The sequence below is a fragment of the Stegostoma tigrinum genome, chromosome 39 (genome assembly GCF_030684315.1).
Source record: "Stegostoma tigrinum isolate sSteTig4 chromosome 39, sSteTig4.hap1, whole genome shotgun sequence".
NCBI classification, from domain to species: domain Eukaryota; kingdom Metazoa; phylum Chordata; class Chondrichthyes; order Orectolobiformes; family Stegostomatidae; genus Stegostoma; species Stegostoma tigrinum.
In genome coordinates this window covers 19,373,732-19,445,820 of record NC_081392.1, presented here as the reverse complement: position 1 = coordinate 19,445,820, position 72,089 = coordinate 19,373,732, and positions in this window count along the sequence as shown.

Genomic DNA, 72,089 nt, shown 5'->3' with positions numbered 1-72,089 from the left:
TTGAGGTTAGGGATAGATGTTTGCTTACTCTAGGTCAAGTTGACATAAGGAAGGAGGAAGTGTTAGGTATCCTAAAAGACATTAAGGTGGACAAGTCCCCAGGTCCGGATGGGATCTATCCCAGGTTACTGAGGGAAGCGAGAGAGGAAATAGCCGGGGTCCTAACAGATATCTTTGCAGTGTCCTTAGACACGGGTGAGGTCCCAGAGGACTGGAGACTTGCTAATGTTGTCCCCTTGTTTAAAAAGGGCACCAAGGATAATCCAGGTAGTTATCGACCGGTGAGCCTGACGTCAGTGGTAGGGAAGCTACTGGAGAAGATACTGAGGGATAGGATCTATTCCCATTTGGAAGAGAATGGGCTTATCAGTGATAGGCAACATGATTTTGTGCAGGGAAGGCCATGTTTTACCAACTCAATAGAATTCTTTGAGGACGTGACAAAGTTGATTGATGAGGGAAGGGCTGTAGATGTCATATACATGGACTTCAGTAAGGCGTTTGATAAGGTTCCCCATGGCAGGCTGATGGAGAAGGTGAAGTCACATGGGGTCCAGGGTGTGCTAGCTAGATGGATAAAAAACTGGCTGGGCAACAGGAGACAGAGGGTAGTAGTAGAAGGGGGTTTCTCAAATTAGAAACCTGTAACCAGTGGTGTTCCACAGGGATCTGTGCTTGAACCACTATTGTTTGTGATATATGTAAATGATCAGGAGGAAAGTGTAGGTGGTCTTATCAGCAAGTTTGCTGATGACACTAAGATTGGTGGAGTAGCTGATAGCGAAGGGGACTGTCAGAAATTACAGCACAATATAGATAGACTGGAGAGTTGGGCAGATAAATGGCAGATGGAGTTCAATCCGGGCAAATGCGAGGTGATGCATTTTGGAAGATCAAATTCAAGGGCGAACTATACAGTAAATGGAAAAGTCCTCGGGAAAATTGATGAACAGAGAGATCTGGGTGTTCAGGTCCATTGTTCCTTGAAGGTGACAACGCAGGTCAATAGGGTGGTCAAGAAGGCATAGGGCATGCTTTCCTTCATTGAGCGGGGTATTGAGTACAAGAGTTGGCAGATCATGTTGCAGTTGTATAGGACTTTGGTTTGGCCATATATGGAGTACTGTGTACAGTTCTGGTCGCCACATTACCAAAAGGGTGTGGATGCTTTGGAGAGGGTGCAGAGGAGGTTCACCAGGATGTTGCCTGGTATGGAGGGTGCTAGCTGTGAAGAGAGGTTGAGTAGATTAGGATTATTTTCATTAGAAAGACGGAGATTGAGGGGGGACCTGATTGAGGTCTACAAAATTATGAGGGGTATAGACAGGGTGGATAGCAAAAAGCTTTTTCCCAGAGTGGGGGCCTCAATTACTAGGGGTCACGAGTTCAAAGTGAGAGGAGGAAAGTTTAAGGGAGATATGTGAGGAAAGTTCTTTACACAGAGGGTGGTGGGTGCCTGGAACACGTTGCCAGCGGAGGTGGTAGACGCAAACACATTAGCGTCTTTTAAGATATATCTGGACAGGTACATGGATGGGCAGGGAGCAAATGGACACAGATCGTTAGAAAATAGATGACAGGTTAGACAGAGGATCTTGATCGGCGCAGGCTTGGAGGGCCGAAGGGCCTGTTCCTGTGCTGTTTCTTTGTTTCTTTGACTCAACCTGTGACTGAATTGAGCTGCACTAAACAGGAGAAGGCTTTCTTAGCAAGGCAAATGAACATTGTACGTATAACATTGTGGTCTCTATTCTGTCATGAGCTTGTTCTTAATAGGTTCTTGGAGTGGGAAACATATTTAACTATATTTTAGTCAGATGATGGAGGCTGAAATGGCTCAGTGGCTGTCATGCTCTCCTTTGTTCTCAAGACCTTTCCCCATCATCCCTAACCCTACAACTTCGGTGACCCTCTGAGATCTCTGCACTACTCCAATTCTGGCCACTCCCTTTCTCATATTCATTGACCAGATGACGACATCAACAGTTAGGCTAGCATTTATTCCCCATTCCCTTAATTTCCCAGAGGATAGATTAACAACTAGTCGCATTGATGTGGGTCTAGAGTCACAGGTAGGCCAGACTAGGTAAGGATGGCCATTTTCTTTGCTGAAGGGCATTAGTGAACCACATGGGATCTTCTCACAATCGGCAATGAATTCACAGTCAGCATTAGATTCTTAATTGCAGATTTTTTTAAAAAATGGAATTCAAATTTCACCATCTGCCATGAAGGAATTTGAACCTGGGTCCCCAGAACATTAGCTGGGTATTTGGATTAATAATCTAGTAAGATCAACATTCGGCCATCGCCTCCCCTTTAGGGGTTCGGTTTTAGATGTTGCATGAGAGGAGAAGGATTTGAGGGGCAACTTTTTTACTCAGAGAGTGGCTTGTATGTGGAATGAACTGCCAGAGGAAGTGGTAGGTGTGGGTGCAGCTACAATGTTTAAAAGACATTTGGATAAGTACATGAAGAGGAAAAGTTTGGAGGGATAGGGGCCAGGAGCAGGCAGGTGGGGCTAGTTAAATTTGGGATTATGGTCAATGGGAGCTGCTTGGACTGAAGGGTCTGTTTCTGTGCTGTATGACTTGAATGAATTTCAGTTGCTTGGATTCAAATTTCTCCAATTCATTCCATAGACCTGTCCATCATTATTGTTAACTTTCAACTCTCCTAATGTTTTACTTGCTCTCAAACTATGTTTGATAATCGCTCGCACGTGTTGCCTTGGGACATTTTCAATCGTTAAACAACACATAACTAATTATAATAATAAAAACCTGTTGGTTGTGTGGAGACTGAAGGTTCCACTCTTGCTCTGAAGTCTGCGATTTGCAGGAAAGTGAGGTCAGGCACAGACTTGTTAGAAGGGAGATTGCGTTAAAGCTTAAATGGAAGATTGGTTCAACAATCCAACATTAAGCAAACAACAAGACATAGACAAATAAGTCGAAACACGGTTAGACCATTCGGCCCTTCGAACCAGCCCTACCATTCTACATGATTAAGTTAATTAACTTAAATCAAAATCAGCAGCCCAGAACAAGCAATTCAGAAAGGAAAAGGAGAAGGAACTCGCATTTATACCGGGACTTCCACAAACCCAGAATGTGTCAAAATACTTTCCAGTCAAATAAAAGACTTTTTGTCATAATGGTAACACACCTGTGCACAGCAAGATCCCACAAGCAGCGCTATGATCATGGGTTAGTGCAGTGGCTCAGTGGCTAGCACTGCTGCCTCACAGCATCAGGGTTCTGGGTTCAATTCCTGTCTTAGGTGACTGTGTGGGTTTTCTCCCACAGTCCAAAGATGTCCACATAGACAGATAGGCCATAGCAAAATGCAGGATTAGAGGTACGAGGTGGGCAGGGTAGAGCCACTGTCACTTGGGCCAAATATTGATCTAGAGGCCCAGGTAATGTTCTGGGGACCTGCGTTCAAATCCTACCATGGGAGATGAAGGAATTTGAATTCAATATCCAAATAAAATCTGAATTAAGAGTCTGATGATGATCGTGAATCAAATGTCAGAAAATCGGAATGGCTACTGCCCTGTAGGGAAGGAAACTGCCATCCTTACCTGGTCTGGCCTACATGTGACTCTAGACCCACAGCAACGTGGTTGACTCTTAACTGCCCTCTGGGCAATTAGGGATGGGCCAGTGACGCTGTCATCCTGAATCAATACTGAAAATTAAATATGGCAAGTGACGCCATACCCCATTAAATAATGTTTCTTTTCAAAATCGCATCCTGTTACCCAGCAACGATGGACATCCACAGCTGAACTGTGATGTCTCTTGGCGAGTCTTGGGAAACAATACCTATGCAATCATAGATGGAAGAGAAAATATTAACTTCTTCACACGAGGACAATATTCAAGCAGATCCCTGAATTGAGAGAATGAGATACAGCAAAACTGCACCGTTAATGTAATACAAATCCCTCAACCCACATTCTTCCACAATCTGATTAACTGATAAATGTCTCAAATGAATCCCATGAATAAAGCCAAGAACTTTTGATGCTGGAAATCTGAAACAAAAGCAGAAATTGCTGGAGAAACGCAGCAGGCCTGGCAGCATCAGTGGAGAGAGAAACTGAGTTCTGAAGGACGGTCAGCACAATTGAGACATTAACTCTGCTTTTTCTCTCCGCATACGTGGCCAGGCCTGCTGAGTTTCTCCAAATTAATCTCAATTCCCCATAACCTTTGGTATTCCTCAGTCACAGATATTTAACCACTTTTCCTTCAACAAGCAACAGGCTTCCCTTCAAATACTCCTCGCACCAAAAACCCTTCTCAACAATGAAGTCTCTGTAATCCTCTCTGTTTTCTGCTTGCTAAGATAGAGTCATACAGTCATACAGCACAGAAACAGACCCCTCAGTCCAATCAGTCCATGCCAACCACAGTTCCAAACAAAACTAGTCGCAGTTGTCTGCGTTGGCCCATATCTGTCCAAACTTTTCCTGTTCGTGAGCTTATCCAAATGACTTTTAAATGTGTAACTTCTACCAGCATCCACCACATAGAACAGTACAGTGCGGAACAGGCCCATCGGTCCTCAATGCTGCGCCGACCTGTGAACTAATCTAAGCCCCTCCCCCTACACTATCCCATCATTACCCACTTCCTCTGGCAGCTCATTCCACGCACGAACCACTCTGTGTAAAAAAGTTGCCCCTCTGTTTTCTTTAAACTTTTCTCCTCTCTCCTTAAAAAATGCCCCCCAGTCTTGAATTCCCCCACCCGAGGGAAAGCACACCTGCCACTCACCTTATCTATGCCCTCATGACTTTAACAACCTCTGTAAGGTCACCCTTAATGCTCCCTATGACTCAAACCCCTCCATTCCCAGTAAATCCTGGTCAATCTTTTCTGAACCCTCTCCAGCTTCATAACGTCCTTCCTGTAAATGAGGAGACTAGAACTGGACACAGTACTCCGTGATGTTACACAAACCTCAAGGGATTTGAAAATGAGAGAGCGACGGAGAGAGAGCGGAGGGGAAGAAGCCAAACTAGTGACTGAGTATTTTTATTCCAAGGGTTGAACTCAGATCTCATAAATAAAACGTTAGAGATTCTTTTCCCTCCCTGCAGTTCCGTTCAATCTCAAAGCAGAGTGTTACACTCAAACACAGCAGGATGGTAGCAGAAGAGATGGTATCCACCACTCCTGCCTGTTTGTATCATTATCCCAGCAGACAGCCAAGGCACTGAATGGTTACGGGGGGTGGTGGGGGCACGTCTGAAAGGAGTCACTGAAATAGGTGAACAAAGTCAGCAAGTTTAATTATACTGCAGATTATTATCACACCAATGTTCAACACTGTGGAATAATTAAGTGCCACATCAGCGGTGCACAATCCTTTATCCAACAAAGGTCCTTTGATTTAGGCAGTGACAATGTGAGAGGGAAACATGAGAAGTACTAATGGTTTTCATGACAAGCCTATTGTTTTCTTCAGGCAGCAGACAAGGTCATGGAAACAATGGCTTCTTAGAGTCCTTGTTAACTGTGGCTGCAGTCAATGGCCAGTGGAAACATTTCCTCTCTTAACTCGCCCTTACAGGAGATGCAAAATGAAGCTCCTCCTAATATTGTTTCAAATTTTTAAATTTGGGTTTCTCCGTGTCAGTACAGAATCACTCCTCATTAGGAGCATCCAGTGATGGGCGTCAACTCACAGGTTTTCCAAAATGATTGTTTTATAACCGATGGTACTGCAGTAGGGGAGCCTGGTCTATCCAATGTCTGGTCGCTACCAGACCCTCAACCACCGTCCAGGGACAGCACACGGTTAGACACAGAGTGAAGCTCCCTCTGCACTGTCCTCCATCAAATGCTCCCAGACAGGGTTGGGCGCAGAGTGAAACTTCCTCCACACATGTTTTAATTCATCACCAAGATTCCTGCAGTGCTGAGTTTTATTGTCTGACCATAGCTTCCCCTGGGAATGTGGTTCTGAGCTTCTGTGTCATGTAAGTGCAGACTAACATTCCTTGGAGCTATCCGGGCTGATAAAGCGCCAAGTGTTGCTCACTGCGTTCAGTTTCCCAAAGAAGCGATCACAGCTTTTCCAAGCAATCCATTGTCTTGTAATTGGTTTAGTGTTTTTCCCAGCAATATGATAGGCTACCAACAAATTACTAACCTTCCTTAGCCTAGACAGCCAGTGTTGCAAGTGTATGCAGAAACGAGAGTTGATACAGGAAGGGTAACTATGATGATTGTTACAGTCCATGGTTTTTAAACACATGGGTTGCCTTTAACCATATGCTCCAGCATTAGCATGAATCAGGAAAGATTTGAAAGCACAGAAAAGTGTTGGAAGGCAAATGTGTATCGTTATACAATTGACAGTAATTGATGAAGACGTTCAGCTAATTTAGCTCTGACACTGGGTGCAAAAGAAATACATCATCAGAGTCATCAGCACATTCTCAAGAACCAGTGAAGGAGGGCCCAGTTAAACGAGTAAAAAAAAATCATTTTCTATCACACGCTCATTTCACAAGGGAAGAGACAGCATTTTCTGAGGTATCCATTCATTCCTGATCAACCTCCCAAACCATGATGCACTGGGAGCAAAGGACAAGCGGCTTCCTCAATCTTCCAGCATCGGATTGGGACTCTGTCCAAGGAAACTCTTAGATCCAGAGAAGGGGATTTTAATTTTCCAAACATAGGCTGGGATTGCTGTAGTGTTTAAGGGCTTGGGTGGAGAGGAATTTGTTAAGCGTGTAAAGAAAATTTTCTGATTCAGTATGTGGATGCAGAGAAGGTGCAAAGCCTGCCCTACTCTTGGGAAATAAGGCAGGGCAGTTGACTGAGGTGTCAGTGGGGGAGCTCTTTGTTGGTGATCATAATTCTGTTGGATTTAAAATAGTAATGGAAAAGGATAGATCGGGTTATAGACTAGCTCACTGAGCTGGTGTGTTTGATGGTAAACATTTCATCACCCTGCTAGGTAACATGGTCAGCACGCCTCCGGTAAAGCATTGGCGTTCTGTCCCTCTTGTTATTTATATGCTCGGTTTGCTGGGGTGGTTGTCATGATATGGGCAAAAAGGGGACATGAGGTAGTTTTGGCAAATAGGGTTAGGGAGAATCCAGAGAGATTCTATAAATACATTAAGACAAAGGGGTAACTAGGAAAAGAACAGGGCCCCTTAAAGATCAGCAAGGCCACCTGTGTGTGGAAGCACAGGAGTTGGGGAAGATACTAAACAAGTATTTTACATCAGTGCTTTCTGTAGAGAAGGATATGGAAACACAGAAGGTGAGGAAATGAATAGCAATATTTTGAAAATATCCACATTACAGAGGAGGAGGTGGTGAATGTCTTAAAATGCGTAAAGGTGGATAAATCCCCAGGACCTGATCAGGTCTACTCTAGGACTCTGTGGGAAGCTAGGGAAATGATTGCTGGGCCCCTTGCTGAGATATTTGTACCATCGATAGCCACAGGTGAGGTGCCGGAAGGCTGGAGGTTGGCTAACGTGGTGCCACTATTTGAGAAAGCTGGTAAAGAAAAGCCAGGGAATGATAGAATGGTGAGCCTGGCTTCGGTGGTGGGGAAGTTGTTGTTGGAGGGAATCCTGAGGGACAGGATTTACATGTATTTAGAAAGGCAAGGACTGATTAGGAATAGTTAACATGGCTGTGTGTGTCGGAAATCATGTCTCACTAACTTGATTGAATTTTTTGAAGAAGTAATGAAGAAGATTGATGAGGGCAGAGTGGCGGATGTGATCTACATGGACTTCAGTAAGACATCCGACGAGGTTCCTCATGGTAAACTGGTTAGCAAGGTTAGATCACATGGAATACAGGGAGCACCAGCTATTAGGGTACAGAACTGACTCAAAGATAGAAGACAGAGTGTGGTGGCGGAGGGTTGCTTTTCAAACTGGAGGCCTGTGACCAGCGATGTGCCACAAGGATTGGCGTTGGGCCCACTGCTTTTTTTTCATTTATATAAATGATTTGGATGTGAACATAGGAAGTACAGTTAGTACGTTTGCAGATGACACCAAAATTAGATAAATAGTGGAGAGCAAAGAAAGTGACCACAGGGTACTATGGAGTCTTGATCAGATGGGCTGATGGACCGAGGATTGACAGATGGAGTTTAACTTAGATAAATGTGAGGTGCTACATTTTGGAAAGGCAAGTCCAGGCAAGATTTATACACTCAATGGTAAGTTCCTGCGGAGTATGCCTGAACAAACCCTTACTCTCACACCCAGTCCACTCTCCCAGTTTATGTAATCAGGCCAATGGAGTAGCCCAAGGAATGGGTGTAGATTTGTGAATGGAAATACTGCAAGGTCAAACCATACAAAAATCAGAGCTTGGACTGAAATGCCTGAATTTCCTTCAACAATGGATCATAGGAGCAGGACTGGGCTATTTTGCCCATCAGGCCTTCCCTACCATTCAATACCATCATAACTGATCAATCACATTGAAGCCTTTCACATCCCATAACCCTGTACACCACAAGAAATCCATCAAATATTCCCTTAAACATCCTCAAAGGCTAAGCTTCCACATTCCTCTGTGGTGGAGAATTCTGAAGGTTCACAAAATCCAAGGAAAAGTCTTTCCCCTTATCTCAGGCCTAAGTAGCATCCCCTTATTTTTTTGCATTGTGTCCCTGGTACTATGCTCCCCAGCACAAGCAAAGATCAAATCAAGGCAAAATGCTGTAGCTGGTGGAAATTTGGAACAAGCACAGAGGACACTGGAGAAACTCAGCAGGTCTGGCAACCTCTGTGGAGAGAAGCAGAGTTAACATTTCAAGATCAATATAATGCCTCAACTGAACATCTTACTTGCTTCTACCCTGCTCATCCATTTACATGTCAACAAGATCACCTCTCATTACCCTATGCTACCAGGGCTAATTGTCACATTCCTGATGCTTGGTTCATGTGCAAATGCAAAGCCTTGCAGTGCTCACCCGCACTTCATTTGTTAACTACTGACAGGGCTGCATTTCCTACTCTTCAGAATGAATGTGCCCTTTCTCTCTTGAATAAATATCTCGTGTCATGATTGTAATGAAGTCAGCCTATAGAATATGAGATCCCTGATTGGGGCAGTTAATCTGCTGCAATCAGGGAGCCCTGGCTGACAGATATCAACAGGAATGTCATGAGGTTCGGCTCACTCTGAGAGCTGGCTCTGAGGAAGTGGGATCAGTGTCAAGGGCCCTCCCTATGTTTGTAAAGGGTGACTTGGTGATGGGATACTGGCTTCTGTGGGGTTATTTCATCTCTGCCATCCTTAACTGCCTTCAAGAATTCAGCCAGACGAGTTGAGCTGTTTTCTATAATTTTCTGGGTTGTAGCATTGTATGCAGACTGGGCCAGCTTTCAGAAAAGATGCCTCTATCTGCATGAATCTCATCAATTACCTCACAGTGACCATCATTGGCTGCTCTTTCAATCAGCTTTTCAGTGAACAAGCCTGCAAATTGAAATTTAATGAAACTCTGATTGTGGGAGAACTCTTAATTAAAGAGGCACTGGAGACTGGAGAGAGGAGATTACTGTGTCCCTGAGACCTGGGGCTGACTTGAGATGGATGGTGACAGCTGTCACATCTGAGATAAAATGTTTTGTATCCACAAGGTGCTTTGAGGAAGGTTATAATATGAAGTAAAGGACTGGTTTAGGCTATTGGGAACCACCTGACACATTGCGAAGCTCAGCATGTACCTGAGCTGAAAATCAATTTGTAACTTGGTGTGATCACAGAAGGAACTGTCTAGGTTTCACAATCATTCTCAGATATAAGCATCGCTGGCTAGGCACTGTTTTACCAGAGGAGGGGGTAAGCCACTACAATTGAATGACTTGCTCAGCTATTTCACAGGACATTCGGGAGTCAAACACATCAGTGGGAGTCTTCAGTCACAGGGCAGCCCAGGAGATGTGTTCGCACAGGGGCCAGGCTTTCAATGAAACAGACCAGCTATTACAATAATCCAGTAATTTCACAATTGCCAAGACTAGAAAATAGAGCATAAACAGTACAGCACAGGAACGGGCCATTCGGCCCACGATGTTGTGCTGAAAATGACGCCAAATTAAATTAACACCTTCTGCCTGTCCTTGGTCCATATGCCTCCATTCCTTAAATATTCATGTGCTTCTCCAGAAGTCCCTTAAATGACCCTATCATGTCTGCCCCCACCTGCACCTCCAACAGTGAGCTCCCAACTCCTACTGCATTCTGTATAAAGAAACCTGCTCCTCACATCTCCTTTGAACTATCCCCTTTTGACTTAAAATGCATGCCCCCTGGTTTTAGGTTAGTTTCTTCCTCCACATTTGTTGAAATTAAGTTCCTCTAGTGGATTTGAACCTGCACTGCCAGAGCGTTACACCAGATCTCTGGGCTGCTAGCCCACTAAGTGGCCACAAGGTCCTTCCTTACTGTTCATTCCCTTGTGGATCCTACTTCAAAAGCTTAAAACCAATCCCAACTTCTTTCCCTTTTTTGGGGTTTAATCAATGATTAGGAGCCAAAGTCTATCGGCATCTCTCTGTCTCTAGATTAAAGAGGATAATTAGTTGCATATTGCATTAGGTAAACATTCCCCAAGAGTTGGCTGAGGGGGTTAGGCAGGTCTGCCAGCTGTATCCAGTGCAGGAATTAATCCCACAATCTATCACTGAACCGACTGAGCTAACCCACACACAAACAACAATAAATAATACCACTTTCTATTTCACTGAGTGTGAATGGCCATTGTCATCCTCATTCCTCGAGAACAGAATTCTTCTAAAATCATCTGTGAGAGCCCTGGCTAGGTTAAGCCGGCTCAGGCAGACGATCAATCCTGGAGTTTTCCTGATTAGCACAGTCTATCGTACCAAAAAAACCTTACGTTCCTTTCACCAGACAGCAGCAGCACTGACTTACAGCAGATACCACAGTGTGGAGCTGGAGGAACACAGCAGGCCAGGCAACATCAGAGGAACAGGAAAGTTGACGTTTCGGTTTGGGACCCTTCTTCAGTTTTCTTGCCCTTCTGATGCTGCCTGGCCTGCTGTGTTCCTCCAGCTCCACACTGTGTTATCTCTAGACTCCAGCATCAGCAGTTCTTACTATCTCTGACTGTCTTACGGCAGTTAGATTCAGTTATTACACTGAAATTAAAAATCAAAGACACCTCAGCTTTTAATTCCACAATGCCCTGTTATTGACTGCCAGCGTCTGGAATCCCAGGTTCCTGGGAGCTGGCAGAGATTTTCAGCATCTGTAAATCTTACGCATTATGAGGAAGTATAACTGATCATTTCACCTGGTCTGGGACCCATGAGAAGTGGAAGAGAAGTCAGCAATAAGAGTTTAACGTGTATATGAATGTCCTGCCTCGTACATAGAGCAAAGAAACCTACAGCACAGGAACAGGCCCTTCGGCCCTCCAAGCCTGCGCCGATCAGGATCCTCTGTCTAACCTGTCATCTATTTTCTAACGATCTGTGTCCATTTGCTCCCTGCCCATCCATGTACCTGTCCAAATATATCTTAAAAGATGCTAAAGTGTCTGCGTCTACCACCTCCGCTGGCAACGCGTTCCAGGCACCCACCACCCTCTGTGTAAAGAACTTTCCTCACATATCTCCCTTAAACTTTCCTCCTCTCACTTTGAACTCATGACCCCTAGTAATTGAGGCCCCCACTCTGGGAAAAAGCTTTTTGCTCTCCACCCTGTCTAGACCCCACATAATTTTTTAGACCTCAATCAGGTCCCCCCTCAATCTCCATCTTTCTAATGAAAATAATCCTAATCTACTCAACCTCTCTTCATAGGTAGTGCCCTCCATACCAGGCAACATTCCGGCGAACCTCCTCTGCACCCTCTCCAAAGCATCCACATCCTTTTGGTAATGTGGCGACCAGAACTGCACACAGTACTCCAAATGTTGCTGAACCAAAGTCCTATACAACTGCAACATGACCTGCCAACTCTTGTACTCAGTACCCCATCCGATGAAGGAAAGCATGCCGTATGCCTTCTTGACCGCCCTATTGATCTGCATTGTCACCTTCAGGGAACAATGGACCTGAACACCGAGATCTCTCTGTTCAATTTTCCCTAGGACTTTTCCATTTACTGTATAGTTCGCCCTTGAATTTGATAGTCCAAAATACATCACCTCGCATTTGCTCGGATTGAACTCCATCTGCCATTTATCTGTCCAACTCTCCAGTCTATCTATATTCTGCTGTAATTTCTGACAGTCCCCAACACTATCAGCTACTCCACCAATCTTAGTATCATCAGCAAACTTGCTGATCAGACCACCTACACCTTCTTCCAAATCATTTACATATATCACAAACAACAGTGGTCCCAGCACAGATCCCTGTGGAACACCACTGGTTACAGGTTTCCAATTTGAGAAACTCCCTTCCACTACTACCCTCTGTCTCCTGTTGCCCAGCCAGTTTTTTATCCATCTAGCTAGCACACCCTGGACCCCATGTGACTTCACCTTCTCCATCAGCCTACACTTGATCACATCCTTTGAACTAGGTGGCAAGTCCAACATTCCCTGAGTTGCCACTGCGACTGAATTTGTTGCGTATTACCCACTGCAAATATATCACCTATCTGTGGGGGAATCCTTCCAACTCAATCAAAGCCTTACAGTAACATAATAGTTACTGTGCCACAAATGCAGGTCTGAGCTTGGGATCCAAAGACAGGCCCAGGCTCTTACAGTCATGGAGATCATGCACCTCAGAACCTGCTGTGGGTCTTGGATCTGTCCGTGGTGGACACTGGAGCAGTTGGCACATGAGGTTTAAGCAATTGTGGGAATAAGTTGATATGGAGCGTATCCAATGGACACGGGGTGGCATGGATGAGGACAGTAAGGCTGAGCACGAGAGACCCTAATATTCAACATCACCCACACCCTCCGCATCCCCACGCAGACACATCTCAGAGCACCGGGTCTTGCTGCTGAACCGCGGCAGTGCCCTGTGATGTCTCTCAATGGTTTCCGAACGTTGGGGTGGGGCAGAGCTTTCCCTCGACCACATTATCCCTCTTTCTCTTCCCGAAGGAGCTCCCTGACCTGCTGAGCGCTCCAGCATCTTCTGTTTTTCTTTCCGATTTCCAATTGGCTGCAGGATTTTGTGTTTGTGTCAGTCTCAGGGAGAGAGTTACGCCAGCAGTGAGCTTTGTGACCTCTGGGTTTGACCCTGTACCAAAACTATAAGGGCACTGATGGGGCTGGGGGTCAAAGAGGCCAAGATCAGTGACTGAAATGTGAACTGATGGGAACAGCGAGCTCGTAAACTGTTTCTCTCACCTGTTGTTGTTTCAATGCTTCAAAGCAACACAAGGTTTTCGGAGATGGAGTAGAATGATAATGACAACCCTGTCTGTCCCCTCCCATTTCCTTCTCCCAATTCCTTTTCTGCAATTACTGCCTCTGGCCTGAGTTTATATCTGACAGGTTAAGGTCAGGGTAAGGGTCACAGGTAGGGCCAGGGTTAGGGTCAGGATTAGGGTGACAGGCAGAGTCAGGGTCAGCATCAGGGTCAGGGTGAGGGTTAGGGTCAGCAGGCAGTGTCAGGGTCAGCATCAGGGTCAGGGTTAGGGTCAGCAGGCAGTGTCAGGGTCAGCATCAGGGTCAGGGTGAGGGTTAGGGTCAGCAGGCAGTGTCAGGGTCAGCATCAGGGTGAGGGTTAGGGTCAGCAGGCAGTGTCAGGGTCAGCATCAGGGTCAGGGTGAGGGTTAGGGTCAGCAGGCAGTGTCAGGGTCAGCATCAGGGTGAGGGTTAGGGTCAGCAGGCAGTGTCAGGGTCAGCATCAGGGTCAGGGTGAGGGTTAGGGTCAGCAGGCAGTGTCAGGGTTAGGATTAGGGTTAGGGTCACAGGTAGGGCCAGGGTTAGGGTCAGCCTTAGGGGTAAGGCAGGGTCGGGGTTAGGATTGGTTTAGGGATAGGTTTAGGGTCAAAAGCAGAGTCAAGGTTACGGTTAAGGCAGGGTTAGGGTGACAGGCAGGGCCAGGGTTAGGGTTAAGCTTAGGGTCACAGGCAGTGTCAGGGTTAGTGTTAGGGTTGGTTTAAAGGCAGGGTCAGGGTTAGGGTTAGGGTAAGGGTCACAGGCAGGATCAGAGTTAGGGTTAGGATTAGGGTTAGGGTCACAGGCAGGTTTGGGGTTAAGGTTAGTGTTGGGGTTAGGGTTATGGTTAGGGTTAAGGTTAGTGTTGGCGTTAGTGTTAGAGCCAGGGCCAGGTTCGGTGTTAGCTTAAGGGTTATGGTTAGTTTCAGGCTCAAGGTTAGAGTTAATCTTACAGGGCCCCATGCCCTTGTCCCCCATTCCCAGTGACAAATCTCAGGATTAGAGATTCTCATTAGGAACCAGCTTTTCTTCATCTAGCCCAAGGAAATTGGGATCAGTTCCATGCTGACAGATGGAACAACCATAATCAGTTCACTCAGCTTGCAAAACTAGCAATGTGCTCACATGTGGAGCTCAGTGGATAGTTAAGTGCAGAGTGTTGGGGGATAGGATCAATAGAGAGACACCATTACCTTTTCTGGGGAATTTCCAGAAATTTGTAAATAGAGCTAGGCCATTCAGGGGTGAAATCAGGAACCCCTCTGCCCACAATGAGGGAATTGGAATTGCTGTGTACCTTGGTTAGTAACTGAAAATGTTCATTGGCAACACAAGATAACTACAACCATCAGGGTACAAAATTCTGGTCCGGGAGAAGCTTACTGATGCTCAAGTACAGTTCCAGTTAAGTGCTAAGTCCATGCACACAGTGATGTGTATTCACTCTTACACATAGCCTGGGGTCTCTCAGAGACTATCATGAATTTCAAATATAATGTGACTAGATACTTAGTGATATAATGAACTTATCATGTTTACAAAGACTAAATGTTATTTTTGCAGAAGACTTCATGTAGGACTTCATCCTGCATCACTTGGTCTCAGTAATTTGGATTAATGAGTGGCAGGGAATCTACCCAAGATGCTTCAGTTTTTCCCAGTGGACATGTCAACAGCATATACTGCCTGACAGCTTTCTCCATTTCATCATAGATTCCAAAACCACAATGCTCATCCCAAAAAGCGGTTCAGGTTGGGAATCAAAGGATATTCTGAGTTAGATCACTTTTATTTTGATAAAGAGATTATGGGATTAAGATTCCCAACAAGGAAAGGTATGAACCAGCTGTGATAGATCAGGTCTGAGGACCAAATAGACTGCTTTTCTGATGAAGGGTCTAGGCCCGAAACGTCAGCTTTTGTGCTCCTCTGGTGCTGCTTGGCCTGCTGTGTTCATCCAGCTCCACACTTTGTTATCTCTACTCTTGTTCCTGTGTTCTAAGCATTGTATTCGCTCAGTGCAACATTCAGACTCAATGGATGTTCAACTCCCTGAACATGAAAAATAAACCACAATATTTTTTAAATCTGCTACTATTCCCCTCAGCTCAGTCTCTCCACAGACCGTCCTCCAGGCACCATCCACGCTCTCCATGGACTCTCCCACACACACCATCCCCAATCTCTGTCAGACACCATCCATAATCTCCCACAGACACTATCCACACTCTCACAGACTCTCCCCCAGACACCATCCCCAATCTCCCCCAGACACCATCCACAGTGTCCATGGACTCTCCACCAGGCACCATCCACACTCTCACAGACTCTCCCCCAGACCCCATTCACACTCTCACGGACTCTCCCCCAGACACCACCCCACTCTCCCCCAATCACAATCCCACTCCTCCCCAGACACCAACCCCACTCCCCCCAGACTTCCCCACCACAGACATCATCTCTACTCTTCTCGGACATCCCCCCAGACACCATCCTCACTCTCCCCGGACACCACCCCAGACAACATCACCACTCTCCCCGGACCCTCCTCCAGATACTATTCCCACTCTCCCCAGACTCCCTCCTAAGCACCATCCCCACACTCACCCCCAGACACACTCTCCCTGAACTGTCCGCCAGACACCATTCCCACGTTTGCTGCATTCTATCCCCAACACCTTCCACATCCTCCCTGGACATTCACACCAAACGCCATCCAATCTTTCTTTGGACTCTCCACGTACTTCTCCAGATTCTGCCAAAAACTCCCCGAACCCCAAACCCACCACCCAGTCTCCCTTGATTCTCCCAGTGTCCCCACAGGTTATCTCTGGACTCTCCCTTTGGGCTCCATCCACGGACTGCTCCCAGACTACCCAGGATCTGCATCGGCATCCCCAATTCCCACAATGTTCTCCCTAGACTCTGCAATGACTCTCCCCAGACACCAGTGCATCTCCCCACAACACTCAGGCAGCATGGACAGTACACATTGTGCCCTCTTTCATTGTGCGTGTAGGAGTTATGTGGGATGCATCTTCACACAACAAATCAATGTTGAGAGTTGGGTTCTCTTCCAGTCTGGAGGTATATGGGAATATACAGAGAGCACGTTACTCCAACTAAGCACAGTCCTAAAATCAGAAGGAGCCTGCATTAGGCCCAGATTCATAGAATCCCTACAGTGTGGAAGCAGGCCATTCAGCTCATTGAGCCCAATATAACCCTCCAAAGAGCATCCCACCTAGAAACACACCTTACTATATCCCTGCATTTCCCATCCAACGCACTAGAGGTAACTTTGCATTCCAATCCACCTAACTTGCACATCTTTGTACTGTGGGAAGGAACCAGAGCACAGACACAGGGAGAATGTGCAAACTGCACACAGACAGTCGCCCGAGGCTGGAACTGAACCCACGTCCCTGGAGCTGTGAGGCAGTGGTGCTAACCACTGAGCCACCGTGTCACCCTCAGATGGTCAGTAACGCTCTGAACAAGCAGGTCATTGATACCCACCCGTTTTTACCAAACCTCTCCTGGAAGCTACAAGAAGAGGCAATCCATCCAGCCATTGGCTACCTGAGGCCTTGGCGAATCTGAGTCCAGTTACACCAGATGAGAGTCAAAATCACCTCAGAACCTCTGAACAATGACTCTTTACAGTTAATCTTCATGTCGTTGAGTCACTGGCATGGCGACAAACAGTAGAAGGAACTCCCACAATCAACCAGATGGAAAGTCAGTAAGTTTTGGCAATGGCTTGAAAAAGAATGTGGCCAGAAGCCCTTGGATACTTCCTACTTCTCCGTCAGAGAGAAAACTGTTGCCTCTTGTTTAGATACCAGTTAGCTTCAGCACAACTCAATAATCATCATTTCAATGTCCTGAATCTCCCTATAAAAACTGAAAGAACCGCAAATGCTGTAAATCAGAAACAAAAACTGAAGTTGCTAGAAAAACTCAGCAATTCTGGCAGCGTCCGTGGAGAGAAATCAGAGTTAGCGTTTCAGGTTGAGTGAGCCTTCCTTAGAACACCCAGAAACATTAACTGTGATGCTGCCAGACCCACTGAAATTTTCCAGCAAGTTCTGTCTTTGTGTTGATTTTCCCGAACAAGGAAAGCCTGGACAAGCAGACTTCGATTCCAAACAGAATTCTGAAGCCTCAGCTAAAACTTAATGTTGTTTGGAACTGCACTAGTGCTGACATAAGCCAAAACCTGGCATGTGGAATAGAACAAGAGGGAGGTCGGATGAAAGGAATGTTAGTATCGCTCTGTAATGCAGTGACACATTACTACTGCAGGCTTCATCATTAATTAGTTCGATTTATTAGATTTTAATTAATTAGACAAAACCGCAACATTTTAATAACCATTTGCAACAGTTCGCGGTAACCACTCTGTAATTTAAATTGGTTAGTTCATTTTTTAATTGTTTCGATGCACTCTGGGCCATATCAGAACAAACCCATTGAGTGAGATTTCACTTCCCAGCTGTCCTGTTACACCATCAAGGATAATCAAATTAATCGCAAAGCAGACCACCTCACGTGGTGTTGCTCAGAGGGAGAGTAGGCTCAGTCTCATATTCAGGTGAGACAGATTTCGTTTGGTGAGAATGTAATTGTACCGGAATACACAGGTTTCATCCACTTCCTGTTTCAAAATCACACAAATTCCAACTAATTGTCATGCTGCTCTTAATTTATAATTGATTTTGTCCATGTGAATGCATCACTCTGCAATTACATTCAGCCACCTACTGCGCCTCAGTGACACCTCCTAGTGAACACGCATATTTACAGAATTACATGTTGACACAGGCTGTTAGTGTCAGAGATTCAGGAATTTGTAAAGGAACGAATTGACAGAAAATGTGCGCAGAAATGAGACAGGGTCCAACACTGCTCTGTGGAACATGTTGAGGGAGGGTCATCATTAGTAAGGAGGAGACTTTAACTCCTGAATGCTCATAAACATCTGTTTTTTATGAATTCATGACAGCAAGATTTGACTGGCCAGGCCAGAGTTTATTGCTCGAGCCTAGTTTCCCCTTGAAAGGGTGATGGCGAGCTGTTCTTGAACTGCTGCATTCTGCATGCTGTAGGGAGACCATGCAGTTTCATTCAGTTGTGTCCTTCCAGTAGTTGATACAAATGAATAGCTTCCTATGGCATTACTGCAGTGCAGGGTAACAGGGGCATTACTGCAGTGCAGGGTAACAGTGGCATTACTGCAGTGCAGGGTAACAGGGGCATTACTGCAGTGCAGGGTAACAGGGGCAATACTGCAGGGCAGGGTAACAGGGACATTACTGCAGTGCAGGGTAACAGGGATATTACTGCAGTGCAGGGTAACAGGGATATTGCTGCAGTGCAGGGTAACAGGGGTATTACTGCAGTGCAGGGTAACAGGGGCAATACTGCAGTGCAGGGTAACGGGGTATTACTGCAGTGCAGGGTAACAGGGGCAATACTGCAGTGCAGGGTAACGGGGTATTACTGCAGTGCATGGTAACAGGGGCAATACTGCAGTGCAGGGTAACGGGGTATTACTGCAGTGCATGGTAACAGGGGCAATACTGCAGTGCAGGGTAATGGGGTATTACTGCAGTGCAGGGTAACAGGGGCAATACTGCAGTGCAGGGTAACAGGGATATTGCTGCAGTGCAGGGTAACAGGGGCAATACTGCAGTGCAGGGTAACAGGGGCAATACTGCAGTGCAGGGTAACAGGGGTATTACTGCAGTGCATGGTAACAGGGGCAATACTGCAGTGCAGGGTAACAGGGATATTGCTGCAGTGCAGGGTAACAGGGGCAATACTGCAGTGCAGGGTAACAGGGGCAATACTGCAGTGCAGGGTAACAGGGGTATTACTGCAGTGCAGGGTAACAGGGGCAATACTGCAGTGCAGGGTAATGGGGTATTACTGCAGTGCATGGTAACAGGGGCAATACTGCAGTGCAGGGTAACAGGGGTATTACTGCAGTGCAGGGTAACAGGGATATTGCTGCAGTGCAGGGTAACAGGGGCAATACTACAGTGCAGGGTAACGGGGTATTACTGCAGTGCATGGTAACAGGGGCAATACTGCAGTGCAGGGTAACAGGGGCAATACTGCAGTGCAGGGTAACAGGGATATTGCTGCAGTGCAGGGTAACAGGGGCAATACTGCAGTGCAGGGTAACGGGGTATTACTGCAGTGCATGGTAACAGGGGCATTACTGCAGTGCAGGGTAACAGGGGTATTACTGCAGTGCATGGCAACAGGGGCAATACTACAGTGCAGGGTAACAGGGGTATTAATGCAGTGCAGGGTAGCAGGGGTATTACTGCAGTGCAGGGTAACAGGGATATTGCTGCAGTGCAGGGTAACAGTGGCAATACTGCAGAGCAGGGTAACAGGGGTATTAATGCAGTGCAGGGTAACAGTGGCATTACTGCAGTGTGGGGTAACAGGGATATTGCTGCAGTGCAGGGTAACAGTGGCAATACTGCAGTGCAGGGTAACAGGGGTATTAATGCAGAGCAGGGTAACGGGTATTACTGCAGTGCAGGGTAACAGGGATATTGCTGCAGTGCAGGGTAACAGGGGTATTAATGCAGTGCAGGGTAACAGGGGCATTACTGCGGTGCGGAGTAACAGGGATATTGCTGCAGTGCAGGGTAACAGGGGTATTACTGCAGTGTGGGGTACAGGGGCATTAATACAATGCAGAATAACAGGGGCATTACTGCAGTGCAGGGTAACAGGGACATTACTCCATTTCTGGGTAATAGTGCAGTGGCCATTCAAGTGCTGACGCCGTTGCTGTGAGTCTGGAGCTACATGTAGTCCAAACAGGGTAAAGATGGCGGCTTCCTTCGCTGAAGGGTATTAATGACTCAGATGGGTTTTTCCTGACATTCCATAATGGTTTAATTGTCAGCATTCAACTCTTCATTCCAAACTTTTGTTGAATTTAAACTCCGTCATCTGGTATGTGAATGCTGTTCACTGCTAAAATTCATACCAAGACAGTGATGACATAAAGATTCAATGGAAATTTTTGTTGGAGATATTTCACATGCTTACATTGATCTATAAACATTATAAAACAATTTATTTCTCACATCACTTGTGTTGATTTTTTTTGTTCCTGTTCTTAACCCAGCAGTTGCTAGATGGCTAGTATCAATAATTATGAAGAAGTTAGACATCGGGCCATAACTGAGGATCTGAAAAAGGTGATAGTGACATTGTTGGTAGTTTTCTTTTAATTTCCCAAAATTCTCTTTTAGATTGGAAGACAGTGAATGTAACTCCTTTAGTCAAAAAGGGGAGGAGAGAGAAAACAGGAAGCCAAACGTCAGAGATAACAAAGAACAAAGAACAAAGAAACCTACAGCACAGGACCAGGCCCTTCGGCCCTCCAAGCCTGCATCGATAAAGATCCTCTGTCTAACCTGTCATCTATTTTCTAACCGTCTGTGTCCATTTGCTCCCTGCCCATCCATGTACCTGTCCAAATATATCTTAAAAGACGCTAAAGTGTTTGCGTCTACCACCTCCGCTGGCAACGCGTTCCAGGCACCCACCACCCTCTGTGTAAAGAACTTTCCTCGCATATCTCCCTTAAACTTTCCTCCTCTCACTTTGAACTCATGACCCCTAGTAATTGAGTCCCCCACTCTGGGAAAAAGCTTCTTGCTATCCACCCTGTCTATACCCCTCATGATTTAGTAGACCTCAATCAGGTCCCCCCTCAATCTCCGTCTTTCTAATGAAAATAATCCTAATCTACTCAACCTCTCTTCATAGGTAGTGCCCTCCATACCAGGCAACATCCTGGTGAACCTCCTCTGCACCCTCTCCAAAGCATCCACATATTTTTGGTAATGTGGCGACCAGAACTGCACACAGTACTCCAAATGTGGTCAAACCAAAGTCCTATACAACTGCAACATGACCTGCCAACTCTTGTACTCAATACCCCGTCCAATGAAGGAAAGCATGCCGTATGCCTTCTTGACCACCCTATTGACCTGCTTTGTCACCATCAGGGAACAATGGACCTGAACACCCAGACCTCTCTGCTCATCAATTTTCCCGAGGACTTTTCCATTTACTGTACAGTTAGCCCTTGAATTTGATCTTCCAAAATGCATCACCTCGCATTTTCCCGGATTGAACTCCATCTGCCATTTATCTGCCCAACTCTCCAGTCTATCTATATTCTGCCCTAATTTCTGACAGTCCCCTTCACTATCAGCTACTCCACCAATCTTAGTGTCATCAGCAAACTTGATCAGACCACCTACACCTTCCTCCTGATCATTTACATATATCACAAACAACAGTGGTCCCAGCACAGATCCCTGTGGAACACCACTGGTTACAGGTTTCCAATTTGAGAAACCCCCTTCTACTACTACTCTCTGTCTCCTGTTGCCCAGCCAGTTTTTTATCCATCTAGCTAACACACCCTGGAACCCATGTGACTTCACCTTCTCCATCAGCCTGCCATGGGGAACCTTATCAAATGCCTTACTGAAGTCCATGTATATGACATCTACAGCCCTTCCCTCATCAATCAACTTTGTCACGTCCTCAAAGAATTCTATTGAGTTGGTAAGACATGACCTTCCCTGCACAAAATCATGTTGCCTATCACTGATAAGCCCATTTTCTTCCAAATGGGAATAGATCCTATCCCTCAGTATCTTCCCTACCACTGACGTCAGGCTCACCGGTCGATAATTACCTGGATTATCCTTGGTGCCCTTTTTAAACAAGGGGACAACTTTAGCAAGTCTCCAGTCCTCTGGGACCTCACCCGTGTCTAAGGACACTGCAAAGATATCTGTTAGGGCCCCAGCTATTTCCTCTCTCGCTTCCCTCAGTAACCTGGGATAGATCCCATCCGGACCTGGGGACTTGTCCACCTTAATGTCTTTTAGGATACCTAACACTTCCTCCTTCCTTATGTCAACTTGACCTAGAGTAAGCAAACATCTATCCCTAACCTCAACATCCGTCATGTCCCTCTCCTTGGTGAATACCAATGCAAAGTACTTGTTGAGAATGTCACCCAATTTCTCTGAATCAGCACATAACTTTCCTTTCTATTAAGTTGGTAAGACATGACCTTCCCTGCACAAAACCATGTTGCCCATCACTGATAAGCCCATTTTCTTCTAAATGGGAATAGATAGTAGGAACTGCAGATGCCACAGAATCTGAGATAACAAGGTGTAGAGCTGGATGAACACAGCAGCCCAAGCAGCATCAGAGGAGCAGGGAGGCTGACGTTCAGGCCTAGGCCCTTCTTCAGAAATAAACTTTAGGTCAGTTAGTTTAATATCAGCCAGAGGAAAAGTGTTAGAAGCCATTATTGAAAAAAAAAATTTATGATAGGGTACCGATGTGTTTACGGGAAGCAGGCAGAGTCCACATAGTTTTGAGAAAGGGAATCAAATAACTAATTTATTGGAGTTCTTTAAGGAAGTAGCACATATTATGGATAAAGAGGAATCAGCTAAGGTACTAGAGCATTTGATAAGCTGCCACATGGTGTAAGGGATAACACCTTGGCATAGTTAGAAGATTAGCTTGCTAACAGGAAGCAGAGAGTTTCCAGGTAGCTCAGGTGTATAATTGTGTGCTACAAGGGCCAGTGCTGGGATCCTACCTGTTGATAATTTATCTCAATGACCTGGATGGGGATAGGTGCCAAATTTGCTGATTGCAGAAGAATACAAAGGAAAGAAAGTTGTGAAGAAGACATAAAGTAGCTACAAGAAGATACAGATAGGTTTAAGTGAGTGGGCAAGGATCTGGCAAATGTAGTATCATGTGGGAATATGTGAAAATATGGGGGATGCGATGGCCTTGTAGTATTATTGCTGGGTTGTTAATCCAGAGAACCAGATAACGTTCCAGGGACCTGGATTTGAATCCTGCTGTGGCAGGAGGTGGAATTTGTGCTCAACAGAAATTTGGAAGTAAAAGTCTAATTATCATGAAGCTCTTGGGGGAAAGCCCATCTGGTTTACTCATGTCCCTTATGGAAGGAAAATGGCATCTTTACTTCATCAGGCCTACACGTGACTCCAGACTCAGCACAATATGGTTGATTCTTAACTACCTCCTGGGATGGGCAATAAATGCTGGCCTAGTCCATGAAATCCTCATCCCATGGATCAATGAAAGAAAAGTATCCATTCTGTTAGGAAGAATAAACAAGTGGCATATTATTTAAATGGCGAGAGATTGCGGAGCTCGGATTTGCAGAGGGATCTGGGTGTCTGAGTGCATGAATCACCATATGTTAGCGCACAGCCACAGCAAGTAATCAGGAAAGCTCATAGAATATTACTTAATGAAAGGAGAATTAAAAATAAAAATAGGGAGGTTATGCTTCAGTTATATAGGGCACCATTGAGACCATATTTGGAACATTGTGGCCAGCTTATCTAAGGAAGAATGTAAATGTGTTGGAGGCAGTTTAAAAAAAATGCCTTGGACTAATATCTCAAATGGGTAGCTGTCTTATAGAAAGTTTGCCTTATGTCCTCTGGAGTTTGGATGAGTTGGAAGAAAGTTGCTTGAATCAGAGAAGACCCAGAGGAACTTTGATGGGATGGATGTGGTGAGAATGCTGAAGAATGCTGCAGCTAAGAGTCTCTGTTTTTAAAAAAAATCAGAGAAGAGGTGATGGGAACAGACACTTGGAACATATTTAAAGGAGAGGTGAATAGATTCTCAATGAGAAAGAGGGTGAAAAGTTATCAGGTGTAGATAGAAATGTGGATTTGAGGTTACAATCAGATCAGCCATGACCTTATTGAACTGGCATGAGGGGCTGAATGGCCTTTTGCTGCTCACTGTTAATGTATCAAATGCAGCAGTGACTAAAACGGGAGACTATAGATTCAGCAAAATAAATCCAGTCAGGAATTCAGGAGAAATCTCTTCGCCAGAGAGCAGGAGAATGTGAAACTTGACATAAACCGAGGGCTCAAGGTCAGTAGTGTTAATACATTGAAGTGGCAAGCTGCAGAAACACACAAGGGTGAAAGCAGTCGAAGGTGATGGCAGAAGGGGAGACCCAAGGGGCTTAGAAGGAAGTTTGTACAGAGCAGTATTACCAACATGGAGCTGATGGGCCAGATGGTCTCTTTCTGTGCTAGAAATTTTAACTAATCCCGTGAAACAGCTCCACAAAACAGGCAATTTCACAGCTTGTTGCTCAGGCTCTGAGCTGAGGACCACAGCAGTTAGAAAAGCTCTGTGGAGTTCAGGAAAATATCTTCCATTTGCATCAAGTCAGTTTCGAGAGTACGTAGTGTAAAGGTTAGCTTCTGTGATAGAAAGGTGAGCCAGCAGCTGGTGATTTTATACACTCCGCAACAGCACCTCCTTCTAGTTATCCTTGGGTTGGCCTTTGACTGCTAAAGCTGCAAAACCTAGGTGTACAAACATAGAAATTAGGAGCAGCAGCAGACCATTCAGCCCCTCAAAACTGTTCCACCACTCAGTAAAATCACAGCTGATTTGGTTTTATTTCAGGTTCCACATTCCCAACTGCCCAGTATAACCCTCGATGCCCCAGCCTGATAACAATCTATTCTCATCCAGCTTAAAAATATTCAATAACCCCACCTCCACCAACTTCTGAGGCAGAGAATTCCAAGTCCCACAACCCTCTCAGAGAAAATAAAGTAATTGCTGGAGAAATTCAGCAGATCTGACAGCATCTGTGGAGAGAGAAAAACACAGTTAACATTTCATGTCTGGTATGATTTCATCAGAACAGTGTCACGAGAGGTCTGTGTTCAGGATTGTTACAAGATTCAAAACATTAACTCCCACTCTGATATCACATTACAGAAGTGGAAGGCTTGTAGGTCTTAAAACGCGCAAAGGATAAATCCGTGGGGCCTGATCAAATGTATCTCAGGACATTGTGGGACAATAGGGAGGAAACTGCTGAGTCCCTAGCAGAGATATTTGTACATTTACAGCCATGGGTGAGGTACTAGAAGACTGGAGGGTGGCTAATGTTAAGCCATTATCTCAGAAAGGCTATGAGGAACTACAGATCTGAAATGATACAACAAGGAGCTCATTTAAATCATTAATTCATTTTCTGTTCCTTCCCTAGTTTTGGAAACTTGAAAAGTTTGAAAATCAGTATAAAAATTTGCATCCCAGGGTGTTGTGGAAAGAAAGGAAGAAATTGCTGGCTCCCCAGCAGAGATAATTGTATCCTCTATAGTTACAGGTGGGGTACTGCAGGACTGGACAGTAACTATTATTGTGCCTTGATTGAAGAAAGGCCGCAAGGAGAAGCCTGGGAATTACAGACCAGTGAGTCTGATGTCGGTGATGGGTAAACTGTTGGAGGGGATTCTGAAAGACAGGATTTACATGCATTTGGAGAGGCAAGGACGATAAAGGATCATCGGTATGGCTTTGTGCATGGGAAATCGTGTCTCACACACCGGATTGCGTTTTTTTGAGCATGTGACCAAGAAGGTAGATGGGGGCAGAGCAGTAGATGTCATCCACATGGGCTTTAACAAAGCCTTTGATAGGGTTCCACATGGTAGCCTGGTTAGTAAAGTGAGATCAGATGGGATCCAGGTGGAGCTAACCAATTGGACACAAAATTGGCTTGACAGTAGGAGACAGAGGATGGCGACAGAGAATTATCATTCCCTAGAGGCCACATTCTTTCCCTAGTTGCTGTCTGAACATTAATGCCCTCCAGCATCCCTTCGAGATTTTGTTGCCATCTCTGAGATTTCCTTGACCCTGGCACCAGAGGCTCAACACATCAGTTTCGCTCAGAGCTACATAAACACCTGTCTATGCCCCTGACTGGAGAGTCCCCTGTCACAAATGCTTGCATAACCCTTGACAAATCCCGCATAACAGAAGGTTCAATCAAGGTGCCAAATACCACTGCTATTTTCCTCTGAGAGCCCACTCGCCCCCCCCCCCCCGACCCCACAACAGGATCCAAAAGGGTATATTTGCTTGAGAGAGGGGTAGCCACAGGAGACTCCTCCACTACCTGCCTACCTCTCTCGACAATTCTTCATCCACTTGACTGTACTTGTGGTGCGACCACTTTTCTGAACCCGCTATCCATCACACTCTTGTGCCTCCTGTGTGCCTCTCAGTGACTCTAACTGTCTCTCTAACCATGCTCTTCCCCCACAGAGACTATGCAATACAAACCTACCTTTCTGTAAGGTCACTCAGCAATGAGTCTTCACAGTGAGCTCAGAAAATGATTCAAGTGCTTGGTCCTTCGCAATCTAAACAATACACATATACACAGGAGTCAATCCTGACAGCAGTGGCTAATATAGATTTCTCACAGTGCAAGGTAATAGGGGCCTTAGTACAGTGCAGGGTAATATTGTGCGTTCACTTTATGTCACCCTCCAAATTTCAGATGTTTAAGATAGTGTTCATGTCACTAACTTGTTCAGCTCCTGCCTGTCTATGTCCTGCTGTTTTTTTTTTCTGATTTGTATTCAATCACAGGCAACAAGACTGAAGCCAGAAATTGGATAGAACATTGTCATCGAAAGCAATTATCTCTCCAGGACATGTGCAGGCCACATGTACCCCTCTCCAGGGTCTCCACAACAGAATCTTGGCTGAGATTCACAGGATTGTACTATCACACACTCCCATGCTCCCCAAGGACACTCTGAGACCTAGCCCAGTCTGCTCTCTCCCAGGAGCTATAACCTTCGTTCTCTTCTTCAGCACTGTCATGAAGAAAAGCCCATTTGGAACTCACGAGCCTCGAGATATGCAGTGTGACCTCAGAACCAGGTAGAACCCCAGAACAGACACTCTGACAGTGTGAGCCCCAAGACCAGACAGAATCCTGAGACTACACATATTGATAGTGAACCCCAAAACTAGGCATTACCCCAGACCAGACACTGACAGTGAGCTGCAGAACCAGGCCCCAAAGTCTGGTCTTGATGTAAATCTGAACAAGGAGAGGCAGGCTTCACACAGTTCCTCATCCAGATTGGGTCTAAAACTGCAAGAGGGTGATTTCCTTGGAGATAATTGAACTCCTGCATTAACCTTTCAGATCCTTTCAGTTAATTTGCCAAGCACATCACAGCAAACACAGCTGAGATTGAATTCACAGGGACTGCTGATTTGGTTAATCCATCGCTTGCCATCATCAAAGCCCTTATATTGTGACTGACGAAACAGCTTTGAGAAAATTAAATTATTCCCATCACGGACTTCCCTTAAAAGATGCGGCAACATTGATTTTGTGTCATTTCCACTTCATAGCAAGGTAAAAACTGCTCTCAATCCTGACTCCCACCAGCTTTAATTTGCCATTCATCACAATTAATGTCCTTTGGATCATGTTGACAAATCATTTAAATAGCATAAACGTTTAAAAGAAAGGCTGAGGGTTCATACAAAGACTTTAAAAACAACACATTTTCAATCTCAAACATAAAACTGACCATGAAGGTTTGGAAATGCAGCCGTAAGAAATTCTTCAGAGTTGTCAAAATACTTAGGGCTTTGTATAAAATTGATGACTTGGTAAACTTGGCTTTTCTGCAGCCAATTACTGTACAATATACAACAAAACACACACCACGGAACACAGTTGCAACATGTTACTGTCAGATGCACAAGTTTCTGATGAGATTTTAGACCTGTGCTCCCTCTGAAGTGGATTTGTGATACCCTATGATACCAAATTGAAGAGCTGGGGCTTCTTCCCGGCCAATATTTATCCCTCAGCCAATTTCAGTAAAACACATTATCAGGTCATTATCATTATTCCTTTATCTTTATAAATTATCATTTATCTTTAAAAAATTCATTCAGGGACCCTGGCCAATCCACCATTTACTGTCGGTGAGGAGTGAGGGGGATCTCTTCTTGAGCCACTGTGGATCTTTTGATGCAGGGAGACCCAAAGCCTTGTCAGGGATGTTTTTACAGGATTTCCCACAGTGAAGCAATGGTGATACATTTCTAAGTCAGCATGGTGAGTGTCTCGGAGGGGAACTTGCAGGGGGTGATGTTCCCATGTATCTGCTGCCCTTGTCCTTCTGGATGGAAGTGGTCGTGGGTTTGGAAGATGCTGCCTGAGGATCTTTGGTTAATTTCTGCAGGGCATCTTGTAGCTGGTACACACTGCTGCGACTGAGCATCGGTGGGGGGAGGGAGTGGGATGTTTGTGGATATGATGCCAATCAAGGGGGGGCAGCTTTGTCCTGGAAGGTGTTGAGCTTCTTGAGTGTTGTTGAAGCTGCCCCCATCCAGGGCCAGTGGAGAGTATTCCATCCCACTCCTGACAAGTGCCTTGTAGATGGTCGGGCAGGCTTTGGGGAGTCAGGACGGGAGTTACTTGCTGCTCTTGTAGCCACTGTGTCCATCACCCTGACCAATGATCCTCAGGACCAAAGTCATGGCCGTGCTTAAGCCCACACCAGGAGGCCTGACCAGGGTGCCAGGAGGCACCCAGCTGGAGGGTGGAACCACACACAGGGCTCCTTCTACTCAGGACACTCCAGAGGAGTCTACCCTTCAATCTTTGCAAGTTCAATCTGAGGAGGGCCAACTTGACTTTTGCAAGGGCAGCATCAACAAGCCTGGCACATCCTGGCACCAGCGCCTCCTGGGGGCCATACAGTCAATCCTCCAGGAAGTTAAAAGGCTCCTCTAGAAGGATCCCACGCAGCTGTGGAACCAGGGAGTATACTGAAGGGTGGTGGGAGGGAGAGAGAGAGAAAGATGAGAACCCACTGAGGCTTCTTTGGTGACATGGGTCAACAAGGCACAAGGGTACGTTGGTCCGAGTTTCTGGATAAATGCTCCTGATTTCATGCAGTTGTGAGTCTCTCCGTGTCGGCACTGAATTTACCTTCACACCATCCAGCAATCCTTCATGTCCCAGCTCTCCACAGACAGGGGTCCATGGATTGAGGTCTGTGCACTACCAGGAAGCATGAGGTAACAACGTGCATGCAAGAGTTTGGGTCATGGGGATACCTTTGTCCCACCTCACCTGACATCCCTCATGTTTGAACTGAAACAAACGTAAGCATGTCATGACTGTTCAGCAGTGGCTGAGCCAATGGGGGCGAGTACGGGGATGGGGGCATGGGGGAGGGTTACAACACCCAATAGCTAGGGAATGGATACCCTAAGTGCTGGGGTGCTGAGCATTCCGTGAGCAATGCTCTTTCCCTCTGGAATGTCAGTGATCAGTGTTAGCTGCTGCCCATCAGCCAAGACACTTACCCTGCCCAGTCCAAAAGTGCTCACAGCCTTTAGACACCTCGAGAAGCATCATTGATGGAAGATGACAGCAAGTGCTCCTCTGCCAATGGCTTGCATTCTCAACCTGAATGTGCGCCCCCACCCCCACAAAAATTCATATCCCCTTCCTAATATCCCATCCTGTAAACCCCAATGGTTTCCCATTGCCCCCTTCTCCCGACTCCTTGAAGCCAGTGTCTTTCAGAATCACTAGGATGGTACAGGACAAACATGAACCAGAAGAAAAAATTAAAAGAAACACCTTAGGTTTCTATAACAGAGTGTGTGGATCCTTCTTCAGAGGGGCCTGACCCGAAACATAGAACACAGAATATGGAACACTACAGCGCAGTACCGGCCCTTCGGCCCTCGAAGTTGCGCTGACCTGTGAAACCAAACTGAAGCCCATCTAACCTACACTATTCCATTATTATCCATATCTTTATCCAATGACCATTTAAATGCCCTTAAACGTCAGCTTTCCTGCTCCTCTGAAGCTGCCTGGCCTGCTGTGTTCCTCCAGCTCCACACTCTGCCTCCAGCATCTGCAGTTCCTGCTATCTGTTAGGTTTATATGACTCTCGTTACACTTCAGACACAGATAGCTGACTTAAACCAGGCTTTACATCTCCATATTCACAATACAGTTAAAGTTAAACCTTCAATGACCCTCCATTAGTGACTGCAATGGTTCCTAACCAGACTTTGAATAACCAATCCCAGATTTGATGAATAATCAACTCCAGACATCAATTTTATGTCTTAAACTAAGGAATGAGCAATTTATTAATTACACAATAACTTTGGCAGAACAACATTAAACAACAATGTAATCTATTTAATGTCCATGCCTTAAACCCAAAACATTTGTTTTACACCGCTATTCACACAAGCGACAGACAGGCAATCGGACAGGCGACACAGTTGAGGGATAAATAAGAGAAAGTAACAAATCTGACCTGATTGATTAAATAGTTTTCACAGTGCACACTTTCCAAGGCAGGCATGTGGGCTCTTTGGTTGCTTTTCTGGAAACATCTTTCAGGGTCACCTTCTCAGCTCACTCAGGGACAAGGAGTAATATTTCTTATACAGCGTTCTATTCCCTGGGCTTTTCAAATCTGGTGTGGGGAGCTCTCAAAGCTTTACACAGTGTCATCAGCAATCAGACTCATCCCCTCCAGAAAACACAGTTAATAAAAGACACTCTAGTTCCACCCTCAGAGCCTGACCATCGCTTCCTGAGGTGATTATCATTCAACACCTACCATCTGATTCAACACAGGGTCTCTTCCAGACTTTCCAGGACCAATCCCCAGAATCTGAATTCATTAATAGCCAACCTTTGCTATTGGTTTAAATACAATGCTCCTCTTTAGGGTCGCTGTGTCTATAGGAACGCATATAGTCAATAATCAGCCCTGAAGTTGACCTCCAAACATTGCCCCATAAACAAATAGAAGCTTAAACAGAAGCTGGAAAATCTCAGCAGGCCTGGCAGCATCTGTGGAGAAAAATCAGAGTTTACATTTGGGATACAATGACACTTCCTCAGAATGCCATCAGCAGTTTGTTCAATTTTTTTTTCAAGCAGAAGCTTGTTTGGTCTGTTCTTTGCCTTTTATCACAAGCTGTTTCTCAAAGTGCACAAGTCACTTTCAGCGCACAATACCCAGTTCGCAGCTCCAAACTGAAATTGATAAAGAACAAGTGAACTGCAGACATACAAGGGAATTTCTGGAAGCTTGGTTCTTAACACGCAGCTCCGTTAATAAACAGATAGAGATAGACCCTGTATGCAGGCCGCTGTTAAAATCACAGAACCAGAAGCAACAAGACCATTTCACCAGAGGATCTTATAAATCCAGAAGAAAGCAGAACACCAATACTTTGATCAGAGGTTGCGCTGAAGATGTTGCCTAGAAGTCTAACAAAATGTCTGCACACCATAGAACAACTGGCTCGGCTAGCCAATGAACAAAATTGAAAATAATGAAAAATCAGCTCGAGAGCTCAAACACACTGTACAAAATTTCAGGCTGATTCAATGCTATTCTTCTGAAATATAAACATATGGAGAAATATGAGATAACAAGGTGTAGAGCTGAACACAGCAGGCCAAGCAGCATCTTAGGAGCACAAAAGCTGATGTTTCGTGCAAGGGTCTAGGCCCGAAATGTCAGCTTTCCTGCTCCTCTGATGCTGATTGGCCGGCTGTGTTCATCCAGCTCCACACTTTGTTATCTCGGATTCTCCAACATCTGTAGTTCGCATGATCTCTCACCTGGAGAAATATGTTAGCTTCAGAGGGAGTGCAAGATAAGTTTACCCGAATGCTAACAGAATTCCAAGGGTTAAATTGCAAGGGAGATTGCACAAGCTGGGTCTCAATTCTGGGGAATTTTGATGCCTGAGTGTGCTTTGATTGTGTTTTCAGGATAATTCAAGGAATATGTTGCCCTGAAAATATTGCGTGGTCAATGACTGAGCTTCCATAGCCACCTGAGCCTGATATTTCTAGAGAAACACCATCCTCTGAGTGAAGGCATTCCTTCAAAGACCTGCCACTTAGCCTGAGATGACATCCTCTGGCTCAGACTTACCAAACCAGGGGAACATCCCATCTACATTCATCCTGTCAAGGTCAGTCAGAGGGTGAGAAATTATATCACCTCAATTTTCAATTTCTGACCAATGTAGATGGGATATTTTCCTTGGCTGGTAAGCTTGGAACCACAGAATATCATCTCAGGCTAAGTGTCAGGCCTTCTAAGACCCAGATGAATCGGAATCTCAGGCCCAGGGGACTGTGAAAGCTCTGTCATTGATCATGCGCCATGTTCATGACAGGAATCGATGGCTTTCTCAATGTAATGGTAGCAAGAGATTTAGAGGTAGCACAGAAAACAGCCACGATCTAGAGGACCAGCGCAGGCTGGAGGAAATGATCGGTCTGGGCCTGCTGTTACCTTCCTCTGAGATAGATAGACAAAACCAACTCCCGACAAATTGAGAGTTCAGAAGACACATTTTGCAATACTGAAATCAAATTCTGCCATATGTTGTGGCATACAATAGGCTATTGTACAAAATGCGGAGGAATGGAATTGAGGGAGATATAGCAGTTTGGATCGGAAATTGGCTTGCTGAAAGAAGACAGAGGGTGGTAGTTGATGGGAAATGTTCATCCTGGAGACCAGTTACTAGTGGTGTACCGCAAGGGTCGATGTTGGGTCTACTGCTGTTTGTCATTTTTATAAATGACCTGGATGAGGGCATAGAAGGATGGGTTAGTAAATTTGCAGACGACACTAAGGTCGGTGGAGTTGTGGATAGTGACGAAGGATGCTGTAGGTTGCAGAGAGACATAGATAAGCTGCAGAGCTGGGCTGAGAGGTGGCAAATGAGGTTTAATGCAGACAAGTGTGAGGTGATGCACTTTGGTAGGAGTAACCAGAAGGCAAAGTACTGGGCTAATGGTAAGATTCTTAGTAGTGTAGATGAGCAGAGAGATCTCGGTGTCCATGTACACAGATCCTTGAAAGTTGCCACCCAGGTTGACAGGTCTGTTAAGAAGGCATACAGTGTTTTAGCTTTTATTAATAGAGGGATCGAGTTCCGGAACCAAGAGGTTATGGTGAAGCTGTACAAAACTCTGGTGCGGCCGCACTTGGAGTATTGCGTACAGTTCTGGTCACCGCATTATAAGAAGGATGTGGAAGCTTTGGAAAGGGTGCAGAGGAGATTTACTAGGATGTTGCCTGGTATGGAGGGAAGGTCTTACGAGGAATGGCTGAGGGACTTGAGGCTGTTTTCATTAGAGAGAAGAAGGTTGAGAGGTGACTTAATTGAAACATATAAAATAATCAGAGGGTTAGAGAGGGTGGATAGGGAGAGCCTTTTTCCTAGGATGGTGACGGCGAGCATGAGGGGGCATAGCTTTAAATTGAAGGGTGAAAGATATAGGACAGATGTCAGAGGTAGTTTCTTTACTCAGAGAGTAGTAAGGGAATGGAACGCTTTGCCTGCAACGGTAGTATATTCGCCAACTTTAGGTACATTTAAGTCGTCACTGGACAAGCATATGGACGTACATGGAATAGTGTAGGTTAGATGGGCTTGAGATCGGTATGACAGGTCGGCACAACATCGAGGGCCGAAGGGCCTGTACTGTGCTGTAATGTTCTATGTTCTATGTTCTAAACGTAGATATTCAGAGGAACTTAAACATGGAATTAGGAAGGTTAAAAGGTGCTACGAAATGTCTTTAGTCAACAGGGTCAGGGAGAAGGAGGGTAGCGAGGGAAAGACTAGGCCCACTCAAGGACAAAGGAGTAGAGTCACAGGAGGTGGAAGAGATCCTTAATGAGTATTTTGTATTGGTGTTCACCAAGAAGAAGGAGATGACTGATGTTGAGGTCAGGGAGGAGTGTATGAATACTCCACAGAATGTCAGTATATTAAAGGAGGAAATTTTGGGATTCTGAAATGGCATTAAGGTAGGCAAGTCCCCAGGACCAGATGGGATCTATCCCAGGTTCATGCAAGAGTCAAGGGAAGAAGTAGCTGGGGCATTGTCAGATATTTTCATACCCTCTTTGACCACAGGCAAAGTTCCAGAGGGCTGGGGATGAGCCAATGTTATTCCCTTGTTTAACAAAGGAAGCAGGGATAACCCAGGAAATTGTAGGCCAGTGAGCCTGATGTCTATGGTGGAGACGCTCTTAGAGAAGATGCTGAGGGACAAGACATATGCACATCTGGAAGAAAATGTGACTTGGGCATAGAAATGGCAAATGGAGTTTAAATCACACAAATGCAAGATGATGCATTTTGGAGGATCAAATTTAGGTGTGAATTATATTGTAAATGGCGGAACACTGAGGAACATTAACATACAGACGGATCCGGGATGCAGGTCTACAGTTCCCTAAAAATGGTAACACAGGTGGCCAAGGTGATTAAGAAGGCATGTGGCATGCATGCCTTCAGCATCCAGGTCATAGAGTACAAGAGTTGGCAAACCATATTTCAGGATTGCAACAGCTTACACCTCACATTCTGGTGCACAGCTTTGAACTCAGCAGAGTATAAGTCTCTCAGCCTCTGTGACAATAATGACAATTGAGAGGTCTTAGCAATGCCACATCCCAAAACGCTCTTATAAAGTCATAGAGTCATACAGCATAGAGGTAGACCCTTCTGTCCAACCAGTCCATGCTGACCATAATCCCAAACTAAACTAGGTCCCACCTGCCTGCTCCTGGCCCATGTCCCTGCAAACCTTTCCTATGCATGTACTTATCCAAATGTCTTTTAAACATTGTAACTGTACTACCTATTTCCTGAGCAAATTCATTCCACATGCAAATGGGCCTTAATGGAGCATCTTCTGCAGGAAGGGAGGTTGATGCTGCCTTCAGAAGCACTGATGAAGATTTGCAGGGGTATAAACATTTACTGTGCGCAGTTCTGGACACCCTGCTATAGGAAGGATATTATTAAACTGGAGACAGTTCAGAAAGGATTAACCAGGATGCTGCTGGGAAAGGACGGTTTGAGTTACAGGGAGAGGTTGGATTGGCTGGGATTTCTTTCACTGGAGCAGAGGAAGTTGATGAATGATCTTCTAGGGGTTTATAAAATCATAAGGTGCATAGATAAGGTGAATAGCAATGGCTCCTAGGATGAGTGAGTTTAAAACCAGGGGGCATATTTTTAAGGTGAGAGGAGAAAGATGTAAAAGGATCATGAGGGACAACATTTTCACTCAGAAGGTGGTGTGTGTGTGTGTGTGTGTGTGTGTGTGTGTGTGTGTGTGTGCATGTGCGTGTGTGTGTGTGGAATGAACTTCCTGAGGAGGTGATGGATGCAGGTGCCATTACAACATTGAAAAGACATTTGGACATGTACATGAATCAGCAAGGCTTGGAGGGAAATGGGTCAGGAGCAGGGAAGTGGAACTAGTTTAGTTTGGGAACATGGCTGGCATGTACAATTCAGACCGATGGGTCTGTTTCCATGTTATATGACTCTATGTATAAACAACACACTTGAGATGGTCCCTCGCCCAGCCCACTCTGGGGCAAAGTCTGGGAGTGTTTCCGACATGCCAATGGTATTCTGCACATTTTAGCACAAGCTGGTGGCACATTTCTGCAAGCGATACAACAAGCAGATAACAGACCACTTCCTGTGAGAAATTAATGAGGCAGCAGAAAGCATCATTCCCACAAGCAATATTTAAGCCATTCAATACTCCAATTAACGTGGTAATTCTATTTCAATGCAAAATGCAGGGACAATGACCAATCAATGCCTCAAGCTGTTTGAGAGTTCACTGTTGACAGTTATCTCGAGAATACATGTCCAACATTAGTACCTTATGTGATACAGAAAGTGTATTGAGTAATTTGACCAAGCTTCTAAAGATCAGTCTATGTATCATTAAGATAATATTTTAAAATCATTTAAGTATTATCGACTCATTGAGAGTGATTGAGTTTTTAAATGACAAAAGCTGACCCTTTGGTCCATCATGTCCCTGCTGGCCATCAAACATCCATCTATTCTAATCCTATTTTTCAGTAGTTGGCATGTAGCATTGTATGTTAAGCTGTTTGAGGTATTTATCTGAACATTGCTTCATTGTTTGGGCAATCAGTTCCAGATGCCCACTACTCTCTGGGAGTATTTTCCTCAAATCCCCGTAAACCTCCTGCACCTTACCAGTTATTGACCCCTCAACTGAGGGGAAAGGTTTCTCTCTATCCTGCCTATGCCACTCAGAACATTGTACAACTGAATCAGATCCCTTCACTTCAGCCTTCTCTGCTGTAAAAAAAAATGCAGAATTTAGGGAGTTAGGAGCCAAGTTAAAAAGTAGGACCTCAAAGGTGGTAATCTCAGGATTGCTACCAATGCCACATGCTAGTCAGTGCAGAAATGAAAGAATAGCCAGGATGAATGTGTGGCTTGAGAGATGGTGTAGGAGGGAAGGGTTCAGATTTTTGGGACATTGGAACTGGTTCTGGGGAAGGTGGGACTATTACAAATGGGACGGTCTACACCTGAACCGGACTGGAACCAATGTCCTTGGGGGTATTTTTGCTAATGCTGTGAGGGAGGGTTTAAACTAATGTGGCAGGGGGATGGGAACCAATTATTGGACAGAAAAGAGGTAGGAACGAAAGCCTGTAGGGAACTAGTTAATGGAGTCAGTGTGACTAAAGGGAATAGTAGTCGGGGAGCAGATGATGAACACAAAGGGACAGGTGGTCTGAGGTGCATTTGTTTTAATGCGAGAAGTGTAGTAGACAAGGCAGATGAGCTTAGGTCTTGGATCGGTACCTGGAGGTATGATGTTATTGCTATTACTGAGACTTGGTTGAGGGAAGGGCATGATTGACAACTAGTTGTCCCAGGATATCGATGCTTCAGGCGGGATAGAGAGGGAGGTACGAGGGGTGGAGGAGTTGTAGTAATGGTCAAAGACGATATCACAGCGACACTGAAGGAGGGCCCCATGGAGGACTCAAGCAGTGAGGCAATATGGGTAGAACTCAGAAATAGGAAGGATGCAGTAACAATGCTGGGGCTGTACTACAGCCCTCTCAATAGCGAGCGTGAGATAGAGGTACAAATATGGAAACAGATAATGGAAAGGTGTAGGAGAAACAGGGTGGTGGTGATGGGAGATTTTAATTTTCCCAACATTGACTGGGATTCACTCAGTGTTAGGGGTCAAGACGGAGTAGAATTTGTAAGGTGTGTCCAGGAGGGTTTTCTAGAGCAGTATGTACGTAGTCCAACTCGGGAAAGGGCCGTACTGGACCTGGTGTTGGGGAATGAACCCGGCCAGGTGGTTGATATTACAGTAGGGGACTACTTTGGAAATAGCGACCACAGTTCCGTAGGTTTTACAATACTCATGGACAAGGATAGGAGTGGTCCTAAAGGAAGAGTTCTAAACTGGGGGAAGGCTGACTATACCAAGATTCGGCAGGATCTGAGGAATGTAGATTGGGAGAAACTGTTTGAAGGTAAATCCACATTTGATATGTGGGAGGCTTTTAAGGAGAGGTTGATTAGTGTGCAGGAGAGGCATGTTCCTGTGAAAATGAGGAATAGAAAAGGCAAGATTAGGGAGCCATGGATGACAGGTGAAATTGAGAGACTGGCCAAGAGAAAAAAGGAAGCATACATGAGGTCTAGGCTACTGAAGACAGATGAAGCTTTGCAAGAATATCAGGAATGTAGAGCGAAAATCTGAAACGTAGATCTGAAACGAGGCACTAAGAGGGTGAAGAGAGGACATGAGATATTGCTGGCAAACATGGTTAAGGAAAATCCCAAAGCCTTTTATTCATATATAAAGAACAAGAGGGTAACTAGAGAAAGGATTGGCCCACTTAAGGACAAAGAAGGAATGTTATGCGCTGATTAAGAGAAAATGGGTGACATTTTTAACAAGTACTTTGCATCGGTATTCACCAAGGAGAGGGACATGACGGATGTTGAAGTTAGGGATAGATGTTTGCTTACTCTAGGTCAAGTTGACATAAGGAAGGAGGAAGTGTTAGGTATCCTAAAAGACATTAAGGTGGACAAGTCCCCAGGTCCGGATGGGATCTATCCCAGGTTACTGAGGGCAGCGAGAGAGGAAATAGCCGGGGTCCTAACAGATATCTTTGCAGCATTCTTCGACAGAGGTGAGGTCCCGGAGGACTGGAGACTTGCTAATGTTGTCCCCTTGTTTAAGAAGGGCACCAAGGATAATCCAGGTAATTATTGACCGGTGAGCCTGACGTCAGTGGTAGGGAAGCTACTGGAGAAGATACTGAGGGATAGGATCTATTCCCATTTGGAAGAAAATGGGCTTATCAGTGATAGGCAACATGGTTTTGTGCAGGGAAGGTCATGTCTTACCAACACAATAGAATTCTTTGAGGATGTGACAATGGTGGTTGATGAGGGAAAGGCTGTAGATATCAAATACATGGACTTCAGTAAGGCATTTGATAAGGTTCCCCATGGCAGGCTGATGGAGAAAGTGAAGCCACATGGGGTCCGGGGTGTGTTAGCTAGATGGATAAAGAAACTGGCTAGGCAACAGGAGACAGAGGGTAGTAGTAGAAGGGAGTTTCTCAAATTGGAGACCTGTAACCAGTGGTGTTCCACAGGGATCTGTGCTTGAACCACTGTTGTTTGTGATATGTGTAAATGATTTGGAGGAAGGTGTAGGTGGTCTGATCAGCAAATTTGCAGATCACACTAAGATTGGTGGAGTAGCTGATAGTGAAGGGGACTGTCAGAAATTAGGGCAGAATATAGATAGACTGGAGAGTTGGGCAGATAAGTGGCAGATGGCGTTCAATCCGGGAAAATGCAAGGTGATGCATTTTGGAAGATCAAATTCAAGGGCGAACTATACAGTAAATGGAAAAGTCCTCAGGAAAATTGATGTACAGAGAGATCTGGGTGTTCAGGTCCATTGTTCCCTGAAGGTGGCAACGCAGGTCAGTAGGGTGGTCAAGAAGGCATATGGCATGCTTTCCTTCATTGGACAGGGTATTGAGTACAAGAGTTGGCAGGTCATGTTGCAGTTGTATAGGACTTTGGTTTGGCCACATTTGGAGTACTGTGTACAGTTCTGGTTGCCACATTACCAAAAGGATGTGGATGCTTTGGAGAGGGTGCAGAGGAGGTTCACCAGGATGTTGCCTGGTATGGAGGGTGCTAGCTATGAAGAGAGGTTGAGTAGATTAGGATTATTTTCATTAGAACGACGGAGATTGAGGGGGGACCTGATTGAGGTCTACAAAATTATGAGGGGTATAGACAGGGTGGATAGCAAGAAGCTTTTTCCCAGAGTGGGGGACTCAATTACTAGGGGTCATGAGTTCTAAGTGAGAGGAGGAAAGTTTAAGGGAGATATGCGAGGAAAGTTCTTTGCACAGAGGGTGGTGGGTGCCTGGAACGCGTTGCCAGCAGAGGTGGGTGCCTGGAACGCGTTGCCAGCGGAGGTGGTAGACGCAGACACATTAGCGTCTTTTAAGATATATTTGGACAGGTACATGGATGGGCAGGGAGCAAATGGACACAGACGGTTAGAAAATAGATGACAGGTTAGACAGAGGATCTTGATTGGCGCGGGCTTGGAGGGCCGAAGGGCCTGTTCCATGCTGTAATTTTCTTTGTTCTTTGTTCTTTACATTAGCTAGTTTTACTCGAGCATTGTCTCTGCAATATTTCACCTGTCCAGTTCATGGGGCCTGTTTAGAAAGCCATTCGAAGTCAACAACAAAGCATGATCCTTCCACCTTGGGATACCTGTAAATACTCTATCTCTGCTTTCTTCCAGTGCTCAGTCCCCATGACGACACCAAACAGAGTGGGATTATTTCCACTTCTATTCCAATGATCTCCTGGCTGTACAACTGCCCTTATCCAAAACACAGTCCCATGTACTTCCCTCACTTACACCAAGTCCTGTTCACTCATCACTTTGCTGTTTGTGCTCACTGCCAACATTGACTCCAGAAATGGCAACACATCGATTTTAAACACCCCTTTGTCATGGGCTAAACCAAATGTGATGCTGGAAATCAGTTCCCTCACATTCAGCCATCTCTCAGTGAGCATCAGCACCCTCAGAGGAGATTGTTACATTGAACTGCTGGCCAATTGAGGACAATATGGTCAAGTGTGATTTTGTCCATTTTGGAAGGAAGGATAAAAAAGTTGCATGTTATCCAAATGGTGGAGGGTCAGGAAAGATCTGAGATGCAGAGGGATCTGGGTGTCCTGGATAGCAAAAAGCTTTTTCCCAGAGTTGGGGACTCAATTACTAGGGGTCATGAGTTCTAAGTGAGAGGAGGAAAGTTTAAGGGAGATATGCGAGGAAAGTTCTTTGCACAGCGGGTGGTGGGTGCCTGGAACGCGTTGCCAGCGGAGGTGGTAGACGCAGACACATTAGCGTCTTTCGGGCCCAAAACGTCAGCTTTTGTGCTCCTGAGATGCTGCTTGCCCTGCTGTGTTCATCCAGCTCCACATTTTATTATCTTGGATTCTCCAGCATCTGCAGTTCCCATTATCACTAATACAAGGAGTGAGCAGGTTGCTTTATCAAGAAAGGCTAGACAGGCCAGACGTAGAGTTTGGAAGGGTTAGAGGTGATTACATTGAAACAGATAAGATCCTGACCAGGTGTACATGAAAAAGGATAATTCCTCTTTTGGGAGAATCTAGAACTAAGAGTCACTGTTTAGAAATAAGGGAGGTCCACTTAACAGAGATGAGGAAACATCCTTTTTCTCACAGAGGGTTGTGACTCTTGGGAGCTCCTTCAACTGAAGGAATATCTTTTACATTTTTAAGGTACCCATGATGTGGAGGCGCCAGTGTTAGACTGGAGTAGACAAGGTCGGAAGTCACACCATACCAGGTTTCGGAGCACTGCTCCTTCATCACGTGAAGACTCCAAAAGCTTGTGTTTTCAAATTAACCTGTTGGACGATAATCTGGTGCGGTGTGACTTCTGACCTGAAATATTTTTAAGGCAGAGATAGTTGCTGATTCAGGGGATCGAAGATTTTTGGGAGATCTGCGGGAATGTAGAGGTTGGCCTAAAATCAAATCAGCCACAATCTTATTGAATGGGCAAGCAGGCTGGAAGGGCCAAGTGGTCTACTTTTGTTCCTTGTTTGTATGTTTATACGATGTCCAACAAATTTGAACAACTCACCCCATTGACAGGAAAATGATGATTTTTTTTCCCTGTTCATATCTGGCTCGGCACAATTGTGCGGATTGAAACAAACAAGATTACAAGTTCCAGTCTGAGGCAAGGTGAAATATCAGGCAGTAAACGGAGAAAGTTCCATCGAGGGTAATGTTTTGACATGCAATCCAAGGCTCTGAAATCAATTTAATAGCACAGATACTCGAAGGGCGTCAAGATAATGGACTGTGAAATTGGGAGGTTATTTAATCATCAGAGTGTTAATAGTAAGTTGAGGGAGATGACACTGTGTGTCCATTGACCCTCCATCTCATTTGTTACAGACGGTTGTTAAAAGGACATTGAAACAATCAAACAACACAGCAATTTCCACCACCTTGGAGTGGGTCCTGTGCCCAGCAACTGAGAGATGTCAGTGCATGGGAGCTACAGGACCAACCCAGGATAGGGACAGCACAGGGTTAGGTGCAGAGAAAAGCTCTCTTGACACTCTCCCCCCATCAAACACTCCCAGGATAAGGACAACAGGGGCTTAGATATAGAGTAAAGCTCTCTCTACACTATTCTCATTGAAACTTCCAGGACAGTGACAGCAGTGTTGGATATAGAATAAATCTCCCTCTACACTGTACCCATCAAAACTCTGAGGAGAAGGACAGCACAGTTTACACACAAGGTTAATCTCCCTCTACACTGTCCCCAAAAATACATCCAGGACAGGGACAGCACAGTGTTAGATACACAGTAAAGCTCCCTGTTTACTCCCCAGACACTGAAACCAATATAAATATTTAATTCACTCCATAAAGCACTTTATGGAATGTTTTTATTGAAATGGCTACATCTTGGTTGATGGCATTAGTCCATAGTGATTGAATAACCAATTTTAAAGGTTGGAGGATGGCCAGTACTATTACAGTGCTGGATCAAATCCCAGCATGGAACTGAGACAGCAGCCTCCAGGAGGAAGAGTCACTGAAAGGTGCTGGTTCAGGTCAAGACTCTGTCTGTTCAAAACTGGCTCTGAGAATCCTTTTTGACAAAATTGTTATTGAACACATTCTCTAAGAAATGCTGTTTTTTCCCCTTCCGTTTCAATGTGTCGCTCTTGTGATATATTTGAAGATGGCAAATGTCAGCTATTCCATTAATCTTTGTGCAGGGTTTGAATTATGGAGCGTAGAAGGTTGAGAGGTGACCTTATAAAGGTTTATAAAATTATAGAATCCCTACAGTGTGGAAACAGGCCCTTCAGCCCAACCTGACCCTCAGGGCATCCCACCCAGACCCATCCTCCTATAATGCACCTAATCCACACCTCCCTGAACACTATGGGCAAATCCCTGCGGCCAATCCACCTCAACCTGCACATCTTTGGACCGTGGGAGGAAACCCACGCAGAATGTGCAAACTCGACATGGACAGTCCCCCAAGGCTGGATTCCAACCCAGATCCCTGGTGCTGAGATGCAGCAGTGCTAACCACTGTATCACCATGCCGCCTGGAATTATGAGCAGTATAGACAGGGTGGGTAGCGAAGGTTTATTTTTTTCCAGGGTAGGGGAGGTCAAAGCCAAAGGGCATAACGTTAAGCTAAGAGGAGAAAGGTTTAGAAGGAACCTGAGGAGTAACTTTTTCACACATGTGTGGTATGAACTGCCAGAGCAAATGGTAAAAGCAAGTACAGTTACAACATTGAAAAGATATTTGGACAGTTATGTGGAGAGGAAAGATTTAGTGGGGTACAGACAAAACGCAGGCAAAAAGGGTTACAAGGCGTAGAGCTGGATGAACACAGCAGGCCAAGCAGCATCAGAGGAGCAGGAAAGCTGACGTTTCAGGCCTAGACCCTTCTTCAAAAATGGGAAGAAGGGCCCAGACCAGAAACGTCAGCTTTTGTGCTCTTCTGGTGCTGCTTGGCCTGCTGTGTTCATCCAGCTCCACACCTTGTTATCTCAGACTCCAGCATCGGCAGTTCCTACCGCCCCACATGCAAACTATGTGTCCCTGGTCCTGTGTAGATTCTTCAATATCCTATTCCTTGCTGTTGCTGCCATCATACAGCCTGCTTGGCATTTGTTATTTTGAAGATAATTAAATATATTCTCACTGCCCATGACCAGGCAAATTTCATGATCATTAGATTAATAATTCGATTATTTTTGTCAGAAAGACAGCAGCGTTTTTGCATTTTCACCTCAGCCCTTTCCTTTCCCGGTTCCTTGCTCCTGATGCAAGGTTCCATTGTCTGCTGGGAAACATGATGTGGAGGTTTCGGTGTTGGACTGGGGAGACAAAGTCAGACATCACACCACACCAGGTTATAGAACAACAGGTTCATTTGAAAGCACAAGCTTTTTGAGCGCTGCTCCTTTGTCAGGTAAAGTCATGCCCTTGCGGGAGTTAAGTTGGCAGAGTAGAGGGTATGACTCTGAGATTGGGAGGGCTGGCAGTCATTGTTGAATACTATCAGACATCAGAGAGTTCACGACAGAATCCCATTCCATACTGGAGCTTGCCGGTGACGCTGGGGGTCAGAGATAGGCAGAGTTGGACGATTGAACTCACTAACAGTACCACTGACAGCAGAAAGGCTCACCGAACCACTGTGGCTAGAATGGAGCAAATGGGCTGAATGGCCTCCTCTGTATGTTTCAATGATTCAATGACAATGATTGATTACAGAACTGTTGTGCGGGAGTCAGAGCAAACACAGATTCCAGGACTGCCAGCTGCCTCCTTGTTTTGAAAAGATTATTTAACACCCACGTACCATTCCAAACACACACATAAGGACAGGTCAGGAAGAAATACCTGCATTTATATAGTGCTTTTCACAAAGGGTAAGGCATTTCTGCCGGAGGATCAGAGCTTTACATGTGAGACGTTGAATCAGTGTCAGATGAAGACCTCGGGTGAGAGGGAAAAGGGGTGTGGGGCTGAGGTGGGGTACAGGTGGAGATCTGGATTGGGTTGGAGTTGATGTGGGTGATGGTCGGAGGGTCAGCCAGGAAAGCATTGGAATAATTGAATCTGGAGGTGAGAAAGGACCTGGCTGAAGGTTTCAGCAGCAGCGTACTGAGACAGGACAGAAACAGGCAGTGACGGTGAGCTGGTCACATACAATGTGGCCAGCCAATAAGCTGGCCAGAGTTCAGACTTGGAAGCCCAGTTTGGTTCTAGCTTGGGAAGCCCAGGGACAGCTGGCAAGGGGAGTAGGATGAGTGATGAGGCTGGGAGAAGCAAATGTATTGGTCCTCCCAACGTTTGCAGTTTGATGAAGATAAGGGTTATGGGCACAGAGCAGTAATATAGCATTGAGATAGAGGCCATCTATAGCCATGTTGAATGACAGAGTGGGGCTCAATAGAATAAGTGACTAACTGTTGCTCCTAGCATCATGCAATTATTCTATTCCTCTTCAACCATTGCCATCTGTTCCTATTTCAGTTGTTTCTTCAGTAAGTCACCACTTTGCAATTAGGGTCAAACATTGCAGGATTAATAAATCCGAGATCAGTTTTGGGCTGTGGATTTGTACCCACGAGGAGCTAAACTGAGAAAGGCACAGCCCATTGTACACTGAGCTATTAGAGCAGACCCTGAGAAAAGATTCCCAGCCCTTTAGCTGCTGATGGACTCCTACACACATCTCAAGGTGAAAGCTCAGTGCCGCAACCTGGAAAAACCCACCTAATGTCAGAAAAACGGCAGCAGATTGATATCAAACGCCAAGAGTTCGGAGTCAAACACTCTGAAGCATTTCACAGTAAGTTAGTGAAATGAGACGAACTGAGACTGTTCAGAGAATGGAGACAGGGCTTTATTATCACAGGTATTTTGCAGTGAAACAGAATAAAATACAGCTAAAAAGCTTTCATTTGTCGCTATAAACTGGCCCCATTTTGTTTGCTTACAAATAAGAGAAAATGAAAAGATACAGTTTAAAGAGATGGCCACCTATGTACGAGCACTGAGCTGGCTCAGAGCAATCACCGACTCACTGCCAGACCCAACTAATATCGAAGTCACCGATCCTCAGGCACCATCTTTCACCGCTGGGCTAACATTGGGCGCACCATCAGACATTATTGCTGCAGTTAATGTTGCCCTCCTGCTGCAGTCGGCGCCGGACCCAACCAACAATGGGCTCAGCCATCTACAAGTGCCAGCTTTTGCAGCTGGGCCTGTCGCTGACATCGTCTCAGAGCTCTCTCCCTCCGCACTGGGCTCACTCTCCCTCCGCACTGGGCTCACTCTCCCTCCGCAGTGGGCTCACTGTCCCCCCGCACTGGGCTCACACTCCCTCCACATTGGGCTCACTGTCCCTCCGCACTGGGCTCACTCTCCCTCCGCACTGGGCTCACTCTCCCTCCGCACTGGGCTCACTGTCCCCCCGCACTGGGCTCACTCTCCCTCCGCACTGGGCTCACTCTCCCTCCGCACTGGGCTCACTGTCCCCCCGCACTGGGCTCACTCTCCCTCCGCACTGGGCTCACTATCCCCCCGCACTGGGCTCACACTCCCTCCGCACTGGGCTCACTCTCCCTCCGCACTGGGCTCACACTCCCTCCGCACTGGGCTCACTGTCCCTCCGCACTGGGCTCACTCTCCCCCTGCACTGGGCTCACTCTCCCCCTGCATTGGGCTCACTCTCAACCCCCTGTGCTTGTCGCACTCTCCCCCGGCGCTGGGCTCTCCCTCCCCTTGCACTGGGCTCCCTCTCCGCTGCACTGGGCTCCCTCTCCACTGCACAATGGGCTCTCTCTTCCCCTGCACTGAGTTCACTCTCCCCCTACACTGGGCTCTTCCTCACTCCCACACAGGACTCGCTCTCCCACCCCTACACTAGACTCACTCTACCCGCAACACTGGGCACTCACACCCCCAACACTGAGCCAACACTCCCCCCGCAGCAGGCTCACATTCCCCCTGCATTGGGCTCACACCGCCTCCTGCAATAGACTCACTCTGCAACCCCCACCCCCAACACTGGGCTCACTCTCTCCCCGCACTGGGCTCACTATCCCTCCACACTCGGCTCAATCTCCCTCCGCATTGGGCTCACTCTCCCTCCGCGGTGGGCACACACTCTCCCTGCACTGGGCTCACTCTCTCCACACTGGGCTCACTCTCCACCTGCACTGGGCTCACTCTCCCTCCGCGGTGGGTACACACTCCCCCCGCACTGGGCTCACTCTCTCCGCACTGGGCTCACTCTCCACCTGCACTGGGCTCACTCTCCCTCCGCGGTGGGTACACACTTCCCCCGCACTGGGTTCACTCTCTCCGCACTGGGCTCACTCTCCCTCCGCACTGGGCTCACTGTCCCTCCGCACTGGGCTCACTATCCCCCCGCACTGGGCTCACACTCCCTCCACACTGGGCTCACTGTCCCTCCGCACTGGGCTCACTCTCCCCCTGCACTGGGCTCACTCTCCCTCCACACTGGGCTCACTGTCCCCCTGCACTGGGCTCACTCTCCCCCCACACTGGGCTCACTCTCACTCTCCCTCCGCACTGGGCTCACTGTCCCCCTGCACTGGGCTCACTCTCCACCTGCACTGGGCTCACTCTCCCCCTGCATTGGGCTCACTCTCAACCCCCTGCATTGGGCTCACTCTCAACCCCCTGCACTTGTCGCACTCTCCCCCGGCGCTGGGCTCTCCCTCCCCTTGCACTGGGCTCCCTCTCCACTGCACAATGGGCTCTCTCTTCCCCTGCACTGAGTTCACTCTCCCCCTACACTGGGCTCTTTCTCACTCCCACACAGGACACGCTCTCCCACCCCTGCACTAGACTCACTCTACCCGCAACACTGGGCTCACTCTCTCCCTGCACTGGGCTCACTCTCCCTCCACACTCGGCTCAATCTCCCTCCACATTGGGCTCACTCTCCCTCCGCGGTGGGCACACACTCCCCCTGCACTGGGCTCACTCTCCCCCCACACTGGGCTCACTCTCACTCTCCCTCCGCACTGGGCTCACTGTCCCCCTGCACTGGGCTCACTCTCCCCCTGCACTGGGCTCACTCTCCCCCTGCATTGGGCTCACTCTCAACCCCCTGCATTGGGCTCACTCTCAACCCCCTGCACTGGGCTCACTCTCCACCTGCACTGGGCTCACTCTCCCTCCACAGTGGGCTCACTCTCCGTCCGCACTGGGCTCACTCTCCACCTGCACTGGGCTCATTCTCTCTCCACAGTGGGGTCACTCTCCGTCCGCACTGGGCTCACTCTCCTTCCGCACTGGGCTCACTATCCCTCCGCACTGGGCTCACTCTCCCTCCGCAGTGGGCTCACTGTCCCCCCGCATTGGGCTCACTGTCCCCCTGCACTGGGCTCACTCTCCACCTGCACTGGGCTCACTCTCCACCTGCACTGGGCTCACTCTCCATCCACAGTGGGCTCACTCTCCGTCCGCACTGGGCTCACTCTCCCTCCGCACAGGGCTCACTCACCCTCCGCACTGAGCTCACTCTCCCCCTGCACTGGGCTCACTCTCCACCTGCACTGGGCTCACTCTCCCTCCACAGTGGGCTCACTCTCCGTCCGCACTGGGCTCACTCTCCGTCCGCACTGGGCTCACTCTCCTTCCGCACTGGGCTCACTCTCTGTCCACACCTCTGTCGGAGGGTCAGTGCTGTGGGAGTGGGCACTGTCGGAGGGTCAGTGCTGAGGGAGTGGGCACTGTCAGAGGGTCAGCGCTGAGGGAGTGCCGCTCTGTCAGAAGGTCAGTGCTGAGGGAGTGCGGCACTGTCGGAGGGATCAGTGCTGAGGGAGTGGGCACTGTCGGAGAGTCAGTACTGAGGGAGTGCCACACTGTCGGAGGGTCAGTGCTGAGGGAGTGCCGTACCCTCGGAGGGTCAGTACTGCGGCAATGCGACACTGTCGGAGGGTCAGTGCTGAGGGAGTGGGCACTGTCAGAGGGTCAGCGCTGAGGGAGTGCCGCTCTGTCAGAAGGTCAGTGCTGAGGGAGTGCGGCACTGTCGGAGGGATCAGTGCTGAGGGAGTGGGCACTGTCGGAGAGTCAGTACTGAGGGAGTGCCACACTGTCGGAGGGTCAGTGCTGAGGGAGTGCCGTACCCTCGGAGGGTCAGTACTGCGGCAATGCGACACTGTCGGAGGGTCAGTGCTGAGGGAGTGGGCACTGTCGGAGGGTCAGCGCTGAGGGAGTGCCACTCTGTCAGAAGGTCAGTGCTGAGGGAGTGCCACACTGTCGGAGGGATTAGTGCTGAGGGAGCGCCACTCTGTCAGAAGGTCAGTACTGAGGGAGCCGTACTGTCGGACGGTCAGTGCTGAGGCAGTGCCGCACTGTTGGAAGATCAGTACTGAGGGGGCGCCGCACTGAGGGAGGGTCAGTGCTGAGGGAGTGCCGCTCTGTCAGAAGGTCAGTGCTGAGGGAGTGCCGCACCCTCAGAGGGTCAGTACTGCGGCAGTGCGACACTGTCGGAGGGTCAGTGCTGAGGGTGCCCCGCACTGTCGGAGGGTCAGTGCTGAGGGAGTAGGCACTGTCAGAAGGTCAGTGCTGAGGGAGCACCGCACTGTGGGAGGGTCAGTGCTGGGGGAGTGCTGGTCTGTCAGAGGGTCAGTGCTGAGGGAGCGCTGCGCTGTTGGAGGGTCAATGCTGAGGGAGTGGGCACCGTCGGAGGGTCAGTGCTGCGGGAGTGGGCACTGTCGGAGGGTCAGTGCTGTGGGAGTGGGCACTGTCGGAGGGTCAGTGCTGAGGGAGTGGGCACTGTCAGAGGGTCAGCGCTGAGGGAGTGCCGCTCTGTCAGAAGGTCAGTGCTGAGGGAGTGCCGCACCCTCGGAGTGTCAGTGCTGAGGGAGTGCCGCACTGTCGGAGGGATCAGTGCTGAGGGAGTGGGCACTGTCGGAGAGTCAGTACTGAGGGAGTGCCACACTGTCGGAGGGTCAGTGCTGAGGGAGTGCCGTACCCTCGGAGGGTCAGTACTGCGGCAATGCGACACTGTCGGAGGGTCAGTGCTGAGGGAGTGGGCACTGTCGGAGGGTCAGCGTTGAGGGAGTGCCACTCTGTCAGAAGGTCAGTGCTGAGGCAGTGCCGCACTGTTGGAGGATCAGTACTGAGGGGGCGCCGCACTGAGGGAGGTTCAGTACTGCGGCAGTGAGACACTGTCGGAGGGTCAGTGCTGAGGGAGCCCCGCACTGTCGGAGGGTCAGTGCTGAGGGAGTAGGCACTGTCAGAAGGTCAGTGCTGAGGGAGCGCCGCTCTGTCAGAAGGTCAGTGCTGAGGGAGTGCCGCACTGTCAGAGGGTCAGTGCTGAGGGAGTGCTGGTCTGTCAGAGGGTCAGTGCTGAGGGAGCGCTGCGCTGTTGGAGGGTCAATGCTGAGGGAGTGGGCACTGTCAGCAGGTCAGTGCTGAGGGAGTGGGCACTGTCGGAGGGTCAGTGCTGTGGGAGTAGGCACTGTCAGAGGGTCAGTGCTGAGGGAGTGCCGCACTGTCGGAGGGTCAGTGCTGAGGGAGTGCCGCACTGTCGGAGGGTCAGTGCTGAGGGGGCGCCGCACTGTCGGAGTGTCAGTGCTGAGGGAGCGCCGCGCTGTCGGAGGGTCAGTGCTGAGGGAGCGCCGCGCTGTCGGAGGGTCATGCTGAGGGAGCACCGCACTGTCGGAGGATCAGTGCTGAGGGAGCGCCGCATTGTCGGAGTGTCAGTGCTGAGGGAGCGCCGCACTGTCGGAGGGTCAGTGCTGAGGGAGCGCCGCACTGTCGGAGGATCAGTGCTGAGGGAGCGCCGCACTGTCGGAGGGTCAGTGCTGAGGGAGCGCCGCACTGTCGGAGGGTCAGTGCTGAGGGAGCGCCGCACTGTCGGAGGATCAGTGCTGAGGGAGCGCCGCGCTGTCGGAGGGTCAGTGCTTACGGAGCGCCGCACTGTCAGAAGGTCAGTACTGAGGGAGTGCCGCACTGTTGGAGTGTCAGTGCTGAGGGAGTGGGCACTGTCGGGGAGTCAGTACTGAGGGAGAGTTGCACTGTCGGAGAGTCAGTGCTGAGGGAGTGCCACACTGTCGGAGGGTCAGTGCTGAGGGAGTGCCGCACCCTCGGAGGGTCAGTACTGCGGCAGTGCGACACTGTCGGAGGGTCAGTGCTGAGGGAGCGCCGCACTGTGGGAGGGTCAGTGCTGAGGGAGCGCCACACTGTCAGAGGGTCAGTGCTGAGGGAGTGCTGGTCTGTCAGATGTTCAGTGCTGAGGGAGCGCTGCGCTGTTGGAGGGTCAATGCTGAGGGAGTGGGCACTGTCGGCGGGTCAGTGGTGTGGGAGTGGGCACTGTCGGAGGGTCAGTGCTGAGGGAGTGGGCACTGTCTGAGGGTCAGCGCTGAGGGAGTGCCGCTCTGTCAGAAGGTCAGTGCTGAGGGAGTGCCACACTGTCGGAGGGTCAGTGCTGAGGGAAGGCCGCCCTGTCCGAGGGTCAGTGCTGAGGGAGCACCGCACTGTCAGAGGGTCAGTGCTGAGGGAGCGCCGCACTTTCGGAGGGTCAGTGCTGAGGGAGTGCCGCACTGTCGGAGGGTCAGTGCTGAGGGAGCGCCGCTCTGTCAGAAGGTCAGTACTGAGGGAGTGGGCGCTGTCGGAATGTCAGTGCTGAGGGAGCGCCGCACTGTGGGAGGATCAGTGCTGCGGGAGTGCCGCACTGTCGGAGGGTCAGTACTGAGGGAAGGCCGCCCTGTCCGAGGGTCAGTGCTGAGGGAGCACCGCACTGTCGGAGGGTCAGTGCTGAGGGAGCGCCGCACTTTCGGAGGGTCAGTGCTGAGGGAGCACCGCACTGTCGGAGGGTCAGTGCTGAGGGAGTGCCGCACTGTCGAAGGGTCAGTGCTGAGGGAGTGCCGCTCTGTCAGAAGGTCAGTGCTGAGGAAGTGGGCGCTGTCGGAATGTCAGTGCTGAGGGAGCGCCGCACTGTGGGAGGGTCAGTGCTGAGGGAGCGCCGCGCTTTTGGAGGGTCAATGCTGAGGAAGTGCCACACTGTTGGAGGGTCAGTGCTGAGGGAGGGCCGCCCTGTCAGAGGGTCAGTGCTGAGGGAGCGCCGCACTGTCGGAGGGTCAGTGCTGAGGGAGCGCCGCACTGTCGGAGGGTCAGTGCTGAGGGAGCACCGCACTGTCGGAGGGTCAGTGCTGAGGGAGTGGGCACTGTCAGTGGGTCAGTGCTGAGGGAGTGGGCACTGTCGGAGGGTCAGTGCTGAGGGAGTGCCGCACTGTCGGAGGGTCAGTGCTGAGGGAGTGGGCACTGTCGGAGGGTCAGTGCTGAGGGAGTGGGCACTGTCAGTGGGTCAGTGCTGAGGGAATGGGCACTATCGGAGTGTCAGCGCTGAGGGAGTGCCTCACTGTCGGAGGGTCAGCGCTGACGGCGCGCCGCACTGTCGGAGGGTCAGCGCTGAGGGAGTGCTGCTCCGTCATGGTGTGGCCCCATCTCCCCTTCATGTGAATGGAAATGTTACCATTGCTGCTATTTTTGGAAGATGCTGCCAAGCTCTGTCCATTTTCCTTTGCAGCATTTCTTTCCCGTGGTTACTTGTTTCGCACCAGTTTGTGTGCAGCTTTCCCACATTATAGGTTACTTTTAGGAATGCATTTTGGAATTCCTTGAGGTCATGAAAAGAATTGGTATTGACACAAGATGTTTAAATTCCTTATAATTTGTAAATCGTGATTGGAGCTTAATTGTGCCAGTTTAGATTTGAGTGCAATCGAAAAATTGGGTCCAGATTCTGGGTTTTGGGCTTTTGTATAATCGAACAGCAATGGAACACCTATCCACACAGGTGTGAACTGGCAAAGCCTGAAACTAGGAACATTTAGCTTAAGCATAAATCAGTGATAAAATATAATGAAGCAGTGATACAAATTATTTTAATGCTCCAAACACAGTATTTTCATGTTAGTGCTCCCAAAGGGCTAGACTAAGATGATGCTGTGAATGCTGTACACATTTCCATATGACTGGTGTTTTCAAACAATACATTCCCAGAGGAGAGCGGTTATCGTCTGTTTAAGACTTTCACTCAAGTCTGATAGCACCAGCAGACCTCTCAGTTACAGGTCAGGAGACTTCCCGTCCAGCAGTTCATTCCCTGTTCACTCCAGCAATGGAAGAGGATTTGAAAAGTAACAATCATCAAAAGTTTGTGCAAGCAATTTTGCAAAGGACTTCTTAAAAATTATTTTCAAAATTATTTCGTAGTCACGCATTGTTTTTGAAGTTATGATAAGCAGCACTTGTCCACACCAGCTTCATATTTCAGACGTATTCTGTTTTAGTTTTCGTGTTTCAGCATCGACTGTCCTTTTTAATTTCTAATTTGGAATCCTTTCTGCCTGAATAATTACTTTGTGTGTCAATAAATTTCACTAATAGTTTAAGCCTGAATGCCTTAATTGGATGCCGTGAGCATTTGGCTTTTGGCCTGGACAGGAGTGAAAATGGGCATTGATTTTCACTCCTGCTTCACAGCTTGGTGTAAAAGGTCCTGTTGCTCATTCACAGTGCAAAGATTCAAAGAAAAAGACATTTGTGCCACACATGCGCCGGACAATGACCATCTCCACCAACAGACAATCTCACCGTCACCATCATGGCAATCTCGACATTCAATGGTCTGACCATCACTCAATCCCCCACTGTCAACATCCTGGAAGTTACTGTTAAAATAACTCCACAGTGGCTGCTATTGCCTCACCAAATCACTGTTTATTTACACACGGAGAGCCCTTGTCATTCACCCAGCTCCCTCAGAGCCAGCTCTCAGAGTTGGCAGAACCACTCACCCTCCTGTTGATATCTGTCAGCCAGGGCTCCCTGACTGGACCAGGTTAACAGCCCCAATCAGGGAACTCATATTCTATGAGGTCGAGAAACTCTACTGGACTAACCATATCAATCTACATAGCGAGTCAGAGGCTGAGAATATTGTAGTGAGTAACTCATCTCCTGACTCTCCAGAGTCTGTTCTCCATTTACAAGGCACAAGTCAGGAATGTGATGGGATACTCACCGCTTGCCTGGTTGGGTGTAGCTTCAACAACTCTCAAGGATAAAACTGCCCTCTTGATTGGCACCACATCCCTCCCCGACCGATGCTTAGCCGCAGCAGTGTGTACCATCTACAAGATGCACTGCAGGAATTCACCAAAAATCCTCAGACAACACCTTCCAAATCCATGGCCACTTCTAGAAGGGCAACGCAGCAGATACATGGGAACACCACCCCCATAGGTTCCTCTCCAAGACACTCACCATCCTGGCTTGGAAATGTATCACCATTCCTTCAGTGTCTCTGGGTCAGAATCCTGGAATTCCCTCCCTCAGCGTATTGTGGCTCTACCTACAGCATGATGACTGCAGTGGCTCAGGAAGGCAGCTCACCACCACCATCTCAAGGGGGTAATTAGGGATGGGCAATAAATGCTGGCCCTTTGCTTTGGGACAGCCCTGTGTTATGGTGAAAACTATCAAATACAATAGGTCCCTGTGTGGACAAGCTAATTCTGGTCATTAAACCTTCAGGGCATGAGGAGCCACCTGTATCTGTCGAACCATGAACTGAAAGCTAAAATGGAGACATTTTAATCTCAGGTCAGGTAATAAGTACAACTTTTTCCTCTCACAACATGAAAAATATTTAGGCAGTTTGTATCTCATGTTAGTCCCTTACTGTGAGGCAGAGGGCAGTTTATTGGGTGGTATTGTCGAGAGGTCCATTCAAAGGCAGAAGAAAATTTGGCTCAGGTCAGGTTCAAATCAAAAGAACACTCACAAACTCTCTCACTATTTCAATTTTTTGGCCTGCACAGTGGCGCTGGAGGCATTTCCAATATGTTTCTCCTCAGCTCCTGGAACATGAACCAATTGGAGCTGTTTGATCTTGTCCTGGACTCTCAATGCCCCCTTTCAAGTTATGTTGACCAGCTTCTTCACAAAAACACCTGAGCAATTCAGAGACTGCGTGTGGCCAGTCCAACTTGCTTTGAATCTCTTCAGATTGCCTTAGGCTCGAAATCATCAATCCTGATTGAAAGTCCATAAAACCCAGGAAAATGTCTCATAAAAAAGGCCAAAGAGGGCAGCGTTGTTAATGTATCCATTAACTCTGAGCTCTGTCAAGACAGGACCAGAAATGAGCCTGATCCTCAGCACAGAACACCATCCCTGCCTTACAACAACGCTCATCTCCTAGTCATTACAGAGGTGGGCCATGACTAAGTGGATTAGTTTTGAAGAGCAAGCAATTTGCACATTCCTACCAATTGAAAGATACACAGTCCAATGTCAAGTACAACCCAGTGTGACTTACACCTTCTAAAGACAGATTTGGCTTCAGTCATTTTAACTGTTCACTGTCACTAGAATAAAACTGTATCTGATTTCAATCAGAGCTGCACTGAAGGGCAATAGTTAGCTCATCTGGCTGGATGGGTGTCCTTGGAAATGCAAAGCAATACCAACAGCGTATTGTTGGTGTAGCTTCGTATTGGGTGTAGCTTCAACAACTCTCAAGGATAAAACTGCCCTCTTGATTGGCACCACATCCCTCCCCGACCGATGCTTAGCCGCAGCAGTGTGTACCATCTACAAGATGCACTGCAGGAATTCACCAAAAATCCTCAGACAACACCTTCCAAATCCATGGCCACTTCTAGAAGGGCAACGCAGCAGATACATGGGAACACCACCACAATGTGCGTTCAGTTCCTAAACTGGCTAAGATTACCATGAAGGACTCTAATTGTCAATCTCTCCCCTCACCTGAGACACAGTGACCTCAAGTTAAGCCAACAGCAGTAATCTCTCTCTCATGAGAGAGTGAAGCTACCGCAGTGTTTCGACACATCACCCTGTCCTAGAATTGTTCCATACAGGCAGCTTTACTTTCAGTTTAAAAGAGGATGAGTAAACTTTACTCTGTTTCTAACCCCATGTTTTATCTGCCCTGAAGGTGTTTGATGGGGATAGTGAGAAGAGAGCCTTTCTCCATATCTAACCCTGTGCTGTTCCTGTCCCGAATGTGATTCTAAACATGGAACCTGCAGATTAAAAGATGAGTAACTATAAATGAGCCTCAGAGGAAGATGAAGATGTTTGCAATTCCCAACACTGTTGAAGAGGTTTTTGAAGGTACAAGCGAATGGAGATGAGAAAGTGGGATGGTTAACATTGTCTTGGATTTAATATTCAAAGAAACAAAGAAACCTACAGCACAGGAACAGGCCCTTCGGCCCTCCAAGCCTGCGCCAATCAAGATCCTCTGTCTAACCTGTCATCTATTTTCTAACGGTCTGTGTCCACTTGCTCCCTGCCCATCCATGTACCTGTCCAAATATATCTTAAAAGACGCTAAAGTGTCTACGTCTACCACCTCCGCTGGCAACGCGTTCCAGGCACCCACCACCCTCTGTGTAAAGAACTTTCCTCACATATCTCCCTTAAACTTTCCTCCTCTCACTTTGACCTCATGACCCCTAGTAATTGAGTCCCCCACTCTGGGAAAAAGCTTTTTGCTATCCACCCTGTCTATACCCCTCATGATTTTGTAGACCTCAATCAGGTCACCCCTCAATCTTCGTCTTTCTAATGAAAATAATCCTAATCTATTCAACCCCTCTTTATAGCTAGCACGCTCCATACCAGGCAACATCCTGGCGAACCTCCTCTGCACCCTCTCCAAAGCATCCACATATTTTTGGTAATGTGGTGACCAGAACTTTACACAGTACTCCAAATGTGGCCAAACCAAAGTCCTATACAACTGCAACATGACCTGCCAACTCTTGTACTCAATACCCCGTCCAATGAAGGAAAGCATGCCATATGCCTTCTTGACCACCCTATTGACCTGCGTTGTCACCTTCAGGGAAAAATGGACCTGAACACCCAGATCTCTCTGCTCATCAATTTTCCCGAGGACTTTTCCATTTACTGTATAGTTCGCCCTTGAATTTGATCTTCCAAAATGCATCACCTCGCATTTGCCCGGATTGAACTCCATCTGCCATTTATCTGCCCAACTCTCCAGTCTATCTATATTCTGCCCTAATTTCTGACAGTCCCCTTCACTATCAGCTACTCCACCAATCTTCGTGTCATCAGCAAACTTGCTGATCAGACCACCTACACCTTCCTCCTGATCATTTACATATATCACAAACAACAGTGGTCCCAGCACAGATCCCTGTGGAACACCACTGGTTACAGGTCTCCAATTTGAGAAACTCCCTTCTACTACTACCCTCTGTCTCCTGTTGCCCAGCCAGTTTTTTTATCCATCTAGCTAGCACACCCTGGACCCCATGTGACTTCACTTTCTCCAGCAGCCTGCCATGGGGAACCTTATCAAATGCCTTACTGAAGTCCATGTATTTGACATCTACAGCCTTTCCCTCATGAACCAACTTTGTCACGTCCTCAAAGAATTCTATTGAGTTGGTAAAACATGACCTTCCCTGCACAAAACCATGTTGCCTATCACTGATAAGCCCATTCTCTTCCAAATGGGAATAGATCCTATCCCTCAGTGTCTTCTCCAGTAGCTTCCCTACCACTGACGTCAGGCTCTCCGGTCGATAACTACCTGGATTATTCTTGCTGCCCTTTATAAACAAGGAGACAACATTAGCAAGTTTCCAGTCCTCTGGGACCTCACCCGTCTCTAAGGACACTGCAAAGATATCTGTTAGGGCCCCAGCTATTTCCTCTCTCGCTTTCCTCAGTAACCTGGGATAGATCCCATCCGGACCTGGGGACTTGTCCATCTTAATGTCTTTTAGGATACCTAACACTTCCTCCTTCCTTCTGTCAACTTGACCTAGAGTAAGCAAACATCTATCCCTAACCTCAACATCTGTCATGTCCCTCTCCTTGGTGAATACCGATGCAAAGTACTCGTTAAGAATGTCACCCATTTTCTCTGAATCAGCGCATAACTTTCCTTCTTTGTCCTTAAGTGGGCCAATCCTTTCTCTAGTTACCCTCTTGCTCTTTATATATGAATAAAAGGCTTTGGGATTTTCCTTAACCATGTTTGCCAGCAATATCTCATGTCCTTTCTTCGCCCTCTTAATCCCTCGTTTCAGATTCGCTCTACATTCCTGATATTCTTGCAAAGCTTCGTCTGTCTTCAGTCACCTAGACCTCATGTATGCTTCCTTTTTCCTCTTGGCTAGTCTCACAATTTCATCTGTCATCCATGGCTCTCTAATCTTGCCTTTTCTATTCCTCATTTTCACAGGAACATGCCTCTCCTGCACACTAATCAACCTCTCCTTAAAAGCCTCCCACATATCAAATGTGGATTTACCTTCAAACAGTTTCTCCCAATCTACATTCCTCAGATCCTGCCGAATCTTGGTATTGTCAGCCTTCCCCCCGTTTAGTACTCTTCCTTTCCTATCCTTGTCCATGAGTATTGTAAAACCTACAGAATTGTGGACGTTATTTCCAAAGTAGTCCCCTACTGTAATATCAACCACCTGGCCGGGTTCATTCCCCAACACCAGGTCCAGTATGGCCCTTTCCCGAGTTGGACTACATAGATACTGCTATAGAAAACCCTCCTGGACACACCTTACAAATTCTGCTCCATCTTGATCCCTAACACTGAGTTAATCCCAGTCAATGTTGGGAAAATTAAAATCTCCCATCACCATCACCCTGTTTCTCCTACACCTTTCCATTATCTGTTTCCATATTTGTACCTCTATCTCACGCTCGCTGTTGGGAGGCATGTAGTACAGCCCCAGCATTGTTACTGCATCCTTCCTATTTCTGAGTTCTACCCATATTGCCTCACTGCTTGAGTCCTCCATGGGGCCCTCCTTCAGTACGGCTGTGATATCGTCTTTGACCGGTACTGCAACTCCTCCACCCCTTTTACCTCCCTCTCTATCCTGCCTGAAGCATCGATATCCTGGGACAACTAGTCATGCCCTTCCCTCAACCAAGTCTCAGTAATAGCAATAACATCATATCTCCAGGTACCGATCCAAGCCCTAAGCTCATCTGCCTTGTCTGCTACACTTCTCGCATTAAAACAAATGCACCTCGGACCACCTGTCCCTTTGTGTTCATCATCTGCTCCCCGACTACTATTCCCTTTAGTCACACTGACTCCATTATCTAGTTCTCTACAGGCTTTCGTTCCTACCTCTTTCCTGTCCAATAATTGGTTCTCATCTCCCTGCCACATTAGTTTAAAGCCTCCCCCACAGCATTAGCAAAAGCACCCCCAAGGACATTGGTTCCAGTCCGGCTCAGGTGTAGACCGTCCAATTTGTAATAGTCCCACCTTCCCCAGAACCGGTTCCAATGTCCCAAAAATCTGAACCCCTCCCTCCTACACCATCTCTCAAGCCACGCATTCATCCTGGCTATTCTTTCATTTCTGCACTGACTAGCACGTGGCACTGGTAGCAATCCTGAGATTACTACCTTTGAGGTCCTACCTTTTAACTTGGCTCCTAACTCCCTAAATTCTGCTTGTAGGACCTCATCCCATTTTCTGCCTATATCGTTGGTGCCTATATGCACCATGATAACTGGCTGTTCACCCTCCCCCTTCAGAATGTTCTGCAGCCGATCGGAGACATCCCTGACCCGTGCACCTGGGAAGCAACATACCATTCGGGAGTCTCGTTTTCAACCGCAGAACCGTCTATCTACTCCCCTTACAATTGAATACCCAATGACTATCGCCCTTCCACTCTTTTTCCCGCCCTTCTGTACAGCAGAGCCAGCCATGGTGCTGTGAGCCTGGCTACTGCTGCCTTCGTATGCGTGAAGTATGGTTTCACGCTTTGATCAAAGACTGACCTACACTCATCTTTTGTAAACAAAGAATTTCTCATAAAATGAATGACCTCAGTTTGACTGTGAGGAAATGTGTCAATTCTGAGCACAGTAAGATCCCACTAACTTGAGAGCTATGAATTTGGCTTGGTACTACTGCTGCAGAGAGGAATGGTGTCCAGGAGATCCCCCTCCTGTTCTTCAAACCAGACAGCAGGGTCTGTAATATTTGGCTTAAAGCTCCCTCCTGTTGCTCCCTCTCCAAAAGTGGGTCCATGGATTAACTTTCCCATGGAGCAATAACACTTCCCAGTGGTACCTCATAAAAATTGAAAGGACTGCGGATGCTGTAAATCAGGAACAAAAACAAAGTGGACGGAGAAGCTCAGCAGGTCTGGCAGCATTCATGAAGGATAAAACAGAGTTAACATTTCGGATCCGGTGACTCTTCCTCAGAACATGTCCATCCTGGGCCTCCTGCAGTGCCACAACGATGCCATCTGAAAGTTGCAGCTATGAGTTACAGAATGGGAGTCTCGCTCCTTCTTCAGGTGTGAGGATGGACATGTCGCCTGAGGAATGGGAGGGGGAGTTGAAATGGTTTGCGACTGGGAGGTGCAGTTGTTTATTGCGAACCGAGTGGAGGTGTTCTGCAAAGTGGTCCCCAAGCCTCCGCTTGGCTTCCCTGACGTAGAGGAGCCAACACCGTGTACAGCGGATGCATCCTAAACCTGCCCAGCTCGTCCCCGCCTCCCTAACCTGGTCTTCTGCTCACGTATCTCCTCCACCCACCTCAAGGCGCACCTCCATTTCCGACCTCATAACCTCATCCCGCCCCCTTGACCTGTCCGTCCTCCCCGGACTGACCTATCCCCTCCCTACCTCCGCACCTATACTCACCTCTACAGGCTTCATCTCCACCCCTTCAACTTGTCTGTCTCCTCTCCACCTATTTTCTCCTCTATCCGCTTTCAGTCCGCCTCCCCCTCTCTCCCTATTTATCCCAGAACCCTCACTCCATCCCCCTCTCTGAAGGAGGGTCTAGGCCCGAAACATCAGCTTTCGTGCTCCTGAGATGCTGCTTGGCCTGCTGTGTTCATCCAGCTCCACACTTTATTATCTCGGATTCTCCAGCATCTGCAGTTCCCATTATCTCATTACAATGTCAGAACTGGTTTGTTCAGGATGCAGTTTTGTTGAGAGATAGTGAACTCTGGCCTCATAGGGAAGAGTTGGGGGTACTGTGGGAGGGGTCTTGGGAGGATCCGTTCAATGGTCTCTGTGGAGGGGTAAATGGAGAATACCTGGGAGCATCAGTCTGATGGTCAGTGGTCAGTGTGAGTGGGAGTTTCCTACCTGAGAGAGTCTGTTCAGGGAAGGGGTCCCTCAATCACTGAGCCCCCTCCCTGTAGAGGTGTGGCTGTAGTGAGGGAGCCTTTAGCTTCATGCTGAATCACAGAGATATCAGACTAGCAATCTCAAACTCGACTCGCCCATCTCTCTGTCTCTCTCTCTCTGTCAATCTGTCTTTTTCTCTGCCTGTGCTCTGTCCCACTTTCTGTATGTCTGTCTCTCTCTTTCTGTGCTCTGTCCCTCTTTCTGTATGTCTGTCTCTCTCTTTCTGTGCTCTGTCCCTCTTTCTGTATGTCTGTCTCTCTCTTTCTGTGCTCTGTCTCTCTTTCTGTATGTCTGTCTCTCTCTTTCTGTGCTCTGTCTCTCTTTCTGTGCCCTCTCTGTCTGTGTTGCCTCTGCCTCTCTGAGCTCTCTCTATCTCTCTGTTCTCTCTATTTCTCTGTTCTCTCTATCTCTCTGTTCTCTCTATCTCTCTGAGCTCTCTCTATCTCTCTGTTCTCTCTATTTCTCTGTTCTCTCTATCTCTCTGTTCACTCTATTTCTCTGTTCTCTCTATCTCTCTGTTCTCTCTATCTCTCTGAGCTCTCTCTATCTCTCTGTTCTCTCTATTTCTCTGTTCTCTCTATCTCTCTGTTCACTCTATTTCTCTGTTCTCTCTATCTCTCTGTTCTCTCTATCTCTCTGAGCTCTCGCTATCTCTCTGTTCTCTCTATTTCTCTGTTCTCTCTATCTCTCTGTTCTCTCTATTTCTCTGTTCTCTCTAGTTCTCTGTTCTCTCTATCTCTCTGAGCTCTCTCTATCTCTCTGTTCTCTCTATCTCTCTGTTCTCTCTATCTCTCTGAGCTCTCTCTCTATCTCTCTGTTCTCTCTATTTCTCTGTTCTCTCTACCTCTCTGTTCTCTCCATCTCTCTGAGCTCTCTCTATTTCTCTGTTCTCTCTATTTCCCTGTTCTCTCTATCTCTCTGTTCTCTCTATTTCTCTGTTCTCTCTATCTCTCTGTTCTCTCTATTTCTCTGTTCTCTCTATCTCTCTGTTCACTCTATTTCTCTGTTCTCTCTATCTCTCTGTTCTCTCTATCTCTCTGAGCTCTCTCTATCTCTCTGTTCTCTCTATTTCTCTGTTCTCTCTATCTCTCTGTTCACTCTATTTCTCTGTTCTCTCTATCTCTCTGTTCTCTCTATCTCTCTGAGCTCTCGCTATCTCTCTGTTCTCTCTATTTCTCTGTTCTCTCTATCTCTCTGTTCTCTCTATTTCTCTGTTCTCTCTAGTTCTCTGTTCTCTCTATCTCTCTGAGCTCTCTCTATCTCTCTGTTCTCTCTATCTCTCTGTTCTCTCTATCTCTCTGAGCTCTCTCTCTATCTCTCTGTTCTCTCTATTTCTCTGTTCTCTCTACCTCTCTGTTCTCTCCATCTCTCTGAGCTCTCTCTATTTCTCTGTTCTCTCTATTTCCCTGTTCTCTCTATCTCTCTGTTCTCTCTATTTCTCTGTTCTCTCTATCTCTCTGTTCTCTCTATTTCTCTGTTCTCTCTATCTCTCTGTTCACTCTATTTCTCTGTTCTCTCTATCTCTCTGTTCTCTCTATCTCTCTGAGCTCTCTCTATCTCTCTGTTCTCTCTATTTCTCTGTTCTCTCTATCTCTCTGTTCTCTCTATTTCTCTGTTCTCTCTAGTTCTCTGTTCTCTGTATCTCTCTGAGCTCTCTCTATCTCTCTGTTCTCTCTATCTCTCTGTTCTCTCTATGTCTCTGAGCTCTCTCTATCTCTCTGTTCTCTCTATTTCTCTGTTCTCTCTATCTCTCTGTTCTCTCTATCTCTCTGAGCTCTCTCTATTTCTGTGTTCTCTCTATTTCTCTGTTCTCTCTATCTCTCTGTTCTCTCTATTTCTCTGTTCTCTCTAGTTTTCTGTTCTCTGTATCTCTCTATCTCTCTGTTCTCTCTATCTCTCTGTTCTCTCTATGTCTCTGAGCTCTCTCTATCTCTCTGTTCTCTCTATTTCTCTGTTCTCTCTATCTCTCTGTTCTCTCTATTTCTCTGTTCTCTCTATCTCTCTGTTCTCTCTATCTCTCTGAGCTCTCTCTATTTCTGTGTTCTCTCTATTTCTCTGTTCTCTCTATCTCTCTGTTCTCTCTATTTCTCTGTTCTCTCTATCTCTCTGTTCTCTCTATCTCTCTGAGCTCTCTCTATTTCTCTGTTCTCTCTATTTCTCTGTTCTCTCTATCTCTCTGTTCTCTCTATTTCTCTGTTCTCTCTCACTCCCTGTTCTTACTCTCTCTGTGCTCTTTGTGTTCCTTCTCTGTGCTCTCTCTGCCTCTCTGGGCTCTCTCTGCCTCTCTGGGCTCTCTCTGCCTCTCTGTGCTCTCTCTGCCTCTCTGGGCTCTCTCTGCCTCTCTGTGCTCTCTCTGCCTCTCTGGGCTCTCTCTGCCTCTCTGGGCTCTCTCTGCCTCTCTGGGCTCTCTCTGTGTCTCTGGGCTCTCTCTGCCTCTCTGTGCTCTCTCTGCCTCTCTGTGCTCTCTCTCTCTTTATCTGTGCTCTCCTTGTCTCCCTGTGTCGCCCTGTCTCTCTATGTTCTCCCTGTCTCTCTGTGCTCTCTCTCTCCATGCTCCCTCTTTCTCTCTCTCTCTCTGTGCTCTCTCTCTCTCTCTCTCTTTATGCTTTCTCTCTGTGTTCTGTCAAGGCAGTCTGTAACCCAGTTTCCTGTGAGAAACATTTAATATAAGATGAAAGGTCCCATCATTGAAATCACTTCCAGACTCACAACAGGAACAAGCCGAGAATCTACTGGGGATCTGAGTTAGTCCTGGGGGTGCATGACATTTTTCCCATGCATTGTACTCAACAATCGCGTTTGTTTGTTTCAAAAGAAAATCCCTTTTCTCCTCCTTCCTTATTGTTTCTACACTTTTGACATTTCCGCCTGGCTTTGACTCAGGCATGTGTCGCTGTGTTCTAATGTCGGGTCACTCACTCTGGACTTCTCTGTCTCTCAGCAATAAACTGGTTGGCAGCCCTAGGCCCGCTTCTAACTTCCTCTTCGCCACTGATTGGATTGCCTCCCAGTGCTGGAAAGGTACTGGGGTCTATTCATTTCTTTATTTGTAAAAAAAGACCAAAACAACAATGAAAACGGATTAAATGATTCATCGCCAGTGATATTGAAAAGTGTTTGCGTTGCCAAACAGTAAAATCGATGGTGTTAAACACCACATCTCTGCAATTTCATTGTACAGCACAGTGTACCCGAGCTAGATCATCACCCCCTGATTCCAGATTGTTCTCTCCCAGCTAAATCTAGAATCCTGAAGGCTGTAAAATTCAGAAATGCATTTTCATTTCATTAAGAAATTGGGGAGGCAGTGGCCGAGTGGTATTATCACTGGACTGTAAATCCAGGGACCTGGATAACATTCTGGAGACCCGGGTTTGAATCCCACCACAGCAGATGGAGGAGTTTGAATTCACTAAATATCCGGAATTAAGAATCTAATGATGACTGTGAATCTAATGTCGATTGCCCAGGAAAAACCCATCTGGTTCACTAATGTCCTTTAGGGAAGGAAACTGCCATCCTTACCTGGCCTGGCCCACAAGTGACTCCAGGCCCACAGCAATATGGCTGACTCTGAACAGCCCTCTGGGTAATTAGGGATGGGCAGTAAATGCTGCCTGGCCAGCGACACCCTTGTGCCATTAGTGACTATCAAGAAAAGACCAGCCCTCACAGGCACAGTAGGGAGTAGTACTTGGTATCAGTGGGATGCAATGCATACCATTCATATCAGAGCCCAAATTCACTATCACAAAGCTCCAATCCAGAACATCGGTCCTTTTGCTTTCTGAACTACAAGCCCCTGCAACCCACAACTCAATCTATTTCTGAGAAGAGTCACAGGATCTGAAACTTTAACTCTGCTTCCTCTCCACAGATGCTGCCGGACCTGCTGAGCTTTTCCATCAATTTCTGTTTTTGTTTCAATCTATTTCTCTGCTCTCTCAAGACCTTGCACCCTCCCAGCACCCTAACCTTTTGCATAGTGTTTCACAGGATCTGCCGAAGGGGCCTGTAGTGCTGTGGTGCTAGGACGGTCCTGTCAGAGTCCAAATTCAACTCTGAACCAGAATCTCCCCGTACAGACACAGAACCCTTCAGCTTTATTAAAAAGGTGCAGTGACAATCTCCCTGTGGTTGCCAAACCTGAGAAAGCCCAGTCCTTTATACCTCTGTGAACTGTGTATTTTTATCATGAATGAAGGTGCAAATTTGAGATTTACTTTCCTTCTGAGTAATATTTAGTTGATAAACAGTTTTGCCACTTGTCCAACAATTAAGTTTGCTTTAACAAACAATATTAGATACATATATACATTTGAGTTGATTGAAGGAACCTGGTAAAGCCTCTTTTCCTAGTTAAGAGTAAAAAGGAGAAGTAAGTTGACTTGGTCTAAAAATACTAATATATTTTGTTCCTTTTCTGGAGTTTTGGGACTTGGCCATCAGCACAATTCTCTCAACAACGTCGTAAAAAATGGATTTTGTCACATAAGACTGTGTTCAACTTTGGAGAATTGGCTGAGAGGGATCTGCTAAGGACAGATAAGGGGTTCCTTTTCAACAGCTGGGCACTGGCTGTGCCTGTGAGGTTTTCCCCACCCCATAAGGGTCTTTAGTCTAACCATTTGATAGTATAGAAATTGAGTATTGCTTAAGAAAGGATCATTTGTCAAAGTTTTCAGGGCCATTCACAAGAAATGTCAATTCAAAAGGAAAACCAACATACGTACTGTGTGAGGGAGAATGCTGATTAGCTGGCAACTGAAACTTGAATCATAGAATCCTGACAGGAGGGAAGCACACCATTCAGCCCATCAAACAGCATCCCACCCACACCCACCAAATCCCTGTAATCTTATATTTTCCCATGGCCACTCCACCCTAACTTGCACACCTTTGTGTGGAAGGAAACCACAGCATCAGGAGGAAACTCACGCAGACACGGGGAGAATGTCACCTGACAGTCACTCGAAGCGGGAATCAAACCCAGGTTCCTGGTGCTGTGTGGCAGCAATGCTAAACACTGTGCCGCTCTCTGATAAAAGCATTGCTATAGAGAATGCACTAATTATCGATAATTGACAGTTAACTGCCAAACTTCAATTAGATTTTAAACCAAATGGTTTGAATGATTCGTCTGGGCATTGAGTTGAGAAATTAACCAACAATGGGCTGTCACCTACTCTGTTGAGTTGCAGCAAGTGCAGTATGAGTACATATTTATTCTGCCTACAAACTACAGATTCCTGTGTGCTAACATGTGGGGCTCTCAGTACATTCAAGTGTACTACACAACCCAGCTGACAAGCCTAGATCTGTTTCAGCATAATTCTTTGCACACTCAGGACTATTTCCAGCAAATGTTATCCAGTTGCAGACTCACATCTTACGTTGGACTCTGGTTTGTGTGTTTTGCAAGTGTAGACTGGTTGGGCACAGTCAATATGTTGCTCACCGCAAACACCAAAGGGACATGTGGTTGGATACAATTGAGTGCGCTGTGGCACTTACAGACCTACAAACCCAGTACCACCTTGGCATTGAAATTCTAATGTGCACACTAGCAGCTTTATAAAAGCAATTCGTGATGGACAATAAATGTTGGCCTAGCCAGTGACAGCCTCATTCAAAAAAAAGGTAATTACGAATAAATGACATAAAGAAAAATGTATTTACTCAGAGATAGTAGGAACTGCCAATGCTGGAGTCTGAGATAACAAGGTGTAGAGCTGGATGAACACAGCAGGCCACGCAGCAGCAGAGGAGCATGAAGGCTGACATTTCGGGCCGAGACCCTTCTTCAGAAACAGGGGAGGGGAAGGGGATTCTGAAATAAATAGAGAAGGGGGGAGATGCTGATGGAAGGTGGATAGCGAAGCAGATAGGTGGAGAGAACATGGACAGGTCAAGGAGGCGGGAATGGAGACAGTACAGGGAGTGTAGGTAGGGAATTGGGATGGGGGTTGGTCAGTGAGGAGGGAGGGGCAGGTAGGTGGGATGGAAAATGGTCAGGTCCAGGAGGTGGTGATGAGGCTTAGAGAATGGTGAGGATATGGAAAATTGATGAGTCACTGGGATTTTTTATTTGGAAACAGGAAGCGTACAGGAGGGAAAAGGGGCTGGAAAGATGTCCCTATAAGCTGGGGTGAGACAGGTAGAATGGAAGGAGGTGCCAATGTTTAAGTGCCAGCACAGTTCAGGCTGAATGACCTGTTCCTGATGTGCTTCAGATTCCCCAACATTGATTTGCTTTTCCCTCCCTAGCCCTCTTTTTCTCCAGACTTCAAGTCACAGAGCAATACTGCACAGAAACAGACCCTTCAGCCCAACCACTCCATGCTGACCATAATCCGAAACTAAATTAGTCCCACCTGCCTGCTCCTGGCTCATATCCCTCCAAACCTTTCCTATCCATGAACTTATCCTAATGTCTTTTAAACATTATAACTATCCCCACATCCACCACTTCCTCTGGAAGTTCATTCCACACACAAACCACTCTCTGTGTAAACTATTTGTCCCTCATGTCTTTTTTTAAATGTCACTACTCTGACCTTAAAATGTGCCCCCTAGTCTTGAAATCCCCCATCTTAGGGAAAAGCCACCGGCCATTAACTCTACACATATCCCTCATTATTCTATAAACTTCTTTAAGGTGTTCTCTCAAACTCCTACAGTCCTGTGGAGAAAGGTCCCTCAATTACTGTTGTTCAATCTCTTCTCTCTGAAAGGGAAATGCCTCCCTTTCACTCTCACCCATACCTTGAATCACTGAAGAAATCCCTGCTCTAGAGATAGTAGGAACTGCAGATTCTGGAGGATCTGAGATAGCAAGGTGTAGAGCTGGATGAACACAGCAGGCCAAGCAGCATCAGAGGAGCAGGAAGGCTGATGTTTCGGCCCGAGACCCTTTCTGAAAAGTCAGCTTTCCTGCTCCTCTGATGCTGCTTGGCCTGCTGTGTTCATCCAGCTCTACATCTTGTTATCTCAAATCCCTGCTCTTGTTTGTATTTGAATCACATTCGAACTCCATTGTCTGCTACACTGCAGCTGAACTTGGGTTGCTATAAGGATGCATTTTCCCTGAAAGAAAGCTGAATTAAGCTGTTTTGTTCTGTCCTGTTCCCCCATTTGGTTGATAGCAACCAGTGTTTGGGTAACATCTGTTGCTAGGTGGTATAACAATTGGAGACTTATGTCAAAATGGTTTGTCTAAGTCACAATTGATGCAGTGGGACCACCGCCAGCAGCAAAACACGTTGCTCAGATACCTATTGATCCCCAAGGTACCTGAACAGCTACAGATGGCTTCTGATTAATGATAAATGAGACAATTTCAATCCCAGACAATCTCAATTAAGAGGCTTCAGCAGTAATAGATAGTTTTACTTCTGTTTTATGGCCTCTGAAAAGATTAGCCATTCAGACAAGTTTGTCAAGTGAACAAAACAAGCCAAGAATTTCAGTATTTAAAATGTTGCTCAGTGGAGATCTGATTCACTATAGGCAGGAACTGAAGAATCTGCAAAACAAGCAAAAACAGGGTGAAAAATCAGCCTCTAACAGAGGTTTCTGACTCTGTCCCCACGTTTCATCAGAAAATGTTTAACGTCGAATTAAGAGCAAATGGAAAATGTAAACTTCAACATGGAATGAAGATCAATCTTAAGTAAATTGTACAAACATATGAAATGGGAGCAGGAGTGGGCTATTTGGCCCTTCGAGCCTACTCCTACAGTCACAAAGCTCATGGCTGGTCTCTTTATTCACATCCCATTCGCCTCCCTCCCCCCTCCATAACCCTTGTTTCCCCAGTCTGGCAAGACTCTTTCCATCTCCATCTAAAAAATATTCAGTGTACTCAACTCTACAACATTTTAACGGCATTTTGAACATTGCACAGCCCTCTGAGTGAAAAGAAAACTATCCTCCTCTCTTTCCTGAAAGGATCACCCCTCATTTTAAATCAGTGCTCCTTAGTTCTGGACTGACACATAACAGGAAACATCCCCTCCCCATCCACCGTGTCCAGACCATTCAGGGTCATACACTTCAATCAAATCACCCCCTTACTCTTCCAAACTCCAGCGGGAACAAGCTCAGTCTGTCCAACCTTTCCTCCTCCTCCCAGGGATCAATCCAGTAAATCTCCTCAGAACCATCTCCGGTGCATTTAGATCCTTCCTCCCATAAATATCTTAAACCAATGATGTGTTTCCATCCTCACACCCAATACATTGAATGAAATTACAAATAAATAAAAGATTGATGGAAATTGGAACCAATAAAAATAATGACAACAAACCCAGACTCAGCTCCCGCTGACCTAAACTCAGCCTCATACAGTAATACAGGCTTTTTGACATCATTGCAAAATGACAAGTCCCTGAAAAAATATGTATTCAACATAGAGACAGGAGTAAACCAGCTGGCACTGTAATCTTGAACTTTCAATTGGTCATTGGGGTAGCAGCCATATGATAACATGTTGCAATGTGCCATTCATTGAAGTTGCCAAAAGTGATTCTGGAATCATTGATTGGGCATACTGTTACCACTTGTGAAGTCAGCAGCAATGTAAGGGTAACAAAGTGTGGAGCTGGATGAACACAGCAGGCCAAGCAGCATCTCAGGAGCACAAAAGCAGGCGTTAATGAAAGGATTCCTGTTCTGGAAATGTATGGAGACATGCTCTAAAAAGAATTGCCCTTTCACCAGGCCCCCCCGTATGCCTTTGGTTATTGATCTTAGGACATGGTTTCCGTGGAGAACTGCATCTGGTGAGGGGACCACACCTTAACCCAGACACCCAGCAGGGAGTTACAAACTCTGGAATCTAATCGAGGGGTTTGGGGTGGTTTATATACAGAATAGCAGATACCCCGGGAGGGAGTTACAGACTGGAATCTAATCGAGGGGTTTGGGGTGGTTTATATACAGAATAACAGATACCCCGGGAGGGAGTTACAGACTGGAATCTAATCGAGGGGTTTGGGGTGGCTTATATACAGAATAACAGATACCCCGGGAGGGAGTTACAGTCTAGAATATGATCGAGGGGTTTGGGGTGGTTTATATACAGAATAGCAGATACCCCGGGAGGGAGTTACAGACTGGAATCTAATCGAGGGGTTTGGGGTGGTTTATATACAGAATAACAGATACCCCGGGAGGGAGTTACAGACTGGAATCTAATCGAGGGGTTTGGGGTGGCTTATATACAGAATAACAGATACCCCGGGAGGGAGTTACAGTCTAGAATATGATCGAGGGGTTTGGGGTGGTTTATATACAGAATAGCAGATACCCCGGGAGGGAGTTACAGACTGGAATCTAATCGAGGGGTTTGGGGTGGTTTATATACAGAATAACAGATACCCCGGGAGGGAGTTACAGACTGGAATCTAATCGAGGGGTTTGGGGTGGCTTATATACAGAATAACAGATACCCCGGGAGGGAGTTACAGTCTAGAATATGATCGAGGGGTTTGGGGTGGTTTATGTACAGAATAACAGATACCCCGGGAGGGAGTTACAGACTGGAATCTAATTGAGGGGTTTGGGGTGGTTTATATACAGAATAACAGATACCCGGGAGGGAGTTACAGACTGGAATCTAATTGAGGGGTTTGGGGTGGTTTATATACAGAATAACAGATACCCCGGGAGGGAGTTACAGACTGGAATCTAATCGAGGGGTTTGGGGTGGTTTATGTACAGAATAACAGATACCCGGGAGGGAGTTACAGACTGGAATCTGATCGAGGGGGTTTGGGGTGGTTTATGTACAGAATAACAGATACCCCGGGAGGGAGTTACAGACTGGAATCTAATTGAGGGGTTTGGGGTGGTTTATGTGCAGAATAACAGATACCCCGGGAGGGAGTCACGGACTGGAATCTGATCAAGGGGTTCGGGGTGGTTTATATACAGAATAACAGATACCCCGGGAGGGAGTCACGGACTGGAATCTGATCAACGGGTTTCAGGGGGTTTATATACAGAATAACAGGTACCCGGGAAGGAGTTACAGACTGGAATCTAATCGTGGGGTTTGGGGTGGTTTATATACAGAATAACAGATACCCGGGAGGGAGTTACAGACTGGAATATGATCGAGAGGTTTGGGGTGGTTTATATACAGAATAATAGGTAACCCAGGATGGAGTTACAGACTGGAATCTGATCGAGGGAGGGTTCTACTTTCATTGTAAAATAAGAAATATGGATAAAGCCTTTCTGGCCACTGCCTTTTCCAAAACCCTTCTGCCAGAGGTAAGTTGGTGCTTACTCTGTTCCTCCTCTGAGCCCATATTCGTCTTTTGCTGCTTTCCCCAGGTTTTCAATGTGCTTTTGTGAGGTGTTTCACTATTTAAGAGTGCAATGTTAAGACAACCTGCATTTGGGAGATAGCATGTTACGCTGAGCGGAGATAATTGAGCACAGATTGAAGCAAAATTAGCTTCCTCGCTGAGAAGGAGCAGAGCCGGGAGACTGGGAAATAGATCTGTCACTCAGATGTACCAAGTACTTGCAAACTACAAATTCCCAGAAACCAACTTCACGATAGATATAACTTATAGAAAAACATAGAAAAGTAGGAGTAGGCCATTCAGCCCTTCAAGTCTGCTTCACCATTCAACACAATCACAGTTGATCATCCCCCTCAGGCCCACCCCATGTCCTCTGATCACTTTTGACCTAAAACAATATCTAATGCACTCCTGAGAATGTGCAAAGCTTTGGCCTCAGTTGCTTTCTGGAGCAGAGAGTCTCACAGTCTCCCAGTTCTCTGGGGGAACACATATCTCCACAACTCAGCAGATGGCACATTCCAATCACAGTCTCGAGAGCTCGGTTCTAACTTTCATTGCCCCAGATGTTCCAAGCTTCCTACAGAAAGCCATCAATTTGAGTCAAAATGGTGGGGGGGCACTATCCCTCACATCATAGGGACCGATCTCTGGGGTTACCATCAAGTGGCCTGAGAGATTTCAGATCCCAGACAAATTGTGATGCTGGGAGGTGGGTGGGATGGTGGGAGCTGAGGTTTTTACATGACTCAGTAGAGATGGTTTATTTCCGCATTCCCTTCCCTTCACCCCCACACCCCGACCTTCCTACCCCTCTGTTTCACCTTGTACTCATCCAAGAGGGCCATATTTTTAAGGTGAGAGGAGAAAAAAAGAGCATGAGGGTTTTTTTTACGCAAAGGGTGGTTGGTGTGTGGAATGAACTTCCTGAGGAAGTGGTACATTCTGGGGCAGTTACAACATTTAAAAGGCATTTGGATAAGTAAATGAATAGGAAAAGTTTGGAAGGATATGGGCAAGCAGGTGGAAGTAGTTTAGTTTGGCATTATGTTCGGCATGGACTGGTGGTCTGAAGGATCTGTTTCTGTGCTGTGTGACTCTATGACTGCAAACAGAAGATGGACCATCTCCCCTCCCC